This window comes from Oryctolagus cuniculus, chromosome 15 (assembly GCF_051225735.1).
Source record: "Oryctolagus cuniculus isolate XC-2025 breed Fujian yellow rabbit chromosome 15, ASM5122573v1, whole genome shotgun sequence".
Lineage (NCBI taxonomy): Eukaryota > Metazoa > Chordata > Mammalia > Lagomorpha > Leporidae > Oryctolagus > Oryctolagus cuniculus.
In genome coordinates, this window is record NC_142881.1 from 3,573,565 (window position 1) to 3,644,964 (window position 71,400).

At 53.1% G+C, this 71,400-nt stretch overlaps 1 long non-coding RNA gene across 13 annotated transcripts; it reads right to left on the reverse strand.

Annotated features, from left to right (window-relative positions):
- Positions 1 to 11,175: 11,175 nt before the first annotated feature.
- Positions 11,176 to 41,996, reverse strand: LOC103352398 (uncharacterized). Of its 13 annotated transcripts, none has more exons than XR_016221436.1 (4): positions 40,756 to 41,884; positions 13,539 to 13,655; positions 11,878 to 12,043; positions 11,176 to 11,581 (listed from the first exon to the last, which is right to left on the reverse strand). It is a non-coding gene; the product is annotated as an uncharacterized LOC103352398 (long non-coding RNA). The 13 variants fall into 13 exon arrangements; XR_016221432.1 differs by having other exon boundaries at positions 11,878 to 12,140; positions 40,756 to 41,881; XR_016221435.1 differs by lacking the exon at positions 40,756 to 41,884 and adding an exon at positions 37,666 to 37,746.
- Positions 41,997 to 71,400: the final 29,404 nt, after the last annotated feature.

A 71,400-nucleotide genomic window follows, 5' to 3' on the forward strand; every position in this document is an offset into this window, starting at 1 on the left:
GACCAGGGTGTGGGGGACACACACAGACCCAGAGCTGTGAGCTCCCATTCTCATGCCCCCTGTGAGTCCCTGCTGTGAGTCTCTCCCCACCACTGCCAATGCCGTGGGTGGGGGTAGCAGTGGTGCCCAGCGAGCTCATGTGGGGTGGGGGGAGGGGCGGGGAATTCTCACTTTGCTCTGATCAACGCTATGAGTTTGAAACTAATATTTGTGGATTCAAAATTTATTTTGTGGTTCTAAGCATGAGAACTGACTCTAACTGCTTGGCGACCCAAGTCCTGCTTCAAATACATTTTATGATTTTCCCAAGTCCCCTAACTCTACCTGCATCAAGGCTTCCTAAACTGTGTGTGCAGACAAATCCGATCTCTGGGCAGGGGGATCCCCTAAGAATGCAGACGCTGGGAGAGTGAGGTCCAGAGTGGCCCGAGATCCCATGTCCTCCCAGCTCTCGGGTGACCACCCTGGACCACACTCGGGGACAAGGGGTCCCCGCCGGCCCTGCATGCTCCTCGGGCCTCACCTGCCACTGGTGTTCTTGAATACCAGGCCCTCAGCTCCACAGAACTCCCCTCAGGTGTGTCAGGAGTTGAACTGTGTCCCTAAAAAGGTGCTGAAATCCTAACCTCCAGGCCCCACGAATGTGGCCTCATTTGCACCTTTTGAGACGATCAGGTTAAGATGAGCCCCTGGGCCGGCCTTCGATCCAGCCGAACTGCTGCCCCATGAGAAGGGGGTGAGTGCAGACAGGTGTAGAGGGAAGAGGCTGTGAAGTCACGGGGTGACCGGCACACCTGAGCGGGGACCCCGAGGCTGTGCGAGGCCAGAAGAGAGGCCTGGACCCTCCCTCACAGCCACGCTGAGCCCTTGAGCTGGGACCTCTGATCTCCAGGACGATGAGACGATCAATTGCTGTTCAAGTGCCCCGATGGTGGGACTTGGCGCTGACTCTCCCGAGGCGTGCGAACAGCCTGCCCCTTGCCACCGCTGAGCAGGGACACGGCACACTGGCTCTGTCCTCTGCACAGAGACCCCTCTCCTGTGCCCCCAAAGCCACTGAACTCTCACGGGTCATGAGCAGTCTTGGAAAGCAGAATGTGGGAATGAACAGGGCCCAAGCCACCTATAAACGGTGAACTCTGACCCTCAGCCTCCGCGAGCTCTTGGCCCAGAATGTTCAAGAAACTTCCAGCTCCCTTTGTTCTGCTCCTTTTTCCAGCTCAGACCCAACCAGAGACCAGTGACATGCTCCCCAGACAGGCCCGTGGGACACACAGCTTCCGTCAGCCTCCTCCTCACCCCCACGTTCTCTGGGGCAACAGCCTGTGACCAGGACGGCCCAGGAGCCTCCGGGCTCACGGCGGAGAGGCCCTGGCCAGTGCCAGCTGTGGCGGCTGACTCCCTGGCTGTGCCAGTGTGGCATGGGCAGCCACGTCTGCTCCCACCGGGTGGCCATCCTTTGTTCCTCCGTCTGCCTCCCATGGTGGCCCAAGCTCCACGGGCAGGGGGCCCGGTGCAGGGCACCATGAAGGTTTCAGGAAATAGTCTTGGGGGTGGTGCAAAAGTGAGGGAAGGCTGTCAGGACAACAAATAAATACCTGCTGAACGAGTGAATGGGCTGTGTGCAGCCCTGTGTCTGGGAGAAGAAATTATGGAGGAAGTGAGACATGACCATGAATTGCATTACCAAGGTGTGATTGCATTTGTAGCTCTGGGCTTTGGTCAAACCGGGAGAAACGGCCGGACTGAGTTTCCAGTTTCCAGCACAATACGCATTATTCTTTCTGCCTTATTTATTGTGGTATTTTTCAAATTATAATAAATTTGCTTTCTTCTGAATATTCAGATGCTTCAAAAGGTACCCAAAGGATGCAATCAGCCCCTGGGGAAACACGCTATTATGTGCACATATCATGTTTTGATAGGCTTTCCATCATCTACATAATTTATGTGCTTCTGCATAATTTGGCCTCTTTTTATGTTTTCTATGTTTTGCGAGATAATCTAGAAGTCGGCTTCCTACCATCGGAAGCACAGAAGGAACCCGAGTCAGCGCTGTCGCCTCCCCACCCTGCTCTCCTTCCCGCGAATTCCTCGGAGAAGCCTCGGGGGGCGCTCGCCTTTCAGAGGCACCAGCATCAAGGCGCGCGAGGAGAAGGTTCAGGGGGCTTTCAGGAATGAAACAGAACCTTGTCCATTTTCATATTCTTCTGAGGGCTCACTGGGGTCTCTGATGAACGGTGCTGGCGTTTTAAAGCTCTTTAAACTGTTTATAATCCTCACTTTGGTTTTGAAACAGAAAAGTAATGCCAAAATTAATGGCTTTTTAAAGCTTCTGAAGTGAGTTGGTTGCATACAAATTTCCGCAGCACCAGGAGAGCCCATCGTCTGGGGACAGGTGAGCTGCCTGGGACTCCGGTTGGACTTTAATTGATTTTTCTCTCTCAACAGCATTTTCTATTTTCCGTGCTTTTAATTTCCATCCCTGGTGCCTTCTTCACTGCTCAGGTCTCCTCGCAGCGCGCTCGTTAGATGTGGGATGGAGTCCCCAACCGAACCGCGATCCCGTGAGGACTCGGGCCTCGGTGGCCCTGGTCAGGCCGGCCTTGCCACAGCCCAGACTGCGCCCACGTGGGTCTCAGCCTCCCTTTTCACAAAGAAAAGGCGATGTACATTTCACACTGCGAATGACGCCCATCTGGGCCTCCCCCCCCAAATGTAGGGAAGCGGAGTCAGCCATTGTTGGAAATGACTCCACCGACTGCCTCAACCTTCGAGATGCGGACGCCGAGACCAGAAGGAATTCAGCAACCCTTGCCCCACAGAGCCAAGCAGCGGAGCTGTGTGTCAGGGCTGGGCAAGTCCCAGCACCTCCGGCTCCCGTCCAGAGCACCTCGGGATGGGGGTCGGGGCGGGCTGTCTAGTGAAGGCAGGGCTCGGTAATCCATGCACTCGGGGGCTACGGCACACACTTCCAACCAAGGCAGGGCCTGCCGTGCCCATGGACTCAGGCACAGCTGAGCACAGGTGCACAGACCTATTCCAGGAGCTCGTGAACACAGCTCAGCAGTTCTCCCCATCCAGGTAGTGAGATCCTCTGAGCTGTGACTCACCTGTAGGCCCAACCAAGACCACCCCACCCCCAACAAACGTCTGCCTGAACCACTGCCCCCATCCCTGAGTAATCCCTGAGAAGAAAGCCACACCCAGCAGCACACCTAGGTCAAGGGCAGCCAAGCGGGAGATGCCAGACGCAGAGTCACATCTGCCGCAGACATTTCTAGCAAACAGGAAGGTTTTGCACGCGAGCACAGTGGAGAGTTGCGTATTGCCGGCGGTGATCACCGGGTTAACAGGCTTCACAGTCCAGCATTTATGATTTCCACAGCACGCGTATCAGTGTCCACAAGGGCCAGGACAAATCCTCCTGGAACTGGCAAGTGTGAAGACTGGAAGTGCAAAATAGAACCTCTTTGTCCAGCAAAAGCCATTGCCAAAGATAGAGCAAGGGAGGAAGAAAACACCACTCCTACTAGCCTGCAACTCAGCATCACGCCAGAAGCCAGAGCCGCCAGCGCCAGGAAGCCGTGGAGTCTGGGGTCTTTGCCCGAGGAAGTTCCCAGCAGAACCAAAGCCAGTGTGGGCAGGAGGGCTGCCCGCGTGTGCCCGGGGAAGCCTGCCCCGTGACGCCCACTGCCAGCCCACCTGCCTCTGGGTGCTGCCCCTGACTTCAGCTCTTCCTCCCTCTCTTTTCTGCTTATCCTGATTGTTCCGCTCCGGGGCTTCTCTGCCAACCCAGACTATCACTCTGGCAGAGACCCTCCTGGAAACCACAGACCCTTTCAGCTTTCATACCTAGATCAACTGCCCCCTAAAGGAATGAGCAAAGTGAGACCCAGGGAGAAGAGACGAGGGGCCGGGGGCAGAAGATGGGGCAGGGGCTACAAGCCCTGATTCCAGTCCACAGTCAGCTCCTCCTGTGGCCCAGGCAGAGCTCTTTCAAATCAGGTGCTGTTTCCTCTGGTAACAATGGAGAAGGCAGTTACAGGTCCTTAAGTTAAAACAACAGAGCTGGTGCTGTGGCGGAGCGGGGTAAAGCCCCAGCCTGCAGCGCCAGCGTCCCATATGAGCGCTGGTTCGAGTCCCGGCTACTCCACTTCCAATCCAGCTCTCTGCTAAGGCCTGGGAAAGCAGCGGAAGATGGCCCAAGTCCTTGGGTCCCTGCACCCATGTGGGAGACCCCGAGGAAGCTCTTGGCTTCAGATCAGCTCAGCTCTGGCTTTTGCAGTCATCTGGGGAGTGAACCAGTGGATGGGAGACTTCTTTCTCTCTGTCTGGCTCTACCTCTCTCTGTAACTCTGTCTTTCAAGTAAATAAAATAAATCTTTAAAAGAAAAAGAAAAAACAGAAAAACATTTGAGTGGAGCCCTGACCTCAGCACAGACATCCAAAGCACCAGCAAACGTGCAGAAGGGAACTCACACGCTGTATTCCCAGCCCTTGGATCAGCCAGTGCAAGCTGACGCTGCGTGAGGCCCAGCACAGTCAGGGAGGACTCTGGGAAGGCATCTTGGCTCTGAGGGTAAAGACTCTGGCCATGGTCTCCCTGGAAGGGCACACGGCTCACTCAACAGAGCGGAACGCTTCCATCTGGAGCTCCTGCAGGATGCAAGCAGCACCAAGGTGTCTCTGGAGGAATTCTGGTTCCGTCAAGAGGCCACACCTCTTCCCAGGAGCAGGGGCCACAGCAGGAAGCAGTGGGCGTGGCATGGAAAGTACCCCAGCCGTGGCAGCTCCCTTGACCAATGGTGCTGTGTAACGGAGTGATGTCATTGTGAAAAGAGTGATGTCATTGTGTAACAGAGTGATGTCATTGTGTAACGGAGTGATGTCATTGTATAACGGAGTGATGTCATTGTGAAAAGAGTGATGTCACTGTGTAACGAGTGATGTCATTGTGTAACAGAGTGATGTCATTGTGTAACGGAGTGATGTCATTGGCCATTTGATACTTGCTTCCTGTGCTGTAATCTAAGCTCCATGCAGGCAGGAGCGGTCATCGTCTCGTTTCCCAGTCCAGTTCCTAATAGAGGTGCTTCATAGAGAAGGCGCTAGGTCAGTGTGGGACAGGGAAAACGGGCTGGATAAGCAGAGTGAGAAGACCTCTGTGGGAGGAATCCAGGTGGTGCGGGCACTGCCCGGACTCCCAGTCTCCCCTGGGTGTGGGCCCGCTGCTCTCTGAGAACACACGCTCCCTCTGCCCCAGCCCAGGACAGGAGAGCCTCAGCATGGGGGCTGAATCCTCCCAGTGTCTGCCTGGCCACTCACCAGACTCCCAGCTGCAGAGAAACAAACCTAAAGATTACGACATTAAAAACAGGGAGAACACAGGATGTGAAGTGGCGCAGGCTTGATAAATGTGTCCAAAAAAACACTTCAGTCAAGCCTGAGAGCGTCTGTTTCTCTCAAAAACATCTTTTAAAAAACAGGACAACTCTTAGAAATGAGAGGATGGAAGACATAAAGTAATTGACTCAATCAAGAGTGAGTGAGAGGAGAGAAATGACGTTGACCGGAATGACACAGGACCAGGAGCTCTGGACGAGAGAACAGAGTCCTCGAGAAAGCACCTGCTCAGTGAGTGAAGAATTTGTGGCCTTTTAAGCAGGGAGAGCACAGAGAAAAAAAAAAAAAAACAGTGAGAGAAAATATGCTGGACACAATGGCACAGCATGGAGATATGGAAAAGTAGATCAATGTTTCTTCAGGTCTCCCACGTGGGTAGCAGGGTCCCACACACTGGGCCATCTCATACTGCTTTCCCAGGCACACTGGCAGGAAGCTGGATCAGAAGTGGAGCAGCCAGGACACAAACTGGCAGCCAGGTGGGAAGCCGGCACTGCAGGCAAGTGGCTTAACCGGCTGCACCACAAGCCTGCCCAACATCTTGCTTTAAGGATTAATAAAAAGTGTGACAAGGATCCACGCAGGAAACAAAAGCAAAACAAAACGGCCGGCGTTGTGGTGTGGCGGGTAAAGCTGCTGCCTGCGATGCCGGCATCCCATTTGAGCACCAGTTTGAGTCCTGGCTGCTCCACTTTTGATCCAGCTCCCTGCTGATGGCCTGGGAAAGGCAGCAGAGGATGGCCCAACTTCCTGGGCCCCTGCCACCCATGTGGGAGACCCGGATGAAGCTTCTGGCTCCTGGCTTCAGACTGGCCCACCCCTGGCCATTGTGGTCACCTGGGGAGAGACCCAGCAGATGGAAGATCTTTCTGCCTCTTTTTTTCTCTCTAGAACTCTGACTTTCAAATAAATAAATAAATATTAAAAAAATAAAAACATGAAAAATAAAGGAGGTTCCTTACAACAAGTAAGTCAAGTTGCAGATCTCTCCTCTACAGCATTCAGCATCATGTCCCTCTGGTGTCTAGAAACCCAGGAGGACCGAGGGTTCCCAAGTTAATCAACATCAGGGTGGGCACTGTGGAACAACAGGTTACGGTGCTGCTAGGGACGCCCACATCCCATAGCCGATGCCAGTTGGCTCTGCGTCTGACCCAGCCTCCTGCTAATGCACACTGAGAGGCAGCGGGGGAGGGCTCAAGTGCGTGGGCCTCTGCCACCTTTGCAGGAACCCAGACGAGGTCCAGACTCCAGGCTTTGGCCTGGACCAAACCAGACTGTTGTGGGCAATTGGGAGTGAAGCAACAGATAAATCTCTTTTTCTCTGTCTCTCTCTTTCTGACTTTCAAGCAGATATAAATAAGCATTTAAAATACAATTATTAACATCCTACTGCGAATGAATTAATGTCCTATTACAAAACTGAGAATCAGAAGGTAATGCTTTATGCTTAATATTAATAGAATACAGGCTTTAAATATGTTTCCAATTAAGAGCAGTCACTCTTGGAGTTAAACTGTGATGTCAGTCAATAGGGAAGATCAATAAGGTAGGCTGAAAGCAGTGACGATCACTGGAGTCTACTCTGCCGCTGGAAACAGTGAGGGATTATTGCTGAAACAGGCAGATCCTAAAAAGCAGAGAACTGAAAAGGAAGTTGGGAATCTTCAGGTTGTATCTGGAACAAGGACTCAAACGGCTCTGAGGACACTGGTGGAGTCCAGTGGCTTGGGCAGTGGCAGAGGACGACGCAGTAACTACCATTCCCACTTCCCTGGAAGGCCTCAGAGGGGGCCCTCTTGGAACTGAGCATAGAAGAAGTGGACAGAAAGAGTTCAGAAGCTGCGGCCCCAGCTGTGGTAAGCGGCCACGTCCCAGGCTTTCAGAATCCAGGCGACTGGGGAGGCTTGGGTAAGACCACAGGTTGAATTAGGTCCCAGACGTCACCTCTCCAAGAAAGGCCAAGCTCCGAAGTTTGTAGAATAACTGAGAACAGGCAACGTACGGCAATAAGGAAGTCATCAGCGCTAGTGACGACACAGGCAGACAGCTTCACTGTGCTTGATGATTAAAGAGAAGGACCAGCTTGACAGTCTGCAGCAAAGAGGAGCTGGCCCTGTGGCATAACAGGAGAAGCCTCCACTTGGCGGGGCTGGCACCCTATACGGGCGCCAGTTTGTGTCCCAGCTGCTCCACTTCCAATCCAGCTCCCTGCTAACGGCCTGGGAAAGCAGTGGAAGATGGCCCAAGTGCTTGGGCCCCTGCACCCATGTGGGAGATCTAGAAGAAGCTCCTGGCTCCTGGCTTAGGATTGGCCCAGTTCCAGCTGTTGCAGCCATTCGGGAAGTGAACCGATGGACAGAAGAGCTTTCTCTCTGTCTCTCCCTCTCTGTGTCTGTAACTCAAATAAATAAATAAAATCTTTAAAATAAATCCTGCAAAGAATAGAAAAGGATAGCAGGCGACACTGAAGATCTGAAAAGGGATCAGATAGAGTGTGTAGAGTTAGCACAATGACTGAAGATGTGAAGTCAACAGATGACATTTGCCAGCAGAACGGACCCAGGAGGAAAGAGAGGTAGTGGATAAGCAGAACAGGAGTGACCAAAACAACGAAGAAAAGTCAGCGCATCACAGATTAAAAACGGTGCAGGAGACAGAAGAGGTCAAGTGTGCGGCAACATCGAATGAGAACACCACACTCAGGTTCACCAGCGCCCGAGCAGGAGAGGGGAAAATTCAGAACGGGGGAGGTTGGAAAAGATCATAAATGAGAATATCTCAAGGCCAAAAGCAGTGGCATGCATGAATCCACAGATTCAAGAGGCCAAGACAATCCCACGCAGGAGAAATAAAAAGAAACACTAGGAAAAGCCAAGAGCAACTACAGGAAACCAAGACAATAAAGATATTTTAGAATAAACTAAAGAAAAAAATGATCTCTCCTTTCTGAAGATCTTCCATGCAGGGATGAGAAAAACAGGAATGACAGGAGTATACTGTCAATGAGGTGAATGAAGAAAAAGACAATCGGGTCCAGCTCCATGGCATAGCGGGAGAAGCTGCTGCCTGCAGTGCCGGCATCCCAAATGGGCGCCAGTTTGAGTCTCAGCTGCTCCACTTCCCATCCAGCTCTCTGCTGTGGCCTGGGAAAGCAGTAGAAGGTGGCCCAAGTCCTCCCCTGCACCCACGTGGGAGACCCGGAAGAGGCTCCTGGCTCCTGGCTCCTTGCTTTGGATCGGCTCAGCTCCGGCCGTTGCGGTCAATTGTGGAGTGAATCAGTGGATGGAAGACCTCCCTCTCTCTATCTCTCTTTCTCTCTGCTTCTGCATAACTCTGCCTTGCAAATAAATAAATATTTTTAAAAAGCAAAAGATAATCAAAAGTGGTGGTAGATGGTTAGAATACCCTAAGGCATTTGTATTTCCTGAGAGTATGAGAAATATTTTGACAAACTTCCAACTCGGCAAGTTAAGTTTGCACATTGCAATTTTCAGGGTAATCCCTCCAAAGACAGACTCTGAGAGACTGGGAAATTTGAAAGAGGAAAAGCATGAAATTATTTTCACAAAAGATTCTCCAATACAAGGCAAGGAAGGAGAGAAAAAGCCAAAGCACAACATGAGGCGGTGGATGGAAGCCCCAGCCGAAGCACGCATTTCCCTGCAAAACTGCACCTGCCCCAGGGCTGCCGGCCATCCCACAGAGCCAGCCACAGCCTATTCCCTCCTCCTTTCCTCCTCAACTCCAGCAACCTTAAAGGACCCAGGGAAGCCACAATCGCAAGTCTAGAGGCCATGCTGCTGGGGAAGCACTAGGGAGACAGGGGCCCTGAGGAGGGACGGGGCGGGTGCTTTGCTCGCTAAGGTCTGAAGATGCAGAGAGCAGGTGTTCAGGTCAGCCAAGGGGCTGCAGGACTCGGGCTCTGCCCCTGAGGAGTCACTCTGAGGGCCTGGGGGCTGCAGCCGGGGGTGGGGGGGAGTGCTGGGAGCAACTGTGGGAAAGGCAGGGAGGAGACTTGCAAGAGCGGCCATCTAGGGCCCCCCGGGCACATGGGCTGGGCCCACCCTGCCAGGCTGTCTTCACGGAGCCAGGGTACCCGGGCCATCAGACCCTGCAGCCACTGGATGTGGGCTGCCCCCCAAGAGCGGCCATGTAGGTCCCAGGGGCACGCGGGCTGGGCCGACCCTGCCAGGCTGTCTTCACGGAGCCAGGGTACTCGGCCATTGAACCCCTGCAGCCACTGGATGTGGGCTGCCCCCAAGGAGAGGCTTCCCCTTGGGCCAGGTGCTCCCTGCCTCTCAGGGCACTTCCTGGGCAGACGCGGGTGCAAACCTCCAAGCCAGCACTTCCCGAAGCTGGGGGTGTGAGAGCCTCGTCCTGCAGGGGAACGGGGCAACAGAGGGCCCCATACAGGGAGACGAGCGCCTGGATACCCAGCCACTCCCGCCCACCACCTGTGAATGAGTGGAGGGGACGCACGTGCCTTCCCTTCACCCCCGCCCTCCTCTTTGCCTTCACCCACGGCCCACGGCCACTCCAGCTTCCACTTCTCCTACCTCAGACCACGCAAGGCACACCACTGCTGGGCCTCCAAAGGGAGCCATGGCCCTCGCTGTCCCAACACAAACTTCATAGCTGCGTGTGGGCCCTGTCAATTAGGGCCTCAAACACAGTCCACTGGTGGGGGTCCCCAGCTCACTCCCCCGCCCCCACGCCGCGCCATCTTTGCAGCTGCACTACCACCAACTTCTTCGGCCCCGGTTGCTCAGCAAGGCCTTCGAAGCCACCAGGGGGCTTTCCCGGCCACCGGCTCCTTGGGACAGGGCTCTCTGTGAGAGAAGCGTAACCGGCAGACTGCGTCCTGGGTGGGCGCCTCCCATGGCTTTCTTTAGGTCTCGAGTTTAACCGCAGACTTGCAGAAGCGAAGGGGCTGGATGAGCTGAAACCTTAGGATGAATTTAAGAGCGAGAGCAGAGGACGGCGCCGCGGCTCACTAGGCTAATCCTCCGCCTAGCGGCGCCGCCACACCGGGTTCTAGTCCTGGTCGGGGCGCCGGATTCTGTCCTGGTTGCCCCTCTTCCAGGCCAGCTCTCTGCAGTGGTCAGGGAGTGCAGTGGAGGATGGCCCAAGTGCTTGGGCCCTGCACCTCATGGGAGACCAGGAGAATCTCCTGGCTCCTGGCTTCGGATCAGCGTGGTGCGCCTGCTGCAGCGCGGCGGCCATTGGAGGGTGAACCAACGGCAAAGGAAGACCTTTCTCTCCGTCTCTCTCTCTCACTGTCCACTCTGCCTGTCCAAAAAAAATAGCGAGAGCAGAAGGAACACGGCAACCCCCAGGGAGCCAGGCCTGCAGGGAGTTCCAGGGAGACCAGCCATGACTCTCCCACAGCTCCCTTTGCCCGGGGCTAGAATGTCAGGGACACCACCCTCTTCCGTACCAGGAAATGCTCTCTGCACGGGTGTCCCTCTCCCTGGGAGCCGAGTTGGCCAAACATTTGTCTGGGTTTCCCCAGAGTGGAGGGGCTGAAAAGGGCAGCCCAGCCACCCAGACTTCCTGGGACAGACGACCCTCAAGGTTCCACGGAATGCCTGGAGACCACCCCCTCAGGGCCCCTGTGCAGGGCACCGTGTCTGCACAAGTTGGGAAAATGTAAAGAATTAAATCATCTGTGGAGCACAGGAGATGGTACCTGCTGCCTCTCTTATCTTTTATCTCCCATAATTAATGTGTTTAACAGCCAACTCGCAGATGTATAGAAAAAGCAGCTGAGAAAATAATGAATAGGTTTATTAAAAAGTTCAGATGAAGTTGAAAAAATTACAGGGTTAATCACAACAGTGTCTGGTTACAGAAAAACACACAAGAGCGCATCAGATTCGGCTCTGAGACTACGAGCAAGAGGTCGACGCGTTCTCCAGATTCCTCTCCTGGTACACATGGTGTCGCGGCTACAGTGGTTCTCAAACAGTTTGTTAAACCTGGAAGAATAAATTGGGAAATCAGCACGTCCGTGGTTCTTTTCCCCCGTCTTGAAGTGCACATGCTGGTCTTTCTGTGATTCTGCACCGTGAGAACTGTAGACACTGCGATGTATCAAGGCCAAGGCCAGGGCTTCGGATAAGCTCTGCGAGTGTTCCTAGTTACTTGAGCAGTGTTTCCTGTCGTCATTTGGCTGAAAATCGAAAAGATTATTTTTGCAACATAAAAACTTCCCTTTCACTGAGATAATTTCTCATCAAAGCCACTTCCTCGGAATAAAATTTCAGTTTCCAAAGTGACTGTGGACTCCCCCGGGGTTTCTCAAATAGACTTGTGGGATTTGTCCATGGCTCTTTTCTTCTAGAAACGTAATTGGATTCTGACGCCACAGCTTAAAGAAGCAATATGCTCCATATCAACAGGACCGGAGTCTTTATTTGCCTTTCTTTAAGGGGAAACATTTAAACGCGCACACGTGTGAAGGCTTACCTTGACGATTTAGTTACTTCTTTGAAAAGGGCCTCCTTTCACTCGTGTGTCCTGGGCTCTGTGGAGGCGACTACACCGCTCGCCCATGGCCGCCTCCCTCGTGGGTTCTCGCCCACGTGCACTGCCCGTCTCCCCCGGGAGTGTGGGTGAGGCACGTGACCGGCTTCTACCCAGCGGAGAACAGCAGAGGGTCAGCGTCGCGTGTGGTTCCCTTACAGAGGATCTTAGCAGCCGCCTCACTCAGAGACCTGCCCTCCATCAGCCTGGGACAAGGAAACCTCACGCTGTGAGCAGGAGCTGGGGAGCCCTCAGCCCGGCTCCCAGCTTCAGCTGCTCGGGCATGGACGCTGCCAACCAACGTGAGCTTCTGGAAGCAGACCCTTCCCCGTGCAGCCCTGCCCCAGTGCTCTGCGGAGGACACAGCTGAGCTGTGCCGACACGAGAGGCGGAAACGGAGACAATCGCACGTCCCCTCCAGCTGTTCAGCCCGTTAATCCTGCTGCACCCCACTCGGTAAGGACAGAGGACCCAGAACCTGGGCGCCGAGCCTCCTCTCACGGTGGTGGCCTTGCCCGGGCTCCGCTCCATTCCAAGGTCAGCCACTCTCTTCCCACAGTTGCAGTGGCCACGCCTCGGGCCCCCGGGCTCCCAGCGCTCCTGGAAGAGTCTAAGCTCCTGGGCCTTCAGATGAGGACAGCGCCCTGCCCCTTCTCGCCTCTGCCTCCGCACAGCCACAGCTGGCCCCGCACCGCCACGCCACTGCCTGCGCTGCTCCCCTGCCCGAGATGCCCCTTCTCCCTCCACTGCTGACCCTGCTTGGCCCCCACAGGAACTTGGGCGGGTGACCCCCATCATTCTCACTGTAAACAGGAGTAAACTGGGATTCTGTGACCGCCCAGGTCACTGCCAGCCGGTGACTATCCTGGGACTAGAACCAGACCGTCAGACACCAGGTCCTCCTCTCGCTCCACCTCTGCCTTCTCTGGGGACTGTCTGGTCTCCCCCTCGGCGGGCCATTCTGCACCGAGCCTGGCCATGCGCAAGACTCTGGCCAGGGGAGGTCCACCCCTAGGGACGGTGTGAGTGCCTGTCTGTGCTCCACCCTCCCGCCCCTTGCACACCTTGGAGGCCGACCAGCCTGGTGCCTGCCTTGGCCATCTGGATTCAGTTTCCAGTGGACTCTTGTCAAAGGGGCCAGGGACAGTGCGCTGGCGGTTTGGACATCTGCTGCCTCCCCCCACAGGCTTCTGATTGCCCCCTCGAGGTCAGCGGAAGCGTCTCCTCTGCACCTGAGGTCTACACCGGCAGCACTCCTGGTGTTGCCAGCCTGGGACACCACGTGTCCTGCTCATGCCTGGCAGGCAGTGCCCTCGTTCAGCCCTGTTGGGTCCCCCAGACTGAGCACAGTTTCCCTCTGTGCCCTTCCTGAACAGGGACCTGCAGTGCTGGGAGGCAGCTTGGGCTCCACAGGAAGTCAAAAATCAGCAGTGGCCGCCCACTGAGGAGCCCTGGTGGCTGGGGAGAGTCCTGCTCTGCGGCCTCTCTCCAGCACCAACAGCCGAGGCGCTGGGCAACCTGCCCGCAGCGTGTCTGCTCCTTCTCCGGTCAGCATGGCCACGTGCCCTGGGTGTGCACGCACAGCCCCCCTGCCTGCTCCTCACCTCCGAGAGCACCAGTACTTCTCAGCTAGGAAAGAGTTGTTTCATTCATTGCCATCTGCCCAGATGTACAGGACATAGCTCCAACCAATCCCAGGAAGTGCATTCTTTACAAAGAACCTGTACAAACAAACGTGGCACTAAGAACCTTGTTAAAGTCCATGACCAGCTCCATTGGCAGTTTAACCACTTTTTACCTTAGCGTGATTACATTCGAGGGAATTGTGAAAACACAAGGCAAGTTAGAACCTACGGGATAGCAGGTGGTGCTACCATGGTTAGCATTCCGCAGTAGCCACAGCTGGGAGGCGTGGGGCAGGCAGCTGAATGGTAGAACTCCAATGGCCACAGCAGCAAAACTCCCACTCGGAAAAGTTTCCTTCATACAACACATATTGTTACGTAAACCCAACTTAGACTCAACAAATGCAGTCGCGCCTGTCACTCGGGAGACCCCTGTTCTCTGGAACACAGGTGAGAAAGCCGGGTGCTCACTCAGCTACTGACCTGCGCTTGACGGAGTGGATTCACAGTCAAGGAGCCAGACAGATGCTGGCTGGAGCTCCCACTGCGTGTGCCATGGCCTAGAGTGCCCGTGAATTTCAGGAAAACTGCACCTGCTTTATCTGCTGAACTGGCAGGAAGGCCCACAAGGGCCAGGAAATGCTGCCCCTGGCTTGCTCAGAAAGCCATGGGTCACTCCCGACGTCCAGTGGGCGGGTCTGCTGCTGGGAGGTGACAGCTTCTGCCCGTGGAACAGCACCGTCACGAGCAAGGCCACGACCGGGTCCCAAGTGAGAGCTGGGCCGTCCTGACACAGGCAATGTTCTCCCAGCATTTTGACTCCTTCCCCAGGAACAAATGGCCTACCGCACTGTTCTCCAGCATAATCAGGAAAGAAGTGAGTTCCAGAATGGCCCACGGCCTTGACTAAGTCCTTTCAAGCTAAGAGTCCCGGCTTCTGTAGGCTGAAAGCACAGCCTCTCTGGGCACAGGATGGATTCCCCTTCCCAGCTCCTCTTGCACTGTGGCGTGGTCATGTGACCATGGACCTGCATGAGCCGACATGGACAGCAGTGGGCCTGGTGTGTACACCTGTGTGCTTTGGCTCTGTGTGGGGAGCAATTCGGACTAGACTAAGTTACTGGAATTAAGACTTATTCTATGCATCTGCTCTCCCACAATATGGCGCTGGGAGAGGAGTAAACAACTTCTACACAGCTGCCTCCAGTTCGACCAATAACCTGCAGGAGCTGATCCTGCTCCTGATTGGAGGAGAGCAGCGTACTCGGCGTGTGGGTAGCAGAGTTGGGATTGGTGGAAGAGGACTATAAAGGAGGAGAGAGACAACATGCACCAGGAACATCTAAAGGGAACATCCGGATAACATCTGAGCAGCCCCCGAGAGAGCCGGCCGGCGGTGTGCTGCTCCCCTGCGGAAGTGGGGAAAGTGGCAGGGGGAACCGTCCCTCCACGGAGGTGGAGGGTCGGCAGCCAACCCAGGAAGGACCAGGAGCAAACCTGGGGAGGGCCGAGCAGACAAAAGAACAGCGCAGGGTCCTATGTCGTTCCTCCGCGAATGGGGGAGCGACAGCTCTGGTCACTGAGCTGTGACCCTCACGCCCAGTCTGAGACTGCAGCCAAGGGACAGGGCACTCTCTGGACTGCTCTCAGGCAGGAAATGAGTGTCTGCCATCATCAGCTGCTGAAAGGTTGGCCAGCCCACTGGACCCAGCACAGCCTCTGTCACTAGACTGTGGTCAAGAACTCAAAGCCTTGCGCTGAATACAGCACCAATGGAGGACAGGTCTTCAAGGGCAGCCCTCCTTCCCCTGCTTCATGGCTGCAGCACCTTCCCAGACAGCACTCACGGAGGGCGGGGGTCCAGTCCTCAGAACCTGCTCCGAGCCCAACAGGGCTGGCGACAAAAGGCCATTCACGGGCAGCTCTGCCTGGAGCAGCCCCCAGCTGCCAGTGCATGGTGATCTGGGGAGCCATCTCTCCGGTCCACTCTGCTGCCTCCGTGAGGTTCTTGTACACTGGCCCTCAGTATCTAGCAGCCCCCAGGCATTCAGTGGCCCTGGACTACAAGGAGGCACCTCCACTCAACTCACCTCCAGGGACCCTCCTTTCCCTACCCAAGGGACTCAGCGCTCCCGGCCATGCTGGGCCCGACTCCTGCTGTCCCGCAGCACACACGCCCCCACCCCTGCACTCAGTAGGCTTCTTGTCCTCCTGGACACAGGGTGGGGTTGTGCTTCCCCAGGCTTTCACGTGAGGTCACCGGGCCATGTGACTTCCTTTGACAATACATGCGTGTGGAAGTGACTTGTGCCCACTCCAGGCAACAGCCACTAAGAACCATTGTGTGTTGCCTCCTTCCCTTCCCCCTGCCCAGTCCCAGCGGGCGGGGGTCCTGCCCCCACCAGCCATATCCTCAGATGGAGACACGACCTTAGCATGTCAAGCCGCTGACACGGGGAGGCTGTCAGTGCAGCACAGCCTGCCCCATCCTAGGCAAGTCCTGTCCCCAGGGACCGTCTGAGCTCCCTGGTCCTGTCCCCAGGGACCGTCTGAGCTCCCTGGGCCAAGCAGCCTCACTCCCCCTCTTCCTAGAACATTTTTACAGTTACAAACTGCTCACCAGGAATCTATTAACACGTCTCCCCTGCCTGCCTTCATTCCTCTGCTCGGAACCTAACCCCAAGCCTGGGACGCAGTAGGCACTTGCGGAATCCATCTCTAGCCCCAAATGGAACAGGTCCCTGGGCGCAGCCGAGGCCACCTGGCAAAGCACATCCCAGGGGGTTGTCTTTCTCTCCGGCAGAAGCCTCGGGAACATTCTAATTCTGGAACAAAATGTCAAGGTGATTGTGACTCGAGTTACAGGGCTTCTCTGCTTCTGTCTGTGCCAGAGCACGGTGGGAAACGGAGACAGAGAGGAATGAAAACAAAATCCCACCGGAGCAGAGGACGGGAGACAGCAAGAAGTCAGGCTGCAGGTACGGGGAGAGCCTGGGCCCTGCACGTCTGCCTGCGCCAGCAGCAGCTGCGAGCTGCGGCTCCCTGGGTCTGTCCCAGAGCCAAGCACTGGCGCCCTGGGCAGTGTGCTGTGGCGTGACATTATTCTCTGTGACAAGGACACTGAGGAGTGAGGAGCATTTCCCACATGGAAGGTTGTGCCTGTGCAAACGTCTGTGCACAGCTGTGGGCATCACAAACAGATGCCAGTGAGGCTGCTGCCGGCTCTGGCCTCGGACGCCGAAAGCTAAATGCCAGGCCCGCCCTCCCTCCAGGCCTGCAGGGACACAGCCTGGCCCGGGTGCAGGCTGAGTCACTCACTCACGCAGGGGGACATCCAATCGGGTTTAGGGCCAGACTCAGCCACACACACACCCTGGTCAGCAACAGGCAAGACCAAAGGGCGCGTGACTACTTGACTTCCCTGGGGAGCCTGGGAGGGTTCAGCCCTGGCCCGCAGGTGCCCAGGCTCCGGGCGCCAGGTCCCTGTTGTCCCCAGAGGACAACAGCTAACCAAAGGACCACCCCACCCCGGAGGAGTGAGCCCCTAACTAAGTCCTGCTCTGCTCAGCCAGGGCATCACGGTCAGGGAGGAGGTGTCACAGTCACTCACGCACCTGGCCTGGCCAAGTCCCTTGAGGGGGAGGGAGACCCCAAGGACTCTGGGTGGAGATGAGGAGGAAGAGATGGCAGAGGGCGACGGCTGTGTGTAGGACGTTGGTACCACGACCACTGAAACAGCCCAGGGAAGTGAGTGAGCAGCCGAGAGTCGGAGCCCCCCAGCGGAACTGACCAGGACCCCACTCCCAGGGACTTGCAGGCTTCTGCAGGGTGGTGAGTGGGCCAGTGCCACCTGTGTCCCACTGGGCAGCGTCGCACCAGGAAGGGTCAATGTTGGGATGTGACCAGCACTTGACTTAGACGATGCTTGGTTAGGGTTCCAATTGGAGAGGGCACCAGGGCTCATGAAATCTAGGGAGAAGCTGATACATTTCCGGGGAGAGGGCAGTGGTTAGCACATCCCCAGCTTCCCAAGATACGCAACGTGTCTGCTCCCACGCGGCGGGAGACGGGACCAGACCTGCACCAACTCCCAGCTCTGGTCCTTCAGAAAGACCTCAAAAAAGCAGCCAAGTGGTGAGTACTTAATTCACACGCACACACACACACACACACACACACAGGTCTGTCAACAAGAAGAAAAAAAATGGCCAAGAAAATTAAAGGGAAAATGTCATCATTATAAAAGGAAAAGCAATGTTGATAGCAGAAAAGAACGTGGACCTTAGTGTTTACTGAAGGGCAGTCCTCTAAATGGACTCCAGTGAGCGTGGTCAAAGACTCTCAAGTCTCCTTATTTTCCTGTTTTTCTGGTTCCGTCTAAGGGACCGGGTCTGAGGACTGGGGTCTGTAACTGCCCCGCTCACGTCAGGACGCACAGGTGGTTTTCACAGAGTGGGCAGCAAGACCAGGCTATTTAGAGAACTCGAGTTAGAGGACTGCCCTCAACTGCCAGTGAAAGGCATGCAAAATGAATCGGACACGTTTGGTCTATGCTTTTCTTAGAACAAGAAAAACACAAAGATGGCCGTTTTTACCGCTCTAAGGCAAGCAAGGCTGCCAAAGGGTGTCAGGGTGCTGCCCCTTGTGGGGTTCACCTTTGCAGCCCTGGTCTGTGGGACCCCCAGGTTCCCAGCAGGGATCCTGAGTTTGCTCAGCAGCCCCCACCCCGGGCACTAGGGAGCCCCCTCCCCCGGCTTCCACCTCAGGACCCTGTGTGAGCTCAGATCACACAGCAACCATTAAGTTCAGTTTATTTGCTGCCTTTACAGAAAAATCAGTCACCAATTCCATCGAATTCTCCTCCCCCAAACGGGGTACTGACAAACACGGGCACCGTCGCCAGGGCTCGAGATCCCCCCTCGGTCCTCCTCAGGCACCTGCCCCGGCTGCAGGCGATCCTACTGACCGCAGTCCCAGGCACTGGGTCTGCGTGGGGCCCTGTGTGCTTTAGAATGAGGAAAGCTGTGTGTCTGCACGTTTTTTGGTTCTTAAAAAAATAAGTGACAAAATGAGCCCAATGCGTCTTGCATGCCCTTCCCAGTCAGCTGAGGTCATCGCTCTAATTGAGGGCTCTCTCTAAATAGCATTCCTAACGAGCTTCCAGGAGACGCTCACGCTGTCAGTTCACAGATCACATTTTCAGAATCTAAAGTCCAGAGCACCGCGCCTCCCAAGTCACAGTCCTCCCCAGGCCCAGTGTCTAATGTCAGGGCCCTGCTGAGTACCGCTTCCCCTCCCCCGCCCCCGACAACCTGACCGGGCAGGCATGTGACACTGTGTGCCACTGAGACACCACGAGACCAAACAATGTTGGACCCTATTCATACCTGCCTTACGTACGAGAACCAAGCAGGGACCGCAAGAACTATCAGACACGGTTCCTTCTTTCTTGCTGAAGACAATACGGCCCCCACCAACACGGCTGATCTGCAGATAACACAGAGGGCTTGGTATTTTTGTATACGTCTTAGGGTAGCAGGAACATTTTACTTTCTTCATGCATATTTAAAATATTAATGCACACGCAACACAACGGATGCAATGTACGTTCCTTGTGGAAGTTTTGGAAAATACAGAGAGAGATGTAGAGAGCAAATTAAAAATCATCTGTGAATTCACCATCCTTCTCTTCTCCACACAACTACGCCTCCAGGTCACAGTGTGCATAATTTTGTCCTTGGGTCAGTATTATCGTCCCACTAGGAGCTCGGTACCCCTCGCTTTTGGGGAGCACATAACTCTCCCTTGTAATGTGGTAGCTCTCCTCTCGCTGAATAGCAAAGTGACTTTCTTGATGGAGAAGAGGGCGAATGCTGTAAGGAATTTTTGTGTCCGTCTTGCTTCCCATTTGCATAAGCGCACCACGTCTGAGCTTCCGCCGTGTGGAGGCACGGGTCCTTTTCTTAGCTCCACTTCCTTAGCTGGGAAACCTAGCACACGGCAAATGGCTCTCCAGCAAGTCAGCGACAATTTAACACCTCCAACGAGAGCCCCACAACTTCAGCAGCACTGAGTTTTGTGAGTTTTTACTTCTGAAAAATCGTTTCCAAAGCAGAAATCCATGCACTTTGTCCCTGCCTGTCTGTCCCCAGCCCAGCTAACGACTCCCCCGCGTCGGCCCCGTCCTGAGAAGCACAAGGCGCCACATCCTCTCTCTGGCTCTACTGGAAGCCAGGTCTTGAGCCAGTAATAAATGAGCAAGGGAGGAAAACCCAGAATCTTCTAATTGATTATTTAGTGCAAAAGAGGAAGAAAATGATCACAGGTGGCGACAGCAGATGTGACCGCCCGGGATACTTGGCAGATGGCGCCTTCGAGGTGTGGACCGGCCAAGCGCACGGCTTCTGGCCCTCCAGAGCTGTGAATTATATCTATTTTTATTTTCTGCATCGACTTTCAACTCTCTTTCCTAAATACTTAAAGCAATGACATCAATAGCAGATGCTGGGTGGAATTAGATGCCTAAGTGAGGCTATAAAATCCTCTCCATAAACAATGCCAGCAATTGCATGTTTCAACGCTGCCCGTCGCTGTCATCGCTCAGAACGGACAACTTGAAAGACGGCGGCCGCAGAGAAGAAGTTTGGCAAAGGGCCCGACTCAGCTCTCATCCCAAGCACAAATGCAAAATGTTATTATTGTTATTCTTAATTAGCGCATGCTAATTACTTCCTAACTTTTCTCTCGGCTTAAAAAGCAGCTCCTTCTCTCCTGGAGTTCACAGGCTGCTTGCCGACGGTCTGGCTCGGAAATGAAGGCAGCCCCGGGGAGAGGCCCGGCACGCGGCAGTCGGGCCCGGGCGCCATCCCCCGCGCTCCTAAGATCTCCCTGGTGTTGCGGTTTGGGAAGACTTCGGCTCCAGGAAGGAAAGTCACACGCGGTCACTGTGCCTCCAGCACATCAAAGGCCGCTTCATTTGCATCTCACCAGCACGACCAGGATTCAGACAAATGACCAGGATCTGCAGCCCCACTGAGTGGAAAGCCAGGGAGACATTCCCCACTGAAGCGAGAAGACAGCGTCCACGCCGCGGGAACACCAACCCCACAGCAACAGAGGCCTGCACTGGGAGTCCCAGCCAGCGCCCAGCACCGGCCTTGGTCCTGTGGTGGAAGACTCTCTCTCTCTCTCTCTCTGGCTTCCCCACTCAGAAAGCCTGGGTCTCATCAACATGTTCTCAATACCAGTGACCTCTGGAGCAGGGCGGGGGAGGGGGGTTGAGATGGAAACTATTTTAACACCCTCCCCACCAGCAAACTCAGCAATAGGAGGGAGAAAAAAATCTGAAACTATAACACAAATAACAAACCACACACACACACACACACACACACACACCCCACATGGGAAAGCGGCAACCTGGGGGCACGGGGAGGCAGTCCCCTTGCACACTGCTGTGCTGGCTGGGAGCAGCTCGCTCCTTGCGCCCATGCGTGCACATGTATGATCACACTCAACCTCAAAGCTCTCACTCAAACCTTCAAGATAGACAAGGTCATTCTTGCTCATTCTCCAGCGAGGGAACAGGCTGATGGATCAGACGTCCGCATGGCTGGGGAGAACTGGCCCAGCTCTCTCTGGTTCTCACGGAGCTTGGTCAATGGGACCACACTCTGCCTCGCCATCTGTTTGACCTTGAGCTCCACGTGCTGTTCTGGCTTTATCTGTCCTCAGGGTCAGTGTAAGCCATGGTATTTAAACCCGAGGGAGGGTCAGGTCACGTCAGGTGGTGATGAGGCCTTGTGACGGAGCCACAGCTCCAGCCCTCTTACCAGGGGAACAGCAAAGCTCTTTCGCAGGATTGTTACCACTGATCTACAATACTGGGTGTGCGAGTGTGGACAAAAAGGCAGCCCCCTTCACCGAGGCAGAGCCCAGGCCACTGGTGGCAGGTGAGGAGCACGTGTTCCATAACCAGGGTTGAGCTTGGACCCTAGAACGGAGAAATGGGACAGAATGCAGTGTCAGTGATTGTCCAAGCTCCAAGCACATTACCACAGGTAGACTCTTGTGACAGATAGAACGGATCCTGAAAATGCCTGACGTGGTCGCCTGCAGTGGCCACCAGAGCGGAGCTCCGTGTGGGTGCCTGCGTGGCCGGCCCAGGGCTCAGGCGATGCCACCACGATGACCTGCTCCGCTCTTCCTCCGAGACTTGGTTCTCGACTTCCCCCAAGGGCCCTGTGCTGTCAGCTTCAAACCACACCTGCAACCCAGGACAGCCTGGCCTCTACCAACACCTCCATCAGTCTGGTGGGTGCACCCTGCTCGCTGTCAGGAACCTGCTGTCATGAGCCTGTATCTAAGCTAATTACTGAAGCCAGGGGTATAGAATATGAGGCGTGGGTTAGCCCTGGGTGCAGGTTTCACTTAAATATGTTGGCTGAGCGTTTGGGTGGATGCATCTGCCTGGAGGAGAGAGGGCCTGAGGTAGAGCTACCGGAGAGAGAGGATAAAGGACTGTTGGGAGACAAATGCAGCCAAGCTGGGGAAGTGTGTGTGTTGGTTGCAGCTCATAGAGATGGAGCCAAAGTAAGAATTCAAATTGTGACAATGGCAAATCGTAATGGCCCTGCTGGCTGCGGCACTGTGTCCCCTTGCACAAAGGGACAATGGGGGCTGGCACCATCAGAGAAGGTCCATGCTACACAAAACCAGCATCACAAATAAATCGTGTTATGACCCACTTGGCCAAATGAAGAGACATTCCTGAACCATCGAGCCACGAGAACCATCGCAAAAGGCATAAACACTGTCTGAGCAGGAACCCTGCCTGAACTTCCAACACCTCACACGAGCCCCGTTGACTCCTAACAGACCTACTGTGTAATCTGCTAACTAACCATGTAAGCTACCTTAGTATTTTCATTAAAATTTGCTCTTTAAACCATGTTTTCCTTCAGGCATTTACTGGTTACGTGTTTATCCACTCAAGACTGGTTGAACTGGGTGACCTTTCTCCCATCTTTATTCCGCAGACGCTTCCTCTGCAGTTGCACTAGGCCAGGCCTTGTACTAAGTCCTCGGAACCAAGAAACAAGCAGGAAGCGGCGCCCACCTTCAGGGAGCCCACGCTGCGGGGAAAGAGCCCGCGGCCCAGTGCTGACTCGAGACACCAGGGATGGATCAACGGGGCTTTCTAGTCCTGAGATTAACTAGCAACTTTCCAAAGTCTTTGGACAACAAAATAAATACTCTGTAGTCTGATGTACTTGGCTTACCGTGTTAGTTGGCCACAAAGTTTCACAGCAAATCTAATGGGAACCATGAGCACCATGGAAGCCCAGCGTGCAGAGTCCCTTTCTCCTGCACTGGGGGCCTGCCCACTCTGCACCCAGGCTCTGTCCTGAGACTGGTCCCCATGAATGGGCAACTTGTCCTCATCCGGGGGGTCATGAAAAGCAGAGAGGAACAGAGCAAGGAGAGTGGAGCTGGGACATGTTTGGTCCGAGCTCCTTCCTTGCCAGGTCTCGAGGGTCAGCTGTGACCCCACCGAAGGCCTCACTTTCTACTTGGGGAGACTCACCTCACCCGTGTCTCCTTCCAAGTCCAGTGACTGCCCCCTCCCTGCGCCTCCAGACTGAGAGGCAGCAATGCACCAGCTGTGGGATTTCTCTACTTCTCGGTCACATCTTTGTGAAGAGTTCCTCTATTACCTTCTCAAATTGTGCAGCTTGAGTGTGAAATCCATCTCCTCCAGGCACCCTAAGTGATAACCCCAGATGAGTCAAAATGTCTTCCTCATTTGGCGTCTTACTAGGATTTCTAAAGCGGTGCTGAACACTCCCTGTTCCCCCGTCCGATCTCAGCAAGGGCCTCTCTCTGCAGTGAGTTCTGAGCTCCCACCAACTCCTCCAGACTGGCCCCATGGCTAAACTCTGCCTGGTGTTCCTGACACCCAGGGCTGAAGAGGCAAGGCCCCCAGTATTATCTCTGCACTTACTGTCGTATTCCTATCAGTTTCCCTGGAAGAACAAACGCACCTCAAAACACACCAGCATTCAATTAATCGGGAGACAAAGCCAAGTGCTGGCAAGGACAGAGAGCAACTGCAGCTGATATCATGCCGTCTGCAAGTGTGGATTCGTGCGACCAGGCCAGGAAAGTTCTGGAAGGATCTACTAAAAATAAGCAGACACCATCCTGTGACCTGACAACTCCACGCCGAGGCACGTCCAGGAGCAATGAGTGGATGTGCCCAAGAAAGACACACAAGAGGCTGTTCCCAGAAGTCCTGTTTGCAGCGGCCTCTGGCTGGAAGCAATCAAATGTCCATCAACAGGGAGACAAATAAACACATTAGAGAGAGCAAGCCATGACGTGTGTGTCAACAGAGCTGAACGCCAGCTGTGATGTGGAGGAGGGGCCTGGGCATGAGGAGAACAGGTTGTGAGAGTCTATTTATACACAAGTCAGGACCGAGAGGAGCCCACAGGTGATGAAAGATCTCAGGAGAGTGGCTCCCGCGGGGAGAGATGGGCTGAACAAGGAGAGGGAAGGGGGTGATCTCCGGGGGCTGCGGAGACCCTCTGTGTCGAGCAGGGTACACACAAAAACAAAACCATCCAACTGTGCACCGACATTTAGCAGCACCCTTACACCTCCTGCTGTGTCCCTTAACCTCAGTGACAGATCAAAACTCAAAATGGAGACCGAAAGAATGGGGGAAATAACTGCCATAAAACCAGATGCAGCTGCTCATCGAGGGGCTTATCCCAGCCCAGCACGACAAATGGCTAAGATTTCCTCACAGAAGCACGGGCAGGGAGCAGATCCCAGCAGGTGCTCAGGGAGAGGCTCACAAGAACTGGCAATGCGCCTCCTGCCTTTGTATGGCCGGGGCAAGCCCTGTTTCAGGGTCTTCCCCAAGCTGTACGAGATGACAGATACGACTCACGGGAACATGGCTGGCCGCGGCGCGGTGGCACCGTCACCGAAAGGCCCCGGAGCTGCGTTTTCAGCACGAGGGCTTGGTGGGAGGAAGAGGGCAGGAAGCAAACTTCCCCGCAAGAGGAACGGGTTTGTTCACGTCTACAGAGACGCCCTGCGTGACTCCGGCGCAATCCACTATTGTTGACAAGCAAAGACTTGACCTACACCGAGTCCCCAGACTTCCTCTCTCATAGAAGCCCTCGGAATTCCTGTGCAGCTGCCTGTGCGGAAAGCAAGCGGTCCCTAGATGGTCTACAGCTTGACCTCCGCCCCAGCAGTGAGATGTCGGAACCTCGACTGGAAAACCACGGGCAGGCGAGGTCCAGGCTGTGCCCCCGGTCAAGCTGCCTCCCCCCACCTCACCTGGGGAGCTCCCAGGCGTTTGGAGGTCAAGACAGAAACGTGCTGTGGTCTTAGGAGAATGTGTGCAGGCAGTGCCTTGTGCTTCCCGTTGCCCCTGAACCTCAACCCCACCTGCAAGCCGCTTCTCCAGCTACAAGAGGTGCCTGTCCCAGCCCTGGCCCCTCCGCGTCTCCTCTTCTCTGCACCTGCCGCCTGGCCTCGGCCTGATTCTCCACCCCGGCAGGGGCCTGCCCTGACACCCCATCTAACGCAGCCCCCGTGACGCTTCTCTCACACATCACCACAGGGTGTGACGGTCTAATTCCCTGCGTGCCAGCTCGCCCCTACACCGGACCCCACCGAAGGAAGACTCTCATCTGGGTTTTCCACCAGAATCAGCCCCAGACTGACAGCAGCACAGGGCATCGAAGGCCAGCGTGAAAACGTATTTACAGTGGACGCGATTCCGGACCAGGGTGACCGCTCCTGTCAGGCCACGGGAGACGTGTTGCTTAAAATGAGGACACGTGGGGCCGGTGCTGTGGCGTAGCAGGTAAAGCCGCCGCTGTCAGTGCCAGCATCCCATATGGGCGCCTGTTCGAGTCCCGGCTGCTCCACTTCCGATCCAGCTCTCTGCTGTGGCCTGGGAAAGCAGCAGAAGATGGCCCAAGTCCTTGGGCCCCTGCACCCACATGGGAGACCTGGAATAAGTTCCTGGCTCCCGGCTTTAGATCAGCGCAGCTCAGGCCGTTGCAGCCAATTGGGGAGTGAACCAGCAGATGGAAGACCTCTCTTTCTCTCTCTCTCTCTCTCTCTCTCTCTCTGTATCTCTCTGTCCTAGTTTCTGCCTCTTCTACAAAGATACATAGTTATGTCTTCATAATAACTTTAAATTAGAAATGACCTTAACTATGGTACAAAGAAGGATCTTTTAAATACAATTTGTCAGTTGGATGTAATTTTTGCAGTTATCTGAAATTATATGAATATGAGAGTTATAACAATTTTGTATCATTTTCTCATATTAAGAAAGATAGTAAACATAGTTCACAAGGTGTTTATACTGCCTCATGCATATGGACAAGGGATGGAAGGAGCACCCAAAATGACCATCAAAAGATCACAAAATTGTGGTTTAATTATCCTGAGATACAATTTTAATAGCAAATAAAGTTGTGGAACAGTAAGAATTTAACCCATATCTCAAAAATATTCAAAGATATTTGCCATTGATGGTAACAAACACTTAGCTCTGAGCCCTGTCTCAGACAGGGAAGGACCTTTTTTTATCCCCTCTCTCTCTCTCTCTGTGTCATTCTGTCTTTCAAATAAATAAATCTTTTTATAAAGAAGAGAGAGGGAGACACAAAGCAGTGAACCTGCCAATACTTAAGCCGAAGACACAGAGTTCTTTGTGTATCTTTTTAAAAGGAGCTAAGTGGAGTAGCCAGCTAACCAGGGGCAGACAAGGTCGTCCTGAGTCTGGGTTGTTGCAGTCCCTGGATTTTAATCAGGAACTTGACCACTGAGGTCTCTCCCGTGACCGTGGGCGACAGGGCCCTCCCCGGGGCTCCATGTCCGCCTGCCACACTGCACCGTGCTGGGGCCGTGTGTCCTCCCTGCCGGGAACAAATCCCTCCTCACTCTGATGCTTCCTGGAGGCCCATTTAGGCCTTGGCAGGACGGCGGGGACACAGCAGCTGTTCACTCTGACTTGTTCCCATCATTTGACCGGTTTTTAATCCGCAACAGCGCTTCCAAAATTGAAAACGGAACCAGGCTGGATTCCCGACCAGGGCTGACCGAGTGCGGGGCTGGCTAGGCCTTCCACAGAGGGTGCCAGAATGAAGATGGATCTCGGCGAGCGCCTGGCTGTGGTGCAGCAGACGCGCGGCTGCAGGTGCTCTGCTGGGCGGCGGCCAGGGCCTGGCGTCTCCTGGGCAGGGACACCGCGTCCTGACAGACCCAGACAGCCCATGACCCTCAGCACAGCCCCTGGAGCAGCCCCCGGGAGACCCTTATCGGTGGATGCGATGACACTGATGCAGCTGACGCAGTCTTATCAGGAAGCCGCGGCGGCCTGCCACTCCTGAGTTTATTCTAAGCTCTGTTCATTTAAAATATCCTTATCATTGCTTCCAGGAACTCAGCCCTCTTTTTAAAAATTGTGGTAAAATACACAGATCATCACATTTACTAATTTAACGCATGCTCAGGTGTCCAGTTCGGCGGCAGTCAGTACATCAGCTTTGTCAGGCACCCACTGCCTCCCTCTCCCTCCACAGCTCTGCATCTTCCCCAGTGAGACTCTGCCCCCACTCAACACTAACACCCATTCATCCCTCCGCCAGCCCTGGCACCCACCCTTCCACTTCCTGTCCTGGCGTTCCATTTCCCTGTCTCAACATTCTACTTCCTGTCTCTATGAGTCTGACTCCGCTGGGACCCCACGTAAATGGAATCACACAGTATGTGTTCTTGCGGATTGACTTATGCCAACTACCGCAATGTCTTCAAGCTTCCTCCACGTTGTCGCAGCGTCTGAATTTCCTTCCTTTTGAGGGTGGGTGACGGTCCATTATGTGGCTATACTGCATGTGGTTTACCCCTTTATCCACAGTGGACCCATGGGCTCGTCCACTCTGGGGGGAGGCACTGTCAATAATGCTGCTATGAACACAGACCTACAGATGTCTGTTGGAGACCCTGCTTCACTTCTTTTATGGGTACCCAGAGATGGAATTGCTGAATCATGCGGTAGTTCTACATTTAGTTGTTTAACGACACTGATTTCCACAGCAGCTGTACCATTCGCATTCCCACCGACAGCACACAGGAGTTCCAACTTCTCCACGTCACCAACAGTGGTTGTCTGGGTGTTTTTCTCATGGTCACTGCCCTGGTGGATGTGATGTGATGCCTCACTGGACTCAGACTTCTTTTTGAGGGTCAAAAAAAAGAGAATTCATGGGTATTGCAGCGCCCCCTAGAGGAAAACCAGATGAGCCTAACGATAGCACAAAGCCCAGCGGCCGCTCCCGCCCTCACGGCAGCCCAGGGGACCAGGCACCAGAGCCGGCAACTTACAGACCCTCCAGGGCCGAGGAATGAGGTGATGGTCTGTGGACGTATGGAGGACTCGACTGCTATGCGGCCAGGGGTGAGTGGATAGGGAGCAGGGAGAAGCAGAAAACAGTCCCTCAAGAAGGCACTGGGAAAGAACTGGAAGCCACGGGCTCTTTGGAGAGAAGCCCCGAGACTTTGATGGTCTCCCTGCGTGCACCTGTGCAGGGTCCGCCTGGTTAATTAGCATCCCGCACATATGGAAGTCAGGAGGAGCGCTCAGGAGCCCAGCCAAGACTGCTAACTCAGCAAGTCATCTGGAACAGAGACCACACTGCAGAGCTGCACGCTGAGAGTGGGGCACAGATCACCTTCCGCTAAGAAGCAGCCCAGAACGCAGCCTGGTAATGAGATGCCCACCGCATGACAGCCCCTGTGCAATTACAGCAGAGCAGGCCAGAGCACAGTAATTAAAGAGAGCAGATAAAAGCGGGAGGGGCGGGCAGAGGAAACGTGAGCCTACCCCAGCACCCTGGACCACGAGCACGCGAGCCTACCCCGGCACCCCAGACGAGGACACGAGCCTACCCCAGCACCCTGGACCACGAGGACGGGAGCCTACTCCAGCACCCTGGACGGCGAGGACACGAGCCTACCCCAGCACCCTGGACAGTGAGGAGGCGAGCCTACCCCGGCACCCTGGACCACGAGCACGCGAGCCTACCCCAGCACCCTGGATGGCGAGGACGCGAGCCTACCCCAGCACCCTGGATGACAAGGACACGAGCCTACCCCGGCACCCTGGACCACGAGCACGCGAGCCTACCCCAGCACCCTGGATGGCGAGGACGCGAGCCTACCCCAGCACCCTGGATGACAAGGACACGAGCCTACCCCGGCACCCTGGACGGCGAGGACGCGAGCCTACCCCGGCACCCTGGACGACGAGGACGGGAGCCTACCCCGGCACCCTGGACGGCGAGGACGCGAGCCTACCCTGGCACCCTGGACGGCGAGCACGCGACCCTACCCCGGCACCCTGGACGGCGAGGACGCGAGCCTACCCTGGCACCCTGGACGACGAGCACGCGAGCCTACTCCAGCACCCTGGACGACGAGGACGTGAGCCTACCCCGGCACCCTGGACGGCGAGGACGCGAGCCTACCCTGGCACCCTGGACGGCGAGCACGCGACCCTACCCCGGCACCCTGGACGGCGAGGACGCGAGCCTACCCCGGCACCCTGGACGGCGAGGACGTGTTTGGAATTGCTGGGGGGCTGAAGGCAACATCCAGGCCGCACGGAGTCCCCACAGTTTCCTTGGACTTGACTGCTTTCTCTCTGACTTGTCCTGAGCACCTCCACACTGATGGGTTCGCGCCTCGTGCCTGTTGCTCCCGTTCCCCTTTCTCGCCTTGGCATTGTGCGTCTGGGTGGCTCTGTGCACACAACCCCTCGTCCTGCCTCCTTCCTCTCCCCTGAGTGGGCACAGCGCGGACCACAGCCCACACGCACCGAGGACCTGGGGCACTGGCCCCGACAAGCTGTTCCAGCCCCACTTCCATCCTGTCGCAGCCAGAGGGGCACATGTCTCCATCACAGACCTTCAGCTTCCCACAACCCTCGACTTCCCACAGTCGAGGCGATGAACGGATTGTGTCCAACAGCGTCAGCGGCAATGGCTTTTCCAAGCATAGTCTGGACGCCACAATACGCGGCCTCCACATCTTGTCCCTACGCTGTGAGCTTGGGGAACGGTGCCCTTGCTTGCCACCTGCCAGCACTCAGGGCCAGCCTCGCGAGCACCCAGCCTGTGCAGCTGCTCCATCTTGGTTTAACGCTCTCCCGTTGCCCTCGGAATTCTTAATACTTTTTTAACAAGCACTCGGAAAATTCTCCAGGAACTTCCGACGTCATCAGGAAGTAACTGAGCTCCGGGCAAGCACAGGTCACCAGGTCCTGAACCTCAGCCTCGCAGGGGCCTGGGTTTTCCCTGTTAACCTCGCCCCCACCTCTGCATGGTTAGACAGCAAAAAAGCACAGGCTAAGGATATTTCCCAGTTTTCTCCGTCTTCCAGCTGGAGCTTGCAAGTGGAAGCCAGGAAGGACGCAGTTATGTGAGTACAGGGCAATTTTAAAAAAAATAAAAACGGTTTATCTGGAATCCAACAGGCGCCTGCGGAGGCCACACCTGGCAGTGCCAGGCTACAATGATGACGCAGATTCTGAGGATGGCTGGTTCTGTAACCAGACGCAGTGTTCAGATCACTCTCCTGTCAGCTCTCAGGTTCGCCCCAGGCTTCAACCGTTTTCAAAAAGCAGCTTCCAGTGCTTTATGTGCATTGGAAATAAGTGAACTATAAACAAGCCCGGTGCACGGAAAGAACTCCACAGAGCCTGCTCAGAGAGGCGCCATCGCACGCAGGCCCTCCAGACCCAGACTCAGCAGGCCCCGCGCTGCGCTGGACACAGCTACACCAGGGGCCGCTGCACGCCAGCCAGGCAGCCGCGCTGAGTCACGCGGGACCGACCCCTTAGGCTGGGAACCGGACAGGTGCTGTGAGAAAGGCAGGCGGCACCTAAAATGAGGGGCTGGGGAGGTGTCTGGTACGGTGACACCAAGCAGAGCTGCAGTACAAGCCAGTGTCGGCCAGAGCAGCAGGTGCACCAGGGAGCCTTGCACGCTCACTCCAGCCCGTGGCTGTGCCTCTCAGGACGCCCGCCGTGGCTGTCTTGCCTGGAAAGCCGGTCCTCTCCCCCAGGCCATGCAAAACGTACCCAGAGTCTCTCCTAGTCTCTGGTGGAGATCCACTTCACCCTTAACCCTCAACTTCAGTTGGTTTCCAAATGTGTGCAAACAGGAGCAAGGGCTCCCAAGAGGTTCTGGGACTTCCCTCCCTTTTCTCAAACCTCAGGAGACAGGGGATCCCTCCCAGGACTCCACCAGGTCTTCTCTTGGTGAAGCCCCTGGTGGATGAGGAGGGCTCACAACAGCGACAGGGGACCCTGGAGCTCCTGACGGGGTCCCAGGTGACCTGTGGACATGCCACACCTTGTCCAGAACCCCCAGGCAGCCCCGCTCCCGTCCTCAGCTCTCTGCAGCCTCACCTCAGGCACTAATGCCTCTGGGACTGAGCAGGTCGGGGTCCCCACTCTCATTGTACTCAATACCATCACCCACATTCAACTGGCAGCCTCAGGGAAAAGACACGACCCCGGCCACGACCACACACCCTCCCCCACCCTGCATTTACCACATTTGTCCAATTACAATGATGTCAACTTAATTTCCTCACAGTGGCCTTTCCTTGCTAAGCTGCGATGTTTTTCAGACTGATATTTTGAAGGCTCCCTGCGCGCCTGCCTTGCCATTATTTTTGCTCCATATGCTGTGAGTTAATTCACAGCACAAGGTCAAATTTGTCTCCCTGCTAAGCCACCAGTGCGTTTCCCTCCCTTATAATCGTGAACCTGAAGGCCCCACTAGATGATCAGTGTGAAGCCACGCCCTGGCTAACCGTGGGTTTGCTGCTTCCCAGTTCCCCTCAGCTAAGTAAACGGATGCTGGTCAGGCTCCCAGGGGCCCCTCGCCTCCACACCAGAACCCCAACGAGGCAGGTTTGGCCTCTGCTGATGGGACTCGGGCCCCAAGTGCTCTGGGCACATCAGCGTTTGTCCCCTTGCACACAGACACTCTGAAAGGGAAAGCATGACATCGAGAGACGGTTTCAGACCCTCGGCCCCGGGCCCGCCCCCGGGGGTGCCCGCCTCGATCAGAGGCACGCAGGTGCACGGGCTCTTGCAGCTCCTGGTCACCCAGAAATTACAAGTCAGGTCCCCATGCCCTGCCAGTGTCAGCTCCGCTCCTCTGGTGACAAGAAAGACAGAACAGAGTCTGAAGGGCAGGCTTCCCCGCCCCCGCCCTGTCCCACGGAGATGCACACCCGCCCCCCACAATGCTGCAGCCCAAGGGGCTGTAACTGATGGCGGCTGAAGCGTATCAGCGTCACTGTCTCGGGAACCTGCCCTCCTTTGCTCCCTGCTCACCGACTTGCTCCCCAAAGAATAAACTTTTCGACATGTCTGCTGTTCCACGGGCCTATTTCAAAAGGGCCACCAGTGCAGATCGCAAGGTAGAAATTATTGTTCCCTGTTAAGACTCCAGGCCTCTTCCTGTCACCAGCATTAGGCTGGGGCCAGGGGTGTGCAGGCAGACATGAGAAGCACGGTTGATTTCTGTAAGTCAGACCCGCAGGCTGCTGGTTCTGCCCGCACCAGCCATCAGAACGGTGCGCCCCTTGCCTGGAGAGCACTGTGCACGTTGCCGACTGCCCGCTGAGCACCTGCACTCCCCACACACCTGTGAGGGAGCCTGCAGCAGCGGCTGTGACGTGATCACACAGGCCCTGGGAAGCCCAACGCTTGCTAGCACAAACGTGTTTAATTTATGACGTGACCACTTCAGTTGGGTTGGGGAGATGGCCTGGCTGGCTGGCTGTGTTTGCATACCTTGTATTTATAGCTGGCAAACAAAAACCTCCTCTGAGTGAGGGACCGCAAGCCTACCTATCAATAAGTCACCCTCAGAGGGAGGGGAACCAGGGCTGACTCCAAGCCTCACTCTAGAAATAACTGCGTAGAGAAACACGAAAGCACAGCCGGCCGGGGGGCGATGGCCCAGCAGACAGGAGGTCCCTGGGGAAGGGGGCGGGGCCATCCCCCAGCTGGCAGCCTTGAGGCACGGATGGTTGAGCCTTTCAGGAAGGACACACTTGAGTGGCAGCCCCCAAGATATGGACCCCATCGGCCAACAGGCCGCTGGGCAGAGCCCTCCACCTGCTGCTGGAAGTCCTCGTCAGTCCTGAACGACCTCCGAGGATGGAGAAAGAGGAAGCAGTGTCCCTAGTTCAGGGGCCCTCCTACCTCTGCACCGAGGACATGGCTTAGAGCACTGGGTTCCGTACCACAGTAAAGCCAGCCAGGTTCTTCCTGTGGTCTCCAACCCCCAGCTCGAGGCAGGGACGCTGTGGCCTTGGGCACTCTGGGCCAAGTGTCTATTTGATGACACTGTGGGTCCTTGTGTTCCTCAGTCTAATGTGTCCCTACCAGAAGGTGGGGGGTGGAGCTAGCAATAGGCTGAGTGATAGGGAGCCCCCTCCTGCCTTCAGGATGAATCTTGCGGGTACTGGGCGCCCTGGAGGTTTGGAGCCAAAACCCAGAACCGGGAGTGGAGCTTCAGTCATCAGTGTGTCCACTTCTGCTGGGTCCTAGTCTCTCCTAGCTCTGGACTCTCCTCACTAAAACCTTTGGGTTGAATTGGATAAGAAAAAACTACCTGGTAAAAGGATCACCCGGCTGCAAGCTGCTTCTAAAGGGCCCTGTGGGGTCCAACTCCAAGTCTGCTGCCCGTACAGACCCTTTACCCTCTAAACAAGGCACGCTCTGACCAGATTTACAGAGCTGACCTAAGAATGCGATGCCCAAGGGAGTGCTCAGGGATGAGGTAAATCAAAAGATGCGCAAGAAAACCCAGTCTGCCCTCACCCAGCCAGGCAAGCAGACACGGTGCTGGCCTACTGGTTTCCAGAGTGGGTCCCGCCTACTCATGGCAGGTGTCCCGTCCTGCCCATGGGGTGCAGAATAACACAGAGTAGGGGCCAGAGTTGTGGCACAGCGGGTAAAGCCACTGCCTGTGACGCCAGCATCCCATATGGGCACCGGTTCATGTCCGGCTGCTCCACTTCCCATCCAGCTCTCTGCTATGGCCTGGGAAAAGCAGCAGAAGATGGCCCAACTGCTTGGGCCCCTGCACCCACATGGGAGACCTGGAAGAAACTCCTGGCTCCTGGCTCCTGGCTCCTGGCTTTGGCCTGGCCTAGCCCCAGCTGTTGCAGCTATATGGGGCGTAAACCAACAGATAGAAGTTCTCTCTCTCTATCTCTATCTCTCTCTCTTTCTCTCTCTCCCTCCCTCCCCCCTTTCTTTCCCTCCCTCCCTTTCTCTCTCTCTGTAACTCTGCCTTTCAAGTAAATATTTAAAAACAAAGCATAACCCAAGGTAAACACCCCTCTGAGTCCCATCTCTTGCAAGCAGACCCACAGAAACAAGGCCCCTGCATGGTGGGCAGGTGCACTCTCCAACAACACCGTGTCCACAGCCATTACTCTCCATCGTCACTCCTTTTGCTGCCTCTCAGGCTCCTCCCCCGCTGGCAGCTCCCCGCTGGTCTCTCTCTCTGGGGGTCTCCTGCAGGGCTCACAAGTGCTGTGAGTGCAGAGCCCATAGCAGGATGGCCAACCACCCATACGCTCCAGCTTCAAGACAGGGCCCGGCACACAGAACGTGCTCTATAGGCCTGCTTATCAGTGTTTTGTGAGTGTCCTGGAAACGGGGCACTGGGAGGTGGCTCTTGTGGCAGGACTCTGAGAATCAGTATCCCCAGGCAAATGCCAGACACAGCAGCAGGCTCTGCCCCGGACGGCTCCAGGCCCTGCATCCTGCAAGCTCCCGGTCAAGAGAACCCTCCTGCCAACACTGAGCCCAACACCTGAGCCCAATCCAGGTCTGCGTGTCTCACCTTTGTCTGCAGAGTGGACCCAGCAGGGCAAGGGGGGCTCTGCTGCCTGCACCCCACTGCACCTCCCCCACCCCAACACTGACTTCACTGCTTCTGGACGCTGGAGGAGACAAGCGGGGCCCAGGTTGAAGCAGTCGGGAACAGGTGCTCACCTGGCCGCTCAGAACAGACCGACCCGCTGCAGTGGGCGTCTTCGAGTCCCGAGCAGGCCAGGCCGAGCAGTAGCCCTCACAGTCCCCAGGGCCCCGAGAGCAGGCGCATTCTCAGCTTCCCGTCCAGGGACAGTGATTTCCTTAGCCCTCGGTGGGGTCTTTCTCAGAATGCAAGGACATTGGAGGAGGAAGCCGTGGCCAGGCGGCGTGGCGGCAGGGTGGCCGCAGTGCTCACGGCACCCACGCTTCAGCCCCGAGCCCACTGCGCCTGCCATGCCCCAGCCTCCCCGGCTCCCCACGAAGGAGAAGAGACAGGGCGGACACCAGAGCCACCTGCCACACGGCCGCCACACACCCCACCTGGAAAGTAAACTCACGGCGTTAGGGACGCACTCCCCCGGGCTGGGAAGCTCATCCCGGCACCCACCGCTTTTGCTCCCAACCACGGGAGGCAGAATTTGCTCATCTAAAGCATCAAGTTTGTCTTTTTTTAATGTTCCTACAAGGCTAGTGATGGCGATCTGTTTTTACTATGAAACAAATCCTAACTGTCCCTGCCGCACGTCCACGTCCAGGTCCACGCCCAGACTCAGCTGGTGCTCAGCCCAGGACAGCGAGACCTTCCCACGTGGCCCGCCACACCGGGACCCTCACTCGGCCCCTGCCCCAGCGCTGCTCCTGCCAGCCGCCCGCCCCTCAGCACACACAGAAGACCACGTTCTCCTCCATACTCACCAGCAAGCGCCCCACGGTGCAAAGAGCTGAAGACGAGGCTGGAGGTGCCCGGCAGCTTTTCCCTCCACCGTCCTCACCCGGGGCTTCCTGTCATCACTGACCCAGGGGCTGGTTGGAGCAGCGAGCCCCCCCACCCCGCCACCCCCCCCCCACCGCCCCCTTCATTGTGCTGCAGGGAGGCACGGAGCACTGGGCCAGGACACGGTCTTCCCAGGGGCCACTGGCGGAACATCGGGGATCGATCCATCCTGGAATGAATTATCTTCTCTTTTGGGACTGGAAACGTTGAATACTGAAGTGGAGGGAAGCTGACAATAGGGGAGCCCAGGAGGACAGCTGGGGACAAGGGTCACTGCGAACGCCACACGCCCATCCTTCTCCTTGTCCAGCTCAGCTCTGCCGCCCAGCAGCTTCTGCCCACCCCGGCCTCCCACACACGGCCTCTCGCTTGTTACAACATAGAAGTCCCCTTAATATTTTTATCATCTCCATCACCAGCACCCTAATGTCGCTCCCCCTCTTCGCGGAGGAACGACACTAAACCCTGCCTAGGCTTCATATCCGAGTCACGGCACCATTATGTCGCTCCCCGTCTTCGTGGAGGAACGACACAGGACCCTGCGCTGTTCTTTTGTCTGCTCGGCCCTCCCCGGGTTTGCTGCTGGTTCTTCCCGGGTTGGCTACCGTCCCTTCCACCTCCGTGGAAGGGCGGTTCCCCCTGCCACATTCCCCAGTTCCACGGGGGAGCGGCACACCGCCGGCCGGCTCTCTCGGGGGCTGCACAGGTGTTCTTCTTAGATGTTCCCCTTAGATGTTCCTGGTGCATGTTGTCTCTCTCCTCCTTTATAGTCCTCTTCCACCAATCCCAACTCTGCTACCCACACGCCGAGTACGCTGCTCTCCTCCAATCAGGAGCAGGTCCTGCTGTTTATTGGTTGAACTGGAGGCAGCTGCGTAGAAGCTGTTTCCTCCTCTCCCAGCGCCATATTGTGGGAGAGCAGATGCATAGAATAAGTCTTAATTCCAGTAACTTAGTCTAGTCCGAGTTGCTCCCCACACCTAAGAAACCCTCAGGAGCAACCCCACCACCTGAATATTTTTTTTAAACTTTGCTGGCGTCTTCTGCAATTGCATGAACTTGAAATGAGTCTCCATGGGCTGCAGGGCAGTGACAACGCACTGGCTTCCCAGCCACCCGCTCCGGCGCGCCCATTCGTCCGTGACACTGCTGGCCTCTGCCTTGGCAGGCTCCTGCACAGCCTGGCTGTCACATGCCGCCAGGGGCCCTCTCTTGCCCCCAGGGCCCCTCGCCGGCCGGCCTGTGGCTCTCCGTGGCCCTAGGGTTCCAGGCTTCTGATGCCTCAAGCTTTCCGTTTCTCAAGGAGGCCCTTCAAGGCACTCGTCCTGGGAACAAACGCAACGTGGAGCCACAGCCACTCCCTGTCAGAGACACCTGCAAAGGACCTTTTGTTTTTGTTTTGTTCGGAGCCTGTTTTGCTTGCGGTAAGAGCGATGCTGGGGCTCTCCTGGGAGGCGACGCCAGGCGGCTTCGCGGTCCTCAGACGCCCAGCTCTTTCAGCTGGGTTGTCAGGAGCATTCAGAGTGAGCTGCAGATGATGCGCTTTGACATGCGTCCCTGGGTGAGCCAGCACCCACTTACCTCCTGCTCTGTAATTGCCCGTAAGTGCTGCCTGGAAGGCTGGGGCAGGTGGCCCCGGTGCCACCGGAGCGGCTCCTCGCTGGCGCTCCCTGCGTCTCAGGGTCCCGCTCGGGCAGGGAATCTCTCCGGGGTTAAGTGCCCCCCTGGCTCTACAGAGCCATCTTTCACATCAAAGGCCCCACACGCCCCTTCCCACCCCAGCCCATGCTTTGCTGCGGGAAACTGTCCCCCCCGAGGACCCTCGCTCCAGAAAGGGGTGCCTGCCCGGCTCCCCGAGATGTACGAGGCAAGAGAAGGGAGACGAGCCCACGGGAACGGCGCCCACCAGCGCCACCAGCAGCCACTCCTGCCACGCCGGGGAAGACTCCAGCGCTGCTGCCTGGAGCCAGGTGTGGATGCGAAAGATAATTCTGACCCTGCTGCTGCGCCCCAGCCAGAAGCCACGGCGCACTCCCCCAGTGCCCTCCAGGTTATGTCCCTGGCACCTCCTGCCTGAGCCTGGCTCCCGCTTCTCTCAGACCCTCACCTCCCTATACCCCTCCAGCCCACAGAGGTCGGGGTGTCCTGCTACACCCAAAGCTGACCTCATGGCTGCGCTGAAGACACCTCAGTGGTCTCCAGTTGGAGTCCTCGGTGGGGCGTCTGAGCCCAGGGAGCCCCGCCCACCCCTCCTGGTGGGGAGTCTGAGCCCAGGGTGCCCCGCCCCTCCTGGTGGGGAGTCTGAGCCCAGGGTGCCCCTCCCACCCCTCCTGGTGGGGAGTCTGAGCCCAGAGTGCCCCGCCCACCCCTCCTGGTGGGGAGTCTGAGCCCAGGGAGCCCCGCCCACCCCTCCTGGTGGGGAGTCTGAGCCCAGGGAGCCCCGCCCACCTCCTCAGTGGGGAGTCTGAGCCCAGGGAGCCCCGCCCACCCCTCCTGGTGGGGAGTCTGAGCCCAGGGAGCCCCGCCCACCCCTCCTGGTGGGGAGTCTGAGCCCAGGGTGCCCCACCCACCCCATCTGCCCGGCCTAGGGTACACAGGACAGGAAGTGGCTGTCAGCTCGCCCCACCCCCACGGCGCCCGCACAGTGTCAGCAGGTGCTCAGATGCCTGCAGGCCAGGTGAGCAGACGGAAGCTGACGCCCTCCTTGCTGGGGAGTCTCAGACGCCACGTGCTCTAGGGCAGTGAGTGCTGGGGAACGCGGCCTTCCCGGCCGGATGGTTAATTGCCTTGTAAACGGTTTCCTGAAGCGTGTAGCTTGGAAATGCGCTTAACTACCCTGTTCATCATTTGCTCATCAACCCCAATGCGAAGGTGATAAACACTGTCACAGTGAACACACAGCAAACCTGCGTGATGGTGAAACGTGTTCTCTGCTTTCCCTGAAGCAGAGGACTGGATCTGTCCGAAGTCTGAGAAGAGACAGCAGCCCGTCTGTCATACGTTCGTCTTCGAGTCACTTAACAGGCAGGAAGCAAAGGACACGTTTTGGATTGGCCCTACCCCGAAGGAGCCCTTTACCTAATTAACTCCCATAAAACCACACATGAGTTCGGTGAAATGAGTGAGGAGTCAGACCTAATTCATTAGAAGCCAGGGGACCACGTCTCAAAGCTCACGCTCCCAAGTGGAATCACATGGCGGTCTCCGCAGAGAGCCTCCTTGCTGAATGGGCCGTGCAGGGGTAATTCTGCGCCCCGCTGCAGCAGAGCCCCCGTGGCGCCAGCACGGTCCCTGCACTGATGTGTCTCCGTGGCTGCAGCTACCCCAGAATGCCACCTCGGTATCCTGCAGCTTAGCGCCGCGCCTGGGCCCCGAGCGGAAACTTCCAAATCACGGTGAGCGAGCAGCAGTCACTGGCAGGTGGAACCAGCACACTCGCCCATTTTCAAAGCCTTCCTGAAGCTGACACCCACTTCCCACATCTCTGCGGTATCGGATGTGCACAGCCTGGCCATTTACTCTTGGTACGGACAGAAAGGAGAGGGTGCCTTCCCACACACAGCTTGCAATGCATTCCGAACCCAAGTTGGCGCGAGCAAATGTTTCCCTGTATCACTGGCCATGAGCCGATGATCGTAACAAACACAACAGACAGCTCGCACCCTGCGCAGCTCAGCGTTGCGCGCACCCACCGGGAATCTAAAAAACAGCAGCAGAAAACAAAGTGAGCACAAGGCAGCGATTCAGAGCGGGAACCGGACTCGGAGAGAAACCCCCACAAGTGCAGAGCCGCAGTGCGCATCTCGGGCCTGGCTTCCAGAAGGAAATGGAATGAACCGAAGTGCAAGGGGGAAGCATCCTGGCCAAGTCACACAGACCTCCTGGGACAGAGCTCCGCAGAACCGCACAGCTCTCCCGCGGAGGGAGAGGACAATGCTCGCGTGGGCAGACCCGGCAGCTCTCCAGGGCCAGTCTCCTAACCTAACCCTCCCTGGTGCTGACCCTACCCCAGCCCCTGCAGGGGGCCTATCAGGAACAAAAAAGTGGAAGGGATGCCACACCAAGGAAAATCTTGAGTGTGCACAATGAATAGCAGCTGTGGGAACAAACAGCTGGGTGTGCCCCCACCACACACCCCAGGACACTCACTGCGTGATGCTATGGGCAAGGTGACTGCACCCCGGGTCCAGTATCAGCCATGCCACCTGGCAAACAGCAGGCGTAAGTTTGAATAGCAAGACTCTCTTCAAAGAAAGGAAGCAGCACCCAAAGTTAACAAACAAGCAAGCCAACCAACACACCTCCACTTTCCCGGATTCTTCCATTTAAAATTCCCACCAAGTGCAATCAAATGATCTGACCATAAGGTGGACACGGAGATGTACTGCCCAGCTCCCTCTTCGAGAAAGGCCTGGAGGAAGGAGGTCAGCTGACGGTCTCCAGCTAACTCCTGCCCATCCACCTGTGCCTTTGGGCCAAGGTCAACTTCTGTTGAGATGGACCATAGCCAGCTACTGAGCAATGGGGTCATAGCCGGAGTCCCACTGCTCCTGGGATGGGCCCAGATGGCGAGTGAGGCAGTGACTGTAGAATGGGCATTTCCACCCGGCACGAGCTACTCCAGGGGCGGCTTTGCTCTCTCCGTGGGGTGACACAGACGGTGTCAAGGCTGCATCACAGTCCCACAGCTTCCTGCCCAGTTCTGCTCCGCTCCCTCCTGTCTCCGCCCAGGGACTCCCTCCCACTGCTGGCTCTGAGCTCCTTCCACGGAGTGCCCACACAGGAACACGCTTCCCTGCAAGAACCCCCTTCCAAGGCGAGAGGTTCGCTCTGCTGCCCTCATGAGCTGTGACTAAGAAATCGTCAGCTGGGCCAGTGTGACCCAAACACTGTGTGACGGTGAGTGGAGCCAGAACCGCTCGGTGGACACCACACGGTGAGCCCACCCGTGAGGCAGTGTCAGCGCTGTCACGGGCCCTCCTCACCCGGGGGGCAGCAGAGGTAGACACCCCACTCGAGCTAGCATCTGAGCAACGGTTCCCAAACCACACTCCACCAAGGAAAAGTAGGGAGAGTTCTTGAGCTGAGTTCAGGACTGAAATTCAGTGGAAAAATCCTGCATTTTTTACTATTTTTTTGAGATCCGCAGTGTTCAATAAACGCTGCAGTGGAGAAGGGCTTTTTCTACCTTGTCCGATCCACCACTTTCCCTATAAAATTGACCACGAAAATTTACTCCCACACTAGTCTCTTACCCTCTCGGCAGCCACCCGAAAACTGCTGAGTCAGACAGGCTTTCGCCTGCTTATTCATCAAGTTCCTCTTTCCTTCACAAATCGTAGGTGAGAGGTAGGCAGAGAGGAGAACGCAGATGCGGGACCCACAACTCCTCCACCCACGCGAGACCCTCCCAGGGCTTTCTTCTGTGCTTTCTGCTCAACTGAAACGAAGTCGGAGGAATCTGAATCTCTCAAAGCTTCTGCAAAGCCCGCCTCCTTCCCTGGCTCCCAGCACATGGGGCGGGGCCTGCGCCTTCTCACGTCGCCATCAGGCCCCACCTCTCGGTGCCCATGCGTCTGCGTGGATTCTGCCCAGCACCCTCTCCACACAGCTGCCTCATCCCGGATCAGCTCCCTCTGGTCCTTTCTCCCAAGCCTGCTGCTGCCTCCAGTCAGCCGCTCAGTCCTCCTTCCCAGCCCTGGCTGGTCCCCATGCAGACCAGCGACGAATGCCTTGACCGGCGCGGTTGGCACGCCCCTCCCTTTCTCCTACAAGTCACCCCACCCCATCCCTCTCCCCCAGCTTCCTCACTTCAGTCTGTGAACCTGCTCACATCTCTGTCACCTGAGCAAGTCGTCCTGAACCCAGTACCCCCTTACCAGTGGCCCAGACCTTGTCCCCTCTCCCCAGCTGAGGTCTGCGCCCCCTGACAGTGACGTTGCAACATGGGCTTCCTCTCCACCCCTGTGCTTCACCCGCATGTTCTGCACCCACTGGCAGAGCAGCAGCCCCTCTCACAGGACGCCTGGCACCGGGATGCATCAGGAGAAGGCCTATGGAGGCAGGTGTTGGTCTGGCATAAGCACCACGTGGGATGCCCGCATTCCCTACCGGAGTGCAGCGGTCCGTGTCCAAGCTCCACTTCCAATCCCAGCTTCCTGTGAACGCGCATCCGTGGAGGCAGCAGGTGACGGCTCAGCTACTTGGATTGCCACCACCCACGCGGGAGATCAGACTGAGTTCCAGGCCCTGACTTCAGCCTGGTCCAGCCCCAGTTGGGGCAAGCTTTTGGAGAGTGAACCAGGAAGCAGAAGATTCTCTCTCTCTCTCTCTCTCTCTCTCTCTCTCTGTGTGTGTGTGTGTGTGTGTGTATCTAGCTCTGTTTCTCAGTCTTCAAAATAAAAATTAAAAATAAAGACCTCATGGGTTGACTGAGGCAGGTCGATGATATTGCCATGGTAATAACTTGCAAACAAGTTGTCATCGTGTGGTAAAAGCTTCCTGAGGGAAATACAAAGTGCTCTGAGAAGATCATGCCTAAAGCCCATCATCCGGGTCACAGCTTTGTGCTCTCTGAAACTCTTCCCACTTTTCCCCCAGTAGTCACAGGGCCAAGTCCAGGAACATCATCCTTCACCCTCTGCTCCAACTCTCGACCCCCCGTGACCCCACAAAACAGCTCCCTGCCGTTCCATCCCCCACGGGCCAGAGCCCTCCCCCACCCTCCCCGACATCTTGGGGAACAGGCCCTAGCCCTGTCACCTCCTACCACTGTCGGTGGAAGACGCTTGCCTGAGTGTCTAACCCAGCCCCTCCTCTGAGACCCCACCGCGCCCAGCTCCCAGCTCAGCACGCCCGAAGGCAAACCTGTGATCCTCCCGGAGGGGGGGGGGGGGGGCTGGAAACCACAGCAGTGATCATACACCAACCACCTCTCTCCATCCACTCCACTCTCATCTCCACCAAGTACTTCTATTGTTGCTACTCCAAAACATCCCTCAAGTGGGGCTCTTTCCATTTGTTCCACCCTAATTTGGTTCATGTTCGGTCAGTGTTGATCAATGATAGCCAATAGGCTTTGCTAGACGTTCCTCCCTCCCTCACCAATCCACCCTAACCCCATTAACCATGCCACGGCAGCACTCACGCTCCTCACGTGAGCAGGGCAACCTCCCGTCACACATAGACTGAAGTACAACCGCCTCTCCTGGAAACTGCTCTCCTTGCAAACCACATGCCCCTCCCGGCACAGGGAACATTCGGAGTGTTCACTGCCTGGGACTGATGGTATAGTTGTCCTCACAACTGAGATTCCTGTTACAGTGATTGCCCTCACACATAGAGGGCCTGAGCAAAACCCATGCATTCATTCATTTATCACACCAAGGTCACTGAGAACCTTCCGTGTGCCAGACTCCACTCGGGCATGGTGGATTCATGAACACGTGACCCATGCCAAGGGCACGGCGAATTCATGAACACGTGACCCACGCCAAGGGCACGGTGCACTCATGAACACGTGACCCACACCAAGGGCACGGTGGATTCATGAACTCGTGACCCACGCCAAGGGCACGGTGGACTCATGAACACGTGACCCACGCCAAGGGCATGGTAGATTCATGAACACGTGACCCACGCCAAGGGCACGGTGGACTCATGAACACGTGACCCACGCCAAGACCCGCTTCATGAGCTCCTGCCATGCTGAGACCTGGCCCTCTTGGAGATGCTGTTCCAGTCTGGGGTGACAGTGAGTCAGCATAAATTAAATAATCAGTTCTAAGTTACTCCAAGAGACAAAACAGAAAGCAAGAGGAAGGGGACTGGGAGTGGCCTTTACCTGCAGTGGTGTCTTGGCAGGGGACATTGGAGGAGGTCCTGGAAGGAAGGGAGAGGACGGCCCAGCGACTCTGAGGGACGAGCGGCCCAGAGAGAGGCAACTCTTGCAAGGGTTCCGGGGTCGAGGGTTGGGGCGGGTGTTTCTGATGAGAGTAGCAAAGCTTCCTGTCGGATTTGGAGAGGAAGGAGGGAGTGGGCAGAGGGCCACGGGGAGCCTCGGGAAGCATCGGACAACCACCTGGCTTCCTGGAGGCCATCAAAGGACACCGCGTTTTCCTAAGAAAGAATTCCATTGTCAAACACATTTGCAAAATGCTGCAGTCACTGGAGGTTTCTTAGTGTCTCCAGGAAGTCGCTGGTGAAGAAGGAAGCCGGCGCCCTTCCCAGATCTGTCCTCCTGGAACTCTGGTCCGAGGAGCCTTCATGGACCCCTAATGAATTCTACTTCTCCGCTCAGCAGGAGCTTGGGAACATGGCCTTAAAGGCAAACTGGAGAAATGTTAACTCTTCTAATAACAACTGAAGTTGTTAACAACCAACCTCCAATTATGCATAGAAATGCCTTTTAGATATTTTAATTTAACAGCTGCTCTCAATAAAGAATTAGAAACTTATATAAACAGAAAGCAGGATTAATATATGTATGCATGTGTTATGGCTTAAACAAATAAGTCTTTTCTTTTTTTTTTTTCCTGAAAGCCAAGAAGCAGTACAGGCAGCGGAATCTCCCAGTTTCCTCACAGCCGCCTGCTGAAGCTATTTAGGGTGCAAACATCCTTCTAGTATTTCTGAGGAAGCAGCAGCGTTCTAGAAAGTTACGTAGACTGTGACGCAGTATAATCTACAAACCTGCAACCATCCAAAACTTCAAAAAAAAAATAGCAAAGAGGATACTTTACTTCCTCAAACCATAGTCAGTTGTTTTTGTTATAACTCAGTGATCAAAACGTCAGCATAGTAGATTAAGCAGGAAACACTTACTGATGTTATTTACTAAAAACAGAACAGAATGAGAGTCTCTGGGCCTCACCGAGCCGCCCTGATCTCCAGACCCCTCTGTGATACCTGTGCCGTCACATGTTCCTCTAACGTGCTGGTGACAAATCCTCAGGACTCAGCACAGCCCCCTCAGCTCCCCAGGGGCTCAGTCCTCCCCTCCCAGGGGTGATTTCTGCCCCACCCCCTCCCAGCCATCTTAATTAGGTCCAATCCCAATGTGGAAACAACTAGCCAAGGTCCCATGAACACCTTAGGAAGCTTCCAAACAGCTGACAGAGTAAATTTAACGCAGTGTTTTCAAATAAATTTGATGTCCACAGAAAAATGTCATAAAATGTACTTTTTAAATTTTTTTCTAAAAAATTATAGCTGATAGTCTCTAGACAGAATCAAATGGCCTACTAGAGAGAACAAAGAAACTATTCTTCAATTTTCTTCCCTTGGTTTGCACAAAAAGTTAAAATAGCTGTTTGAATTTGTCATTTTTGACTTGGAACATAAAGACATAAAGCAACTATAATCTCTTATTGCACACTTAGAGAAAGTAAAATTATTTGGATTGAGAAGCTACACGACATCAAACATATTAAGTATTTAATGCTAAAGCAAAGACAAATGAACAATGAGTACTTGCTTTGTATTTTCCCTCTCACTATCAGGATTTTAAAAAGTGAAATTAAAACAAAATTTTAAAAAAGGTAAATCAGTAAGCCAAACGATCAAGAGCTGCAGAAAGATTGTCACCAATAGGCTTGCACTAGAGCGAATGTCAAACATAGTCTCTCAGGCAAAAGCAAAATGGTACAAGACAAAAACTCACTCTACAGGTGAAACAAGGAGCTCTAGAAACACGAGCAACGCCACGGACACGGCACACGACTTCTCCTGATGATGTAATGTTGATGGCATCAACAAAAATAGGGGCCATGTGATATAGGGCCCATCTTTCTCAAGAATTTACTTATTTTATTTATTTGAAAGGTAGAGATAAAGGGAAAAAAAAGATAGCCCATCCGTGGTTCATGCCCCAAAAGACAGTAAGAGTTCCTAACCAGGGCCAAGCCAGGAGCCTGGACCCCAACACAGGTCTCCCATGACGTCAGCAGGTGCGCGACTACTGAGCCATCACATTCCACGTCCCAGCGTCCACGTTAGCAAGAAGCCGGGATGAGGAGGAGCCTGGACCCCCACCCAGGCCCGGCAGATGCGGGACGCCGGTCCCCCACACAGCATCTTAACCACTGCACCGAACACTGCCTGGTAACGTGGGGTTTACAAAGCAAGTTAATCTAAATTGTATGACAACAGCACAGGTTAGAAAATGAGAACTATAAGTGTATTTTTGTAAGACTCTTGTATTATAGGTGAAGTGAGATGTCAATGGAAGGGAGACTGTGATAAGTTAAAGGTATACCCCATAAGCATTAAAGTAATCACTAAAATAAAAAAGAAAGTTGTAACTTATATATCAATGAAATAGATAAGGTAAAATTAGAAACATATAATTAACCCAAAAAGAAAAGAACATATTGGACAAAAAGAAAGCAAATCACAAGATAATACATTTAAACAAAAACATATCAATAAGAACACTAAATGTAAATGTTTTAAACACCCTAAATGTAGAACAGAAGACTGGGGTCAGCTCTGCAGTGCAGGGGTTAAGCCCCCATCTGCAGCACCAGCATCCCGGATAGGCGCCAGTTCGAGTCCTGGCTGCTCCACTTCTGAACCAGTTCCCGCTAGTGAGCCTGGGAAAGACGCAGAACACGACCCAGGTGCTTGGCCTCTGCACCCGCACAGGAGACCTGGACGAGCCCCTGGCTCCTGGCTGCAGCCTGGTCTAGTCCTGCCCCTTGACACCACCGGGAAGTGAAACAGCCCATGGAAGACCTCTCTCCATGCCTCTCCTTCTCGATCTGTGTAACTCTGATTTTCAAATAAATAAGTAAAACTTAAAAATAAAATAAATGAGGTAGAAAAAGGAAATTAATGAGCTCCAAAGCTAGTTCTTTGAGAGGATCAATAAAATTGATAAGGCTCTAGCCAGACTGGTCAGGAAAAAAAGGCCAAAAACATTACCAATATCAGGAATAAGAGGTAATATCACTGTAGATTCTAACGCTATTTCTAAAAGATAATAGAGTATCATGAACTTTATTTATTTTTTTGACAGGCAGAGTGTACAGTGAGAGAGAGAAAGAGAGAGAGAGAAAGGTCTTCCTTTGCCGTTGGTTCACCCTCCAATGGCCGCCACGGCTGGCGTGCTGTGGCTGGCGCACCACGCTGATCCGATGGCAGGAGCCAGGTGCTTCTCCTGGTCTCCCATGGGGTGCAGGGCCCAAGCACTTGGGCCATCCTCCACTGCACTCCCTGGCCACAGCAGAGAGCTGGCCTGGAAGAGGGGCAACCGGGACAGAATCCAGCACCCCGACCGGGACTAGAACCTGGTGTGCGGGCGCCGCAAGGTGGGGGATTAGCCTAGTGAGCCACGGCGCCCGCCGAGTATCATAAACTTTATATCAGTACAGTTGACAGCTTAAGAGATTGCAGAGAAATTCCTTGAAAGACACAAACTCCGAACACTGCTCAAGAATAAATGGATAACCTGCATTTTTAGTTAAAAACTTTTTCACAAAGACAAGGACAATCACAGCTGTCTTTACTGTGAATTCTACCAAATACTAAAAGAAAGAATAATAGCAATTCCATGCCTACTCTGCTAAAAATAAAAGAGCAATAACAATCCCAGTGAGGTCAGCATTCCTCTGATACCAAAATAAGCGAATAGGCCAATTCAGCCCAGTTTGATCTCTAAATTTAATATTATTCCAATCAAACTCTCAGCAGGGTTTTTTCGGCAGAAATTAGCAAGCTGAATCTAAAAGTTAAATGGACATACAAAGGACTAAGAATAGTCAAAACAAACCAGAAAACTCTCAAACTTGAAGAACTTACACTACTGATTTCAAGACAACATAAAGCAACAGTAGACAAGATGGAGTAGTGTTGGCATAGGGTCATATTAATCAAAAGATTACAGATTTTGGAAACTATCCAACACATATGTCATCAATGAATTTTTCACAAAGGCTCCCAAGGCAATTCAATGGCCAGCCACATGGAATAAAATTTTCCTCCATACTGATGTCACACAATATAAAAAATTAACTCAAAATTGATTATAAGCCTATACACAACACTATGACTATAAAATTTATATTAAAAATAGGAATGGATCTTCATGACTTTGAGGTAGAAAAAATTTCTTAAATAAAAAAATGAATAATAAATAAAATGACTAATTGCATTTCATCAAAATTAAAACTCTCCTTTCAACACTGTTTTCTAGTTTGTAGAATATAAGTTTTTCATTAACTTTGCTAAAGTTGTTGATATTGTTATAAATGGAATTTTTTTAAGATTTTATTTATTTATTTGAGAGGCAGAGTTACAGACAGTGAGAGGGAGAGACAGAGAGAAAGGTCTTCCTCCACTGGTTCACTCCCCAAACAGCCACAACAGCCGGAGCTGCGCCGATCCGAAGCCAGGAGCCAGGGGCCTCTTCCTGGTCTCCCCCGAGGGTGCAGGGCCCAAGCACTTGAGCCATCCTCCACTGCTTTCCCAGGTCACAGCAGAGCGCTGGGTTGGAAGAGGAGCAGCCGGGACTCAAACCGGCATCCGTATGGGATGCTGGTGCTGCAGGCGGAGGATCAACCTACTTCACGTGGCACCGGCGCCTGGAATAATTTTCTTAATTTCATTTTTGGAGTGTTTATTGTAAGTGTATAGAAACAAATGATTTTTATATATCCAGCTTATATCCCACAACTTAGCTGAATTTGTTTATTATTTCTAATAATGTTTGGTGTAGTGGAGTCCTTAGGAATTTTTATATACAAAATTATATCATCTCTAAATAGAGATGATTTTACTTATTCCTTTCCAATTGGGAAGTTTTCTTTTTTTTTTTTTTTTTTTTTTGGCTAATTGCACTGGCCACTGGCAGGCATGTCCAGCACAATGTTAAATAGGAGAAGTCAGAGTGGATACCCTTCTTCTTTTTCTTTTTTTAATTTACGTGACAGGTAGAGTTACAGACAGTGAGAGAGAGAAAGAAAGGTCTTCCTTCCGTTGGTTCACTTCCCAAGTGGCCGCTACAGCCGGCGCTGCACCAATCCAAAGCCAGGAGCCAGGTGCTTCTTCCCAGTCTCCCATGGGGTGCAGGGCCCAAGCACTTAGGCCATCCTCCACTGCACTCCCTGGCCACAGCAGAGAGCTGGCCTGGAAGAGGGGCAACCTGGACTAGAACCCGGCGCCCATATGGGATGCCAGCACTGCAGGCAGAGGATTAACCAAGTGAGCCATAGCGCCGGCCCCCAAATTCCCTTTTTCTGATCTTAGGGGAAGGCACAGGGTTGTTCTCCAGTGAGGATGATGTTGGCTGTGAATTTTCCACAGCTGGCTTTACCATGTTGAGGAAATTCCTTTCTACTACAAATAAATGTGAAGCAGCTCACGTTCACAGATGAGAAAACTTAATCTTGTTACAATGATAGTACTCCCCAGGTTCAGGCACAGATTCAAGACAATCCCTATCAAAATCATAGTTGGATTCTTTGTATAACAGAATATATATATATTATATTATTTGATATTATTTACCATCTAATCCTAAACTTTACATGGAATTGCAAGAGACCCAGAAGAACCACAATATTATTGAAAAAGAACAGCGTTGGTGCACTTAAACTTCCTAATTTCAACACTTACTACAAAGCAACAGTAATCAAAACGGACAGTACTGGCACAAGGACAGATACACAGTTCACGGAACAGGAATAAAATATTTATGTTCGACTTGTTTTTGACAAGGACACCAAGACAATTCAATGGGGGAAGGAATATTTTTTCAACAAGTAGTACAAGAATAACTAAATGGCCACATGCAAAAGAATAAAATTGGAGTCTTACCACATACCATGCAGAAAATTAATTCAAAAATATCAGGCTTAATGGAAAAGCTGAAGCCAGAAACTCTTTGGAAGTACATCGAGAAGGTGAAGACAACCCACAGAATGGGAGAAAAATATTTACAAACCATATATCATACAGGGCTTGTATCTAGGACATACATATTTTTTAAAACAGTGACAATTCAATAAAAAGCCACATAACCCATTTTTTAAATGAGCAAATGAGATGAACAGGCATTACTCCAAAGAAGATGGATGAAGGGTCAATGAGCACATGAAAAGATGTTCAACGGTCATCAGGGAAATGCAAAGCAAACCATAATGAAACAGAACTTCAATCTGCTTGGATAGCCATAATCAGAAGCTGGATGACAAGAATCAGTGAGGATGTAGAAAAATCAGAAGCACTGCACATCGCTATCAGACTGTGACGTGGCAAAGCTGTAAACATAAAAATCTAAAAAATGTATAGCAGCATCATTTGTAATAACCAAAAGTGAAAAACACAACTGTCCGTCCACTGAAGACTGGGTAAGCAGGATGTGCTAACTCCAGACAACAAAACATCACTCAGCCACGAAAGAGGAAAGACGATCTTGTACTATGTTATGATGTGAATGAGCCTTAGAGCCGTTATGTAAGTAACAGAAGCCAGGGATCCCGGAGCTCACGTCATTCCACTTACGTGAGGTGTGAAGAACAGGCCGATCTAGAGAGCAGATTAGTGGTGAGCAGGGACGCAGGGTGAGGTCCAGGCATGGGATAAGGTCCACGGGATTTCTTTTTCAATTGAAAAAAAATGTTTGAAATTGACTGTCGCGATGGTTATGGACGTCTGTAAATTACTGACTTGTACTCCTTGGAAGGGGAAAATGTATGCTATGTGAATTGTATCTCAGTAAAGTAATAAAAAATTAACATTTTGACTCATTGATGATGAAATAAAAAAGATTCACCAACGACTAGAACGATTTTCGAAACATGTCTAACAAGGGGCAAGGAACCAGAATATACGAAGAATTCTTTTTTCACAAAGAAGAAGTAAACAGGAGCTGGTATTGTGGCACAGCCTGCAACACCAGCATCCCATTATGAGCATGGGTTCAAACCCAGGCTGCTCCACTTCTAATTCAGCTCCCAGCTAATGCACCTGGGAAAGCAATGGGAGATGGCCGAAGTAACTGTGGGCCTGCCACCCTCGTGGGAGACCCGGGCTCCTACCTTCAGTACGGCCCAGCCCCAGCCATCTGGGGAGTGATCCAGCGGACGGAAGGGCTTGCTCTCCCTCTCTCTCTCTCTCTCTCTCTTTTTCTCTTCCTCCCTCTCTCCTCTGTGCAACTCTGCTTTTCAAATAAATAAATCTTTTTTTAAGAAAGGAATAAGCAGACATTTGATTAGACATGTCACAAGAAAAATATACAAAAAGCAAATAAATCCATGAAAACTGCTCAGCACCAGCAGTCCTTAGAGAAATTTAAATCAAAACAAGCTCACTTCTTAGTATTCGCTCAAGATGAATGAAAAACACGTGCACATGAAGACATACATAAGGAGTCTTCAAAAACTTCATGGAAAGTGTGCATTATTAAGAATTAGGAAGGGATTTCATTTTTGCACCAAAATAAGCTTAGCTTTTAATTATAGTTTCCCATGAACTTTTTGAAGTATCCTTATGAATGCTGGCAGCTGGTGGATGACCAGTTAGCAGTACATCATACAAAGGACACCACTCATGAAAGTGTGAAAGAACCAGAGACAGAAACATCAACACAGGTGGGTCTCAGAACCATGAAGCTAAGTGAAGGAAGACAGATACAAAATAGGAAAAATGATTCCATTTATCTGAAACTTTAGAATATCAAGGACTTGAGTGATAAAAGCCTAATAAAAACACCACATTGTTTATCCGCAATCTGAGAAGGGGGAAGAATTAACTTAAAAGGAACATAAGAAAACTTTGGGAATGAATGGACATATCCCACATCTTGATTGGTGTACCTATGTATACGCACACAATTAACTATTTCCATTTGTCAAAGTTCGCTGAACTATACACTGAAAATAAGGAAACTGCATTATCTATAAATTATATATCAATAAAGTTAGGTGAGAAACATGAGAACGCTAAATACTGTCAAAGCTGTCTCAAACTCGTGGTATAATTGGCAACTAACTGTAAACATTTTCCAAAAATGATTCAGCCATGTGAATGGGGCTCTTTCATCCTGTCTGTAAACTCTGACCAGGAACACCAAGAGGGCAGACGAAGTCTCAGAAAAGGAGCAACAATGTTGAGAAGCTGTGTTCCCAAGCTGTGTTCTGTACGCAGTAGGACTTAATGTGCAGCACCATGAAGAACTAGAGATTACTGGCTGGCGCCTTGGCTCACTAGGCTAATCCTCCACCTGCGGCGCCGGCACCCCAGGTTCTAGTCCCGGTCGGGGCGCTGGATTCTGTCCCGGTTGCTCCTCTTCCAGTCCAGCTCTCTGCTGTGGCCTGGGAGTGCAGTGGAGGATGGCCCAAGTGCTTGGGCCCTGCACCCCATGGGAGACCAGGAGAATCTCCTGGCTCCTGGTGTAAGATCGGCGCAGCTCCAGCCCTAGTGGCCATTTGGGGAGTGAACCAATGGAAGGAAGACCTTTCTCTCTGCCTTTTTCTCTCACTGTCTAACTCTGCCTGTCAAAAAAAAAAAAAAAAAAAACTAGAGATTATTTATTCTAGTAGGTTTTTTCATTATTGGATCATTAAATTATGATTATAAACCCTTTTTTGAATTGAAAAGATGAAATACTTTGTTAGAATTTTTATTAGATAGAAGAATTTCTACTACAATCTCAACTAGGTTAAATATATTTATAGAAAACAGCAACGGAAGCAAATATACCAGAATTTTACCGACCCGGATCCCTAGGTAGTGAGATTCTGAGTTATTTTTACGTTCTCTTTTCCCAAGTTTTCCAAATGTTTTCATAGTGTGTATGTATAATTTCTTTTACCGTTGGTCTTTGGGGCATCAAGTACACGGTGTCACGTCGTCTGCCTCGCTGGGGTGAGCAGGAACGTGGACTCGGGAGCCCACTCTCTGCTCCCCAGCTGGGGTGGGGCTGAGGCTCCGCGCTCTCACTTTCCTCACCTGTCAACAGGGACCACAACACCGCCCTCCGCCACTCCTGGCACGGGGACAACCCACACTAAGCCAGGCTGTGCGTTACGGTGAACTGGGGAACTAACACTGGCTGGCACTTACTGAGGAACGATCCTACGCCATCTCACACAAGCCCCTGTTTTGACCTCCCACTACCCCTGCCCTCCCAGTTTTACAGAGAGCGAAACCGGGCACAGAGCATTGGTGCCCGCAGTCTCCCTCCACAGGCCCGCAGCTCTCCCACCGTGGTAGACGGACTGCCATGGACATGCAGGCCGGGCTCCACACCTGGACTCCTGGACTTGATTCCAGACTGACACAGGTCACTCGGGCAACCATTCACTCTCTCTCAGCTCAGCTGCCTCAGCTGTCTAATGGGGATGAAATGTTTCCCTGACGCACAGGCTGCTTCGCACCTAGCAATTCCCCATTCAGGGCAGCTAACTGTCTGGGAGACGTACTCTTTTCTCTCCTCTGTCTCTCACTCTTCCCAGATTTCACCATATTTTCCTGCAGGACATGTGTGCATGCATGTGGCTGCTTGGAAGGGCTGTGTCTGAAGAGAGTTTTTAAGAGCAGTCAAGCCTTGCATTTCTATTTGAAGGGCCATGTATGTGCGTGAGTTTCATTCACACATAGGTAGTATGAGCTCAAGCTGCATTGGCTGTGCTACACTGGCCTGCTGCTCCAGGGCACGGCCGAAGGACTCCTGACCAACCTCACTTCTGATCATTCACTTGGCACGGCATTCCGCGAAGGCACAGGCGGCCAGTTCTAGGAAGTAGCAGAGTCCATGGACGGGGCCCAGACTTAGGGCGACTGTTTGAAAAGTTCCCATCAAACCATCACGTTTGTTTTCCTTTCAAGTCATTTGGGAAGAATAAATTTAATCCCAATTTTATTTCGGCTCAATCCAATTCAAGCCTTCAAATCAGATTCAAGAATACCTGGCACAAGCTAGAAAAACCAATCAATGCTAACTGAATTAAAGCACGAGCAAGCAAGTCCCCAAATAATTCAGCACGTGACCAGACTGCCCATCATTAAAGCACTTGCTTAAGTAAAAATAAAGAGCTCTGCGTGAAAACCCCAGAATCCTTGCAAATACAACCTTTTGGTAAACCTCTGACAGAAGGCTCTTTCTGCAAATACTGGCTACGTTTTAGCTGGCCAATGCTGAAAATTATCCGCCAGAATCATGAAAGTCCACATCCAACTCCATCTCAGTTTGTGAGTGAGAAGTCAAGTTTAGCGAGGCGGGAGACGTGTTATAGGGCCAAGGTGACGATGGATGGAAGTTTCCAAGCCTGCCGTGTTCTCACGGCCCCACCCTGACACAAACCCAACTACCTGCCTCATGAGGACATGGTGACTTCACCGACATGGCTCCCTTCTTCCTACAAGCAATGAAAAATCAGGTGGAGGAGCACTTCTGAAATCCCCTCTTTCATAAATGCAAATGGAACACAGGCGAAATTTTCCAGAATCAGCTTTTGACCAAACTCTGGAAATTAACCAGAGGCTTTCGCAATTCTTCAAGAAAAATGGGTGTTTCCAAGAGACAGCAAGTTCTGTGATGTTGCGACTCGCCCTGTTCCCATTCCTCCCCTCAGTGCCATAGAGGCTTTAACAAGGAACCTTCCAGAACCCAGTGAGCTGAGCACTCTGCAGCCACCACGGGAGGCAGGACCACAGCTGGACTCATTCAAAGTCCTAGCCCCAGAAACGTCCACTGACCTGCCTGGGGGCTTCCTGGAGACCCCACTTGCAAGGCCATCTGCAGGTGACCTAACCTGTAACTTTCCAGTGAGACAAACTCTCCACCAGGGGCATCTGTCAAAACCAATGGACAGCAATTGCTTAAAACCACAGGTACCCGCAGCTTTGAGGGACAGTGCAGACAATAGTCTGAAGAAAGCTTAAAAGGGAAATCAGGACCACTACTATCTGAGCTCCCAGGTGCGCACTGGGGGTCTTGGAGTACATTCTCCACAGATGAGGGAACTACGCACACGCAGAGACAGCGTGGGCCCCACACGGGAAAGCCCCAACAGCCACTGCCCGAGAGACAGGTGAGGCTTGCCCTCCCTGGACAATGCCTTAAATCAGCTGTTCCAAGTACAAAGAAAGTGCAGGAAACTACACCTAAGGAACTAAAGAAGGGCCTGAAATATCTCACCAAACAGAAAACATCAACAGAGAGATAGAGAACATGAAGACGCAGTCCACAGTTGGAATACAGTAGCTGGAATTTACAGCCAATCAGAGGGGTCACCGGTCGATGTGAGCACATAGAAGAATTAGAAAACTTACAGACAGGGTGACTGAAATTATCCAGTTTGAGAAAATAAGCAATTCCAGATTGGTTCTTCAATAAACAGTGAAATCAGCAAACCTTTACCTAGGCTGATCAAGAACAAACAAAAGGCAGAGAATACGCCAATTACTAAAATCAGAAACAAAGAGGCAGCATTACTTTCATTGCAGAAATAAAAAGCACCATGGGTATCACTATCAACAATTCCAGGCCACTGAAGTAGCTAACCTAGGTGAAACGGAAAGAGTCCTGGAAAGATACCAAAATGGCTCAAAACCAAAGAAAATCCGTATAGACTTACAGTGAGTTCAGAGATTGATGTAATAATCAAAAACTTCCCACAAACAAAACCCCAGGACTGCGTAGATTTACTGGTGAATCTTGCTGAGCAGTTAAAGGAAGAATTAATACCATTCCAGCACAATTCTTACCCCTCCCCCCCCAAAAAAAAAAAAAAACAGGAAAAGAAGGAAGATTTCTTAATTCATTTTGAGGCCAACAGAAACCTGATTCCAAAACAAAAACTTCACAAGAAAATGAAACTTCACGTCAGTTATCCTTCATGGATCTGGATGCAAAACTCCTCAGTATCCAACATTTCCAAAGGATTATACACCATAACCAAGTAGGATTCAATTCAAGTTTGAAAGTTTGGTTCAACAAAAGAAAATCAATTGCTGTGATATGCTACATTAATAGAATAAAAGACAAAACTCACAATCATTATGGTAGACACATTAAAAATATTTGGAAAAATCTATCCTTTTTGTAATAAAAATCTTGAGCACTTATCACTTCCATTCCACAATGCAGCGGGGCTACCAACCAAGGCAGTGAAGCAGCAATAAAACCGCATCACAACGGGACAGGAAGAGGCAAGCTGCTCTCTTCTCGGATGACTTGATCTTGTATTCAGAGAATCCTAAGGAACTAAACAAGCATGCAAGCAAAACCAGAGAAAGAATTTAGCCAGGATGCGGACACAGTACCAATATTCAAAACTCAGTAGTATTTCTATAGGTTAGCAATGAAAAGTCAAAAATTAGTTTACGAAAACAGTGTTTTAGCAAAGTAAAAAGGAATACAATACTTAAAATAAAAGTAACAGAAGTGCAAGACTTGTAGACTAAAATACGTTGAAACAGAGCACAGAAGCCCGAGCAAATGAAAGAATCCTGTATTCTGGTTGGAAGACAGTTGTTGAGGAGGCTGTACTCCCCAAATTGATCTACAAATTCAACAGAATCCTTACGAAATTCCAGCTGGGTGATTTTCAAAAATTGCTGATCTGATCCAAAAATTCCTATGGAAATGTAAAGAACCTAGAACGGCCAAAATAATTTTTAAATTTAAGAACAGAGTTGAAGGAGTCATGCTTCCCAATTTCGAAACCTCCCACAAAGCAGCACTCATCAGAACTGTGCAGTCCTGATATGCCTATACACATGCGGATCGATGGGGTAGAACACAGAGCACAGAAATAAACGCACACATGGATGATCAACTGAATTTTGACAAAGGTACAAAGACAGCTCAATAGGGGATGAACAGTCTTTTCAACAAATGGTGCTAGAAAAACAAGATCTCAACACACAAAAGAATGAAGTTGGGCTCATACTTCATACTATACAAAAAACCCAGTTCAACATGAATCCCAGATGTAAATGTAAGGGCCAGCACCATTACAGGAAGATATGCGTGTACACATTTGTGACCTAGGATTATGCAGTAGTTTCTCAGATATGACACCAAGCAAGGAAAGGAAACGCCAGATAAGTTGGACTTCATCATCAAAAACATTTGTGCTTTAGAAGACACCATGAAGAACGTGAAGGCACAATCGAGAGCCCAGCTCCCCCGCATATACATCAATGGAGTAGAATACAGAGCCCGCGGGCACTGACGCTCACTGTTGGTCAGCGGCTCGGCCGGGTCTGGTAAACAGAGGGGCCCACGGCCTCTCCAGGTGGCACACAGTTGCTGGGGTCCCACAGGTGTGCCCCCAGGGCATCCAGGAAGCCCAGGCAGCTGTGCGGCTTTGTACGACTGCAACTTAGAACTCAGCGCCATCTCCACAGTAGTCTAGTGGCCAAAAGTGAGGGACAAAGCCAGCTCAGGTTCCGGGGAGGGGACGCACAGGGGTGTGAGTGCTGGGAGGCCTGGAGGACTGGCGGAGGGCAGATACCTTCATGGAAACCACATATTGAGAAAACAACTGGAATTTTAACTTTCAATCTTTGAAATGAACTGGATTTTCAAGCATATTAGTTCACTGCTTTTATAAACAGCTTTATGGAGAGACAAGCTTCCTACCTCATAATTCACCCACTCACGTCAACGGTTTTCAGTGGATTCAGAGATCTGTACAAGCATCAGCACCATCAATTTTAGAGCATTTTCATTATTTCAGGAAGAAATCCCATACCTTTAGCTGTAACATCCCAACCCCTTTCTTCCAGATAAAATATTTGATAAAATTCTCACACATGAAATGATGGGTGTGGAGCTCTGGGCTGTGCCCACACATCCTCTCGCCGTACCCCACAGCAGGCTCTGGGTCCTGCCTGAAGTCCCCCAGCTCCACAGAAGTGAACTGATCACCACTGCCCATGGCTACAACCATTCTCCTGCTCTACTTCCCTCCTTTGAACACCAGGAAAATCACAGAGGAAATTTAACTTTTAGGACTCAAAGAGATTTTTGAGTTTTCTTGCATTTGTCATTACCAGGGATTTGACACAGAGGGACGCAGGAAAGGCAAGCAGGACTCTTCAAAGCCTAATCCACTGTGGCAGGATGATTCACCCCCAAGAAGCAAAGGACGATGTACGGCGTCCAAGGCTTTGACGCTGTAAAATCTCAAACAAAGAACCAGCCTTTGGGAAGTCTGAAGCATAGAATTACATCATCCCCAGGCGTGTGGGTGGAGAGCAGAAGGGATTGGAATCCCCAAGACTCAAAAGCTCCAGGACGGCAGCCAAGAGCAGAGAGCACTTCCCCGTGCCAGGACAGAGCGTTGAACACCAAAAGTGATTCAGAGAAAAAGCGATTTACTGGTGAGCCCTGAAACCCCTGGACCTGGAGCAGCCGCAGGTCAGACACCTTCCACCTGCCCCTCCCCCACACCCTCCCCTCCATTCACAGACTGCTTTTCTCTGGATACAAGCGGCATCCAGTCCAGCACTCCAGGGCGACACAGTCCAACTCACATCCTCACCCCAGCAGGGGAAACCCCAGTAAGTCAGCTCCTTCAGCTGGCATTTGCGTTAATAACACCTTGAGACTGTAGCCCACAGCAGTGATCAGCTACTCTGTGCTCGGAACCAAAGACTGCAAAGAGGCGAGGAAGAGCCCAGGAATCCGAATTATGCAGAACAAAATTCACGTACCCGCGTGTACTCTTCAGTGACTACGGTGCCGACAGAAATATTAACAGCCCTGGCATTTAAATTTTACATTGCTTACTTCTGGAAAATTCGGAGACACGACCACTCTTACCAGTGCCAAATCCCATGGTTTTACTTTACTAACACATTTATGTATTAATTGTGGACTTTTAATGAAATTCCTTTCCCTCAAGGGAAGAAAATCACGGGGAAATCACATTCTTTTCATTACAGGCAACTCGTAACAGCGGCTGAGGCGAGCGGGCCGGGTTCAAGGGAAGGGCTGTGCCGTGGCCGGAGCTGGCGTGGGCTCCAGCAGGAGGGGCGCGGAGCACCGTGGGCTGCCCCTGACCCTGCGCCTTGGCCTCCTTCCTGTCTGGGGCTGTCTCGAGCTGCAGCACATGACAGTTTGAGCAGTGCATCCATCTCACCGCTCGGATTCTCCCAGGCTTCCTCCCTCGCGTGGCCTCTGTGACGCTGTCGCTGTCCACCTCTCAGAGAAAACGGGGCAACTGTTGAGACAGGATGTTTCCTCGTTATTTGCAGCTCTGATTCAAGCCACACGTTCTCGGGAAGCTGGCTCCCATCTCATTCCTCCTCTGGCTGTTACCTGCTGTGTCTCAGTCACACCTAATTGCTCCTCTGTTATGTGTGCATTGAAAGGTGTGTCCTGTTCCCTCACACTCCCCACACATGCACCTAATGAGCTCTCCTTCCCAGCTAGGCGGAGGGAAGACAGAGATGTTCATCTGGCCCGCCAATTTCCTCCCAGGTTTTACAAAATCTTCAAATCATTCCTTTGCTGGGACTTAACGTCTATTCCCCTTCAGAGCTGAAACGTTTCCCATAAAGGCACAGTCCTTCTTCTTTCTTGGGAACAAGCCGTCCCCGTGCCACAGCGAGAGTCACCAGGGTGCCAAGCACTCGACACGCCAATCCACAGGCGGCGGCGCGTGGAGGCGCGGCAACGCTGCACAGATCTCCCGGAGACTTTGCCTCTAGCGACGAGAAGGGAGAATGTCTTCTGTTAGAAAAGCGTACTCGTTTCCTGATAACTCGCTTTCTGGCTGAACTCACTCACGGGCTTTGATCTAGAGACTCTGAATTCTGATTTCACGGGAAGTCGGAGGGTTGGGGAAGAGAGTGTGATGGCGCCCCCCTCTCTCCACCTGCCTGTCTGGGGTGTTCTAGAAACCGAAATGTGTTTGCACATTGTATAGGCATCGCCGGGCTGCAGGCTGGGTCAGTCGCCCGTGCCTGGCCCGCTGGCTCCTGGACAGCGCTACTTTCTTGCGCCCCACAGGCCAGGGGAGTGCCCCCACCTGTGGCTTTTCCATCTCAGGATCCCCACGTCTGTGGCTTCCTCCCAGCTCCCCACTGCGACCCCGGGGCAGGGGTGGGGGGACAGTGGGGAGCTGCAGTTGGAAGTGACTCTTGGCAGCTGGATTTTCAACGTCACTGCAGTTTCTCCAGTGCCTGATGTACATTGACTGGTATTGCACGTGACATTCATCTATTTCAGAACAGTGATCTGCATGGAAAGCTCTCACCTCAAACACAAGCAGCCATAGAATATGTTTCCGTGGAAGTCTTCTGAGAAATTATCTGATTTTGCAGCAGCAGCCATTGATTTAAAATCATACTGGTGCGAGACAGAACCAATCGGCGGTCTCTCCTGACAGAAGTTAAACATCTCTACTCCCGAAAATAGAATTATACATGGTGCGGAAATGTATTGGGGGAAAATTACTCCTGAATGTAACGATGACAATGCAATTTCCTGGATTTATGATGGGCGCTTTGGGAATTGTTTAAGTGGCCTAAAAGAGTTAATGTCCCTCCCAAAGTGCTCGATTTGAATGTTTGGGAAGTCCATAATCCAGTACACCACAGTGCTTTACAGAAATAGTGCCCTATTACAGACCTGGCCCATGTGACGGCATCTGCCCTGATGGATGGAGATGCTCTCCTGACGAAAAAAATATTAAATGTAGCAAATTTGCAACATTGTACAACCTAGCACATTAGCACAACAATAAAAAGAACACATACAGGTATGCAGCGTGATGTTGGCTGAACAAAGAGAAATCGCCTTTCTCTTTCACTCTATTTACAGTGTCACCATCCGTCGCCATCAGCAAACACAGGGAGACGACAAACTGCCCATTAGGAAATATTAGCGACAAATCTAGGACATGAACCGGGGAGCGGCTCAGCCGTGCAGGCGTGCTCAGCCAGTGACCCGGCAGGAGAGACCCGCGCGGTGGTTTGGGGAGAGCATCTTGAGAGAGCAGGTGGCGTGCACTGGGTGTGCTAAACGGGACTCTGCTACCTCTTCCTCAACAAAAAGATGCTACTTCTCCACAAGAAAGAAAGCAGGTCTGTGTTTAAATGATGACGCTCACAGTCTCTTCCCCGACCAGGCTCCCATAAATCACTTCCTGCACATACGGCACACCCTTTGAAGCCAATGGCGGTATTATGGGAACAACATGCCGCCCTCCTCCCCTTGGGCACAATAAATATGGCCCATTATCAGCCAGCAACAGTGCTTCCAACCGGAGGCCCCAGAAGCCAGAGCCCAGCCTGAGCGCAGAGCAGAATCCAAGCTCAGACACTCCTTGGGAAGTTTGACTCCAGCTCTCCTGGCTTCTTGAGGCTGCCAACTTGGAACGAAAACCTCTTGAGAACATGTTTTCTAACAAAATTTACAAAGAGCTTTGCTGCGAGCCAACAGCTGGAAATGCCGAGTGAGCAGCCGCTCTTGGAGATCTGGTTTCTTACAGCATTTTGGCACCTCTGGTCGGCTCCTGGCGAGCACCCAGAAGCCAGAGAGGTAATAAAGCACGGTGCACTCCCAGGACAGTTCTGGGCCAGGCTCCCTCTCAGAGAGGGGATGACTAAAAGCCAGGAGAAGGGCTGGCTCCCACGCCTCTGCTGCTTTAGGTAGAAGACACAGAGAGATGTCTCCAGACCGGCACACACGCACTGTGCCTTTCCCTCTTTGCAAGGCCAGTCAGTGCCCAGTCGGCTGCAGGATTACGCTGGCCTGGACCGGATTTCAGAGCCCAGGTGACCACAGAGGTGGCCACTGCCGATCAAAGCTGAATTTGATTGAATTTGCCAGCTTCAATCCCAACGTGAATTGAAACATGCAGCGTGCGCGCCCTCATAGCTCTCTTTCTGAATAACGGGAAATCCTCCTGCCTGTTAGAGCTGGCTACCTATGCTTCCTCCTGTGTTTATGTTTCTCTTATTCTTACCTGCTTTCCTCTATTTTTCCACTCAATAGAAGGAGGGGGCAGGATGCTAAAAAGCCTAGATCTGCAAACCTGGGGGAGCTCGTCCCGTTCACATGGCCGGTGCACACGACTTCACCTCTGGCCGAAGGGACAGGGTGTCAGCGTGTCCTGCAATGCAGAGCCCCGTGAGCGGCACTCACCACGCTGATGGCGTGGAGGGCCTCCGACCGGTGGGGAAAGCAGCAGCCGCCATTCGAAGCCATCGACTTCTTAGTATCTCTCTGGTTGTGGAACTTAGTCTGCTGGATTTTAGATTACAAAGAGCAATGGCCAAGCTTAGTTTTCTAACATGACGCCTTCCCGCGGGCAGAACCCAAACAGAAGCAACAGGGATGACTGCCCCCAACACTGTGGTCCTGGCAGACCCCACCCATTGGCTGTGAAGTACGAAGACCCCACTTCCGGCAATGCAACTCGAGCCACCGTAAGGCACACAGCCATGCTGGCCTTGACCCACCGAAGGCCTCTGATGTACACTCCATGCAATATTTGAGAAAACGTTCTTCACTCGAAATCAAATTGAACCAAGCACCCTGGCTCCTGTCGGCTCACGTGCTGGACCCGGCAGTCCCGGCTGGAGGTTCAGTGGGTAGGAATCTCCCAGTTCATTCACACCCAGAGCAATCACACGGAGTCGGAGCCAACGCAAGCCCAGAGGACTGAGAGAGCTCGGGAAAGGAGGGGCGGAGACCTCTCTCCCACATCCCCCACAGTCACGCGGACGCCCAGGACCCCGAGGAGACGCTCCTTGGCTGAGAGACAGCTTTCTCAGGATATTAAGCCAGGATGCTAGGAGCCAGAGAAGGAGAGCAGATCCAATTTGAAAAGAGCAAGTCAGACTTGGAGTATGGAAATGTTATTAACTAAAAGCCGAGAGGATGCAAACCACCACCTTGCAGAACGGCTACAGGGAAAGAAGTGTAGAGTGGGCGAGCGAGCCCAGGACCCCCAGCCTCCCCCAGCCCCAAGCTCCCTGGGGGCGTGGCCAGGCTTTCCCAGGGGCGCTGGGAGACAAGGCCTGGGCCACTCCCATGGGGAGCTCTGGGAGTTCTTTATTGTGAAGATTATCATGACTGGTGTGCCGCCTCCATTGTGAGAAATTCAGAACAGAAGTTTTAATTTAAAAATAAAATTCCCAGGAAGGGAAGATAAGCACTGGACTTGGGCCCCTCCTTTATCTAAGTGCGCTTTTCACGGTGTCAGAACTGTGAAGGACGGAGCACTGGGTAAGCCGCTTTCACCATTTAATATATTGTGACCGTTACTGCATATGCGTAAATGGGTTCTGAGAACACGGTTTTTAATGACTACTTAGCATTCCATTGCTTTTAATGGACCACAATTTATTTAACCCATTTTCTCTCATTGAGCATTGATGGTGTTCCCCATTTCTTACTGTTATTGAGATCAGCACACAGGGCCTCCTCGGACTTACAGCTCTTCCTGATTCCCCAAGACAAATACCTGGGATGGAGACTGGGGGGGTCACTGGAAGGGAATGATGATCAGGCTTTAATTCTTGGTGTCAATTTATCCCCCCAAAATTAGATACAGAATATATAAGAATTGCTGTCTTCCCCTAACACGGCCAACATGGGGCACTGCCTCTCTCAAAAATCCTTACTAATTTGATCAGCTCAAAGTGTCTGTCGTTATTTAAAATCACATTTCCTTCATTGCTAATGGGGTGAACATTTCTTCACATGTTTATTGGGCATTATAGCTCTTGTTAATGAAGGCGCGTTCGTGTTACTAGGCATTTTTTCAAGACTTTTACTGAATAGTAAACATTTTTATGCATTAAAGAGAATAACTACGTAACAAAGGGCTCCAATGCGACCCTGGTTATCTGTTAGGATGGGCAAGGGTGTGATTTGCAGTTGGAAATTTTCAAATCTCTATGTAGAGAGACCTCAGCCACTTTCCTCTGTGGTTTCTTCCTTGTTCCTCCTCCTCCTCCTCCTTGAAACACAGAGTTCTTCTAGTGCCTGATGCTCACGTCTTAAGCCCGTTGCAATGGATTTTTCATCTAGGAGTGATAAAGGGATCCTTTGCCAAATGGTTCACCTGCTGTCTCCACGTCGTTTGCTGGAGAATCCCAACCTTCCCCATCCACAGCTGACACATCACGGGCACCATCTGCCCAGAGAGTGGGTCCTCCCGTGGCCCGGCCGCTCGCCGCCCAGTCACCGACCTCTGGCAGACTCACCCCTCGCTGCCAGCGTCTGTCTTACCTACACCAACTCCTTACCTCTCTGGGAGAGCTCAACATTTGGACTACCCTAGAATAAGTCAGCCTCAACTCGAGTTACCTTTTAATTGGAATGCTCTACAGGCCCGAGTTAAATTGGGGAAAGTGGGCCTCTTGGCACACAATTCGAAACCAATGACTTGATTTCTGTTTGCTCCAGATTTTCTCGAGACCTTTGTCCTTCTTTGCACGTGGGTCCCTGCACACCCCATCGGGTTTACCCCTAGGACTGAGTGTATTAACGCCGCTCTTGTGGGTGGGATATCTTTTCACTTTTCGATTCCCAGCTAATTACTAACAGAATCTAGGAAAAATGTTGACGTGTCACGCTGCTACCAAAAGCAACTCTGTGAACAGTCTCGCAGGGCTCTGAGACACGCGGCCGCGCCTCGTGCAGATCTGTCCCTCCCTTAGTCTCCCTGCTGCCCTGCACCTGTCAGAACCTTCAGATTGATGACGTAACGCCCTCCCCCGTTCCAGGCCGTAACTGAAGGACCCTCCTCGTTCGATACTGCGGCTGCTGACTTCACCGAGCCTTTTTCTTGTCAAGGAGCCGTTCTCCGATGCCTGCCTTATTAACTTTTTATCAGAAATTGATGTAGAATTTTACCAGATGCCCTCTGGGAACGTATTGAGGTTTTTCCGCATTCAATCTACCCATGTGATATATTTTATTAATAGATTTCTGAATATGAAAACACTATTGTGTTCCTGGAATAGACCTATGTGGCGTAGGAAACTGCTGGTTCAGGGTGCCGTGTAGCAGTTAGGATTTCTTGTTCTTCGATTCAACCGCTTCAGGAGCCAGCCGCACCCCCTGCTCCAGCCTCATCTTCCACGGAAGCCAGGCTGGACTTGACCTCCCCTCCCGCCAGCGTCGGGCACACGTCTCAGCCAGCTCTGGAAACGCGCCCAGAAACTCTTCCTACACATCTCTGACAGCCACTCCTGGAGCGCGCGGGGCGGGCGGCGGTGCCGGTTACAAGACTGCAATTCCTCCTCCCCAGACTCTGAAGAACGCTGCAATTACTCTGGAAGAAAGACGAAAGGACCGAGGAGGGGCAGCGAGGCGCCGCCGCCGGAGATGGGTCTGAAAGCATCACACTACGGCAGCGCAGCCTTCAGCGGCTCCTGAAGTCCTCCACCTCATGGCCCGTCGAGGGCTCCCCTTTTCTTATCACACGGGAAGCTTCGTGTTTTCCTCGGAAGAATCTCCCATTCCTGTGGTAGCTTATTACAGCGGAGTTATGGGCAGCGGGGGCGGGAGGGTCTTCAAAAAGTTTGTGGAAATGCATATTATGAAAAATATGCAGATTTTGAATAATTCTGCATAAGAATAAACACATCTTATCCCATTTTCCACAGTTTTGAAAAATCCTTGTATATTTCTCTATAGTTTTATTACTGTAAATTATAGTATCTTCTGTTTCTTTAACCGTATCCATCCACTTCTCTTTTTGTATGTTTATATTTTTCCTAAATTGATTTTTTTTTTGACAGGCAGAGTGGACAGTGAGAGAGAGAGACAGAGAGAAAGGTCTTCCTTTTGCCGTTGGTTCACCCTCCAATGGCCGCCGCGGCCGGCGCGCTGCGGCCGGCGCACCACGCTGATCCGATGGCAGGAGCCAGGAGCCAGGTGCTTTTCCTGGTCTCCCATGGGGTGCAGGGCCCAAGCACCTGGGCCATCCTCCACTGCACTCCCTGGCCACAGCAGAGAGCTGGCCTGGAAGAGGGGCAACCGGGACAGAATCCGGCGCCCCGACCAGGACTAGAACCCGGTGTGCCGGCGCCGCTAGGCGGAGGATTAGCCTAGTGAGCCGCGGCACCGGCCCCTAAATTGATTTGTCTGTGGTTAATCCATTTGAATGTGTATCTGTTTACTATCAAATTTCTTCCGTTTATCAAATGTGTTGTTTCTCTAGATCGTAATTGACAGTTTCTCTTGTGACAGTTACTACTTGCTTCTTGACGTCCTTGAACTCAATACCCTGGATTTTCAAAGCCATTAGGTGGCATCAGAGGTTTTTAAATTCTTGCTTATTCTCATTTAATAGCAAATATATTTAATACATTTCACCCTGAAATGACTTTTGGCTTCAGCCCCTTCTATATGTACTTGTTTTCCTAGCATGCTGGAGTTAAAGACGCAATGCTTTGATCCTATCATCACTGCGATGCTATTATTTTGTTTTTTGTGTATTACAGTTGCTTTGCATTAAAATGTGTGTCTTTTTGGTTTCAGCTGTGGACTTTTTCTCTTTAAAAAAAAAATGAAAGACATTTATTTACTTGAAAGTTAGATGAGGGGGAGAGACACACAGAGAGAGAGAGAGAGAGAGAGAGAGAGAGAGAGAGAGATCTTCCATCCACTGTTTCACTCCCCAAATGCCCACAACAGCTGGGGTTGGGACTGGGCCAGGTCAAAGCCAGGAACCAGGACCTGCAGATGTGCAGAAGGGGCCCACGCACTTGGGCCAGCATTTGCTGCCTCTGAGGGTCGTTAGCGGGAAGCTGGGTCAAAGCCAGAGCAGCCGGGACTCAACCCCAGGCACTGGAATATGAGATGTGGGCATCCCAAGCAGTGGGCTAGCCCACAGCTCCACAACGCCCACCCTACACAGTCCGTTTCTTTAAGGAATTCATTGATTGTTTTTCTTTTAAGAAAATCTTTTAAGATTTTGAAGTCATCAGTTTCTACAGATATATCACGGATCTTATCCTCTTTCTTCGGACAGCACCAAGTTCACTGCATTTCATTAAATACTAAAACTCTGTTATAGCAACTACGTTTTCTAAAATTTTTATTTAACTGAGAGGCAGAATAGCAGAGACAGAGAGAAAGAGAGCTCCTGTCTGCTGGTTCATTTCCCAGATGTCTGCATCAGCCAGACAGGCTGAAGCTGAGACCCAGGAACTCAATCCAGGTTTCCCTGTGGGCGAAAGGAGCCCAAGTGCTTGAGCCACGACGGCTGCCTCCCAGGTCCCCGCTGGTGGAAAGTGGGAGTCAGGAGCCGGAGCTGGCGCCAAACCCAGGCACTGCTACTGGACACGGGAGTTTGAAACTCTAGGCTAAAGGACTGCCCATGCTGTTCAACTTTTTATCTTTGTTTATTTTTTGTTTTATACTATTGTTCATCATTAAAATCACTCGCTGTGCTAATCACATATCTGTTCATTTCTTCTTGTACTTTATTTTGACATATTCTAATAATTACATGCCACATATAAGGGATCACTATCATATACAGTCACGGTGAATTTTAGTTTTCCTCAATACAAAAACAAACCATCTGAAACTCCTTAAACTAATCTGATATCAATAGCGCCTCTCTCTTTCAGTTTCATCTGTACTTTCCTAGTGCGTCTTTGTCAATGCGTGTTTTCGCCTTCCCACGTGTGTCAGGATGGATGTGTCTCTTCTGAATGGATTCTCCATGACTCGGGCAGTTGCCGAGTCTGGAAGTCTGTCAGTGGGAGACCCTGGTCTGCGTGCAGCATCGCTGGGCCCGGCCTGCTGTGTCTTCAGTGTTTTGCGTTCTTGTTGCTTCCCCTTTGTCTTTGGCCAAAAGGTATTTTTCTTAGTTTTTTTTTTCCCCTTAGCAATCTGCAAAGTGTAAACTCTGTTTTACTCCACATACGGTTATTTTTACATTTCTTTGTTTTAAAATCACATATGTTTTCTAGTTACCATTCACACTGAGATATTACCCAGGGTCTCTTCCTGGCCAATTTTTCCTTTTATTACCTAACTGCTAAGACAGATGACTCTGCTCCCAGGTGTTCTGTGCGGAACCGGACTCGGTCTTCAGGCAGGCGGCGGCAGGCGTCAGGCCCCACACGCTCTGCTGGCTGCACTGTTCACATCTCTCCTTTCCCACTTTAAGGAAGGGTGCATCAAGGGTAGATTTTTCAGCTTCTCTTGCCAATCTGAGAAGATCTTTCACTTTTAAACCCACATATGTGTACAGTGCACACCTACTGTGTGTCTGGCACCTTGCTGCGTCCAAGCACGAGCGAATTAATGAGACCCTCCGGATCCTCGCAGCCCCGCAGCCTGCGGGCTAACCGGACGCCCCCTGAAAACATGACATTGCCTGGACAGAGATCACTCTGAACACGGACCCACAGCTGCTCGGCTTTGCTGCTGCCCAGGTCTGGCGACTATCCAGACCGTCCCGAGGTGCAGATTATCCCGAGAAAGCGGACAGTACTGGACCTGGAGTCTCCCCAGGTAAACTGTTCAGACAAATAAAAAGCAGCCAGACCACTGGAGATCCTAAGCAGAGAGGACTAGGAACAGTTCCAGTGAACCTGAAAACGGAACTGGACTTTTTGTAGGCAAAAGAGGCTCACGCCAGTGCGTCAGCTCTGCGTCAGTAAACCGTTCGGCAGCCTGACGTAGGCTTCCTTTCACTTCTGAAGTTCAGCTCCATTAGTCCGTGTGGTACCGGGGAGCCCTCTGCTTGCTCAGGGGTTGGCTCCCCCCCAGGATTCCCGATTGCATCGGTGGGACTCTCGCCCTGTGCGTCTGCTTCTTTCTCCTTCATCATTTAACGTATTTATCCCTTTGCTCTGAGTCAAGTTCACCGTCTTCCTCCCTGAATCCCTTCTCTAACCACTTGACCAGGCTCTGTGTGTATCCCGCAGCCCTTGAAGGCCTGGCTTCTGTCTCCACACCTGCGTGTTTGGACTTCTTAGGTGCAACGTCACCCAACAGTTCGTCTAAAAGGCACTAGAAGCTTTCTAGAATTTTCTATGCCTTATTTTATTTCACAGGAAGGCATTCTTTACGGAGTCTCTGGAATTTCTGATACTCTGATGTCACTGTTCTCTCCTTACCCTATGGGAAAAGGGCCAGGTTTGGGCCGTTTTTGAGATCCTGTGTCTGTCGTCCACCGTATTAATCACGGATATTTTAGGATGTGGGCCGCATGGCTCGCCGGCCAGTACGGCTGCCCAAGACGCGTCCGGAGCGCCGGGGCCGGGTCCGTGCGGGAGCCCGGTGCTACGAGCCTGGCCGGCCGCGGGGCTCCTCGGTCCCCCGCGGGCGGGAAGCCGGGGGTGGCTTGGCTCTCCCTCCCGCAACGTCCCGCGTGCTGGAACGCGTCCACCGCGTCTGCTCCAGTCTCCCCTCGGGGACCCCAGCGGCCCCAGGCAGGCAGCGGTACGAGGGCCGCCCGCGGCCCAGCACCGGGGAGGGGCAGCGCGCGCGGCAGGGCCCGGTGCTCCCGCAGGACCCCAGCCCCGGGCTACGCGCCCTCCCGAGCCCCCCGGAGCCCCCCGGGCCGGGGGCCGCCGCCCCCACAGCAGAGCGGGGCTGGCAGGCTCTCGGGCGGCACCTGCTGGCGGGAGGCGGGACTGCAGCGGCCTCGCGGCTCCCGGACTCGCGCGCCGCGTTTCCCGCGCGTGGGGGGCCGCGGCGGGAGCGAAACTTGCCCAGCTCGTCCCTTCTCCCCGTTGCCTTTTTTTCCTTTTACATAAACCTACAGAAGCCCTCCCCATCCCGTCCTGCGTGGCTGCCGGGGAGGCCCTGCGTGGGGGCGACCGCAAATCCGCAGCCGCCGGCGCCGCGCATCGATCGCCCCTAACGAGCGCCGGAGCCGCCGCGCCGGGGGCGGGCGTGGGGCTGCCCGCGGCGAGGACGGCTCGCGAGGCCACGGGATCGACGGAGGGCGGCCGCGGCCCCCCGACCCCGCGCCCCTCCGGAAGCCCCAGCCGGGGCCGCTGCGTCCTCGCGGCGCAATTAGCGCGGCCCCCGCCGGGGCGGTCGGGGGAGCGGGGGTCCCAGCCCCGCGTGACCCCCGGGAGGCCGCGCGCCCCCAGCCCGTGCTCACCTGAGGGAGCCGGCTGCCGCGGGACCCGGTGCGGGGCCGCGAGGGTGCGGGGTCGGCGCACAGAGGGGCCGCAGTAGTGAGACTTAAAAAAAAAATGGCCAGCCGGTGCCTTCGGGGCCAGGTGCGGCGCCGTCCAATGGAGTCCCCGCGGCTGGGACTCGAACCCCGGCCCGGGCAGGAAGGGGGCGTGGGTCCCCTCAGTGCCCTCAATAAGCGACTCCTAGAGGACCCCGGCTCCGCCACAAGCAGCGTGGTGACGTGACACCCGCGGTTGTAACAAACCACTTACTAGGATTTTTAAATTCCGGGGGCAGCGCGTTTGTCTGTCAGGTCCCTGCCGGCGCAGGAGCGTGGATCTGTGAGCCGTGACCGGAAGCCGCGTGACCTCTTGGTACAACTGCAGGAAGGGCACAGTCCTGGGTACAAAAAACTGAAGAAAATAAAATTTAAAACTGCCACAAACTGTGATCAGACAGACACCGAGCTGGGCAGAGGTTGGACGTGAGGGAAACGTGCAGGAGAAAGGTGGGCTGAGCCAGAGGGAGGAGGCCCAGACAGTCAAAAGGCAGGGGCCCAGGAGGGCCCCACAATTTCCCAGAGGCAGCTCAGGGTCCTGTTCCGCCACCGGGCTGTGGTTCCAAAGTCTGAGCTCCCTCCGTGGCTCCAGGGGCTGCACCCACCTCACGGGGAGAGTGGAGAGGAAGGACGGAGCCACAGGTGTGCAGGTGTTGCTGGCCAACCCGGGAACGGCAGAAGTCAGCCGCAGGGCTGCAGGAGGTCTCCCGATCCCAGCTCCCTGGTAGGGGCCCCCGCAGCTGCTGGCTCCCCGCGGCTCAGCGTGTCTTGCAGCCTGGTCACTGCTCAGTGGCCGTGGGCAGCCATCAGACACAGGCATGGGCGCATAGGTGAAGGACACAGTGGTGGACTGGCTGGTGGAAAGGCCTGTCTGCCTGCTTCCCAAGCGTGGGCCCGCGTTTAGGGAGACACAGGAAGCCTTCAGGCCGGACCCAGTGAGCCTCTGCATCAGATGTCCGGGCCCCGGTGGCCACCTCTGCCACACAGCACTCCCCGCCACACTGGGCAGTGTGGCTTTAGGAGGTCGTGGTGTGCTGGCCCCGGCCGACCTCCCAGGCACCCGCCTGCCCACTCTCCCGTTTCCGGGTTGTCTCCTGCGCCCTGACCTTGCTCGCAGCTCCTCTCTGCCTCTAAGGCCCTCCCACTTATTCCAAGCCTGGGCTCTCCAATGTCTAGTGCAGGAGCCAAGTGTGACGGGCGCGTGCTGCTCCCGGCATGCCCAGATTCCCCGTAGGAAAAGACATCACAGCTCTGTGTTGTGGCCACTGGAGCCAACCGCACCGAGTCTCTCCAGAGAAGAGGTAGCTTTTCTCTTTATCTCTGTCCTTAGCATCCAAAAATGCCTGGCCCATAGGTGGTGTTAAATAATTGATACATGGCTGAACACAAAGCTGGCACATATTAAGGGTCTCTTGTGTGTACGTAACTCATCCAACCTTTATAATAACAACCTATAAGGTAGGCATGATTTTGTGCAAAACAATGGGGGCTCCGGAAATAGAGCAACTATGACCAGATGCATAGGGTTGGTGCCCCTGGGGAGCTGAGGCTCCGACAAGCCCACGTGGCTATGTGGGTTTAGGACAGGGCCCCAGGAAGGGCTATCACAGAACCCTGCTTGCGTATTACCCGGGCACTGATTTCTAGAATCCCTGACGACGAAATCCGTGATCTTTCTTTTATGATGTATTATGCTAAAAGGATGGCCCAAGAATAGCGCAGACTAAAAATAGCTACATTCTGTGGACCATGTGGGTGCATACAGAAAAAAAT